General features: G+C 47.5%; 3 protein-coding genes across 3 annotated transcripts; 2 read left to right on the top strand and 1 right to left on the bottom strand.

Moving 5' to 3' along the window:
• The first annotated feature begins 2,529 nt into the window (after window positions 1-2,529).
• Window positions 2,530-11,953, top strand: LOC115324772. Its single transcript, XM_040212473.3, has 11 exons — window positions 2,530-3,156; window positions 5,020-5,191; window positions 5,335-5,418; window positions 5,493-5,838; window positions 5,930-6,341; window positions 8,023-8,187; window positions 8,381-8,567; window positions 9,734-9,976; window positions 11,313-11,484; window positions 11,539-11,684; window positions 11,741-11,953. Exons 1-11 carry the CDS (start codon window positions 2,824-2,826, stop codon window positions 11,911-11,913), a joined length of 2,433 nt encoding a protein of 810 aa, XP_040068407.1. The 5' UTR covers window positions 2,530-2,823; the 3' UTR covers window positions 11,914-11,953.
• On the bottom strand, window positions 9,838-18,995 carry LOC115324773 (P2X purinoceptor 7). The gene is made up of 4 exons (XM_040212474.2): window positions 18,477-18,995; window positions 17,461-17,682; window positions 16,937-17,102; window positions 9,838-9,948 (listed from the first exon to the last, which is right to left on the bottom strand). The coding sequence occupies exons 1-3, from the start codon at window positions 18,716-18,718 to the stop codon at window positions 16,937-16,939; spliced, it is 630 nt and encodes a 209-aa protein (XP_040068408.1). The 5' UTR covers window positions 18,719-18,995; the 3' UTR covers window positions 9,838-9,948.
• Window positions 18,996-33,593: 14,598 nt separating this feature from the next.
• On the top strand, window positions 33,594-34,049 carry LOC120841569 (uncharacterized protein K02A2.6-like). The gene has a single exon (XM_040212482.1). It carries the CDS (start codon window positions 33,594-33,596, stop codon window positions 34,047-34,049), a length of 456 nt encoding a protein of 151 aa, XP_040068416.1.
• The last annotated feature ends 18,734 nt before the right edge of the window (window positions 34,050-52,783 follow it).

The following is a 52,783-nucleotide window of genomic DNA, read 5'->3' as shown; positions in this document are numbered from 1 at the left end:
TAATCTAATCCCAAATGACTGCATTTGCCTGAATATTATAGGACGTACATCAGTTACAATTTTGACTATTTCCTTGAAAACTATTTCAAAGAATGTCCCAGAAATTTGGCCACGTACGGACTGTAAGCCGTGCACTTGACTCCATCACACCATGATGGTAGTCGTTTCTACTTCTTGACGAGAAAAAGAAAAGCAAGTGCATACCGAATTTCGGTTTTCAACTAACCATTGTTTGTGGTATGACGACACCGAGACCACAAGGCTCCCTTGAACTCAACTGGCAGATTTATTTCAGAGTTAAAGCGTGGCCTCATTATCCTTGCTTGAAAAGCACGAGTCTGCTTAAAGCAAAGTAAAACAACTCCAGAATTTGAAAAAAAAAACAAAAACACCTGGACATGCAAGTGGAATCAGTAAACAGGAGTCCCAATCGTGCAGCGATAAGAGCATCTAATTTGCTCGTATCTAAAATACTAACAAACGTGCAACTACCCTCATTGCTTTTCCTAACACCCACTAAACTCTCTAAATGACAAAATACAAAGTAGTGAAGTTGCTTCTGGGTAATAACATAAGATTTAATAACGACGTCCGGAGCCCTAACGTCAACATGGTCAATGCATGAGACTACTGGCCGGCCGTTTAAACGCTCCCCTCGAGTAGGCAAGTTGACAGTGCTTTAACCGCATATTCTGAAATAAGAGTTAAATGTTCAGGGGCTACAGATTTGTCAAGTTTACTTGTACCAAGGTATAGGTCACCTATCAGGAAAAAATGCCTTTCACAACTTACTTCTTCCAAAACTGATTTCAGTTCTGCCAGAAATTCTTGATATTGCAAAATTTCTGCAGAGGTCTCTTACACGAATACAGTCAATGGACATGGGGCGCTTTGAAATTATCCCACCAGAAGTGTTCGAGTACAACGGTCTGAATGTATGGAGAATTTAACAATGGCAAACCCAAGGATCCTAACATATCTTCTTCAGCTTGCAACACCCTAAAATATATAGAGAAAACTTCAAATCACATATAATGGTGTTTGGAAGGTGTTTCATAATGAGGACACCTTTTCGAAGCACTTATATATATATATATATATATATATATATATATATATAGTCTCACAAACAAAAATTTACATTTTTTTTTTATTTTTTTGCCAGAAATAAACTACGCCTCGCCGAGCGCTCATTCTCCGCCCAAAGGTAGCGCTAGAGGTCACAACCAGATGGTTGCAGCCTGGTCGATAACTTAATCAAAAGTTATAACTGATTTTCTGAAAAGTTCAATGGGATATATGTATGTATATATATATATACATATATATATATAGAGAGAGAGAGAGAGTGAGAGAGATTTGTATTAGGTGCAATGTTTTTCATAGACTTACAGAGCGTGTAAGAGAGGTGTTGTTGCTATTTTTGGCGGCTTTGGAATTGTGTTCAAGAAATATTACAGCTTAGAGGAAAAGGAGAAGTGGCTATATAATTTTTCATAGTTCCGGTTTGGAGCTCTAAACCGAGGCGACAGAGAGACCTCATTACTATCCCGGTCACCAAAAAGACATGGCGACGTTAGAACGGGCCGATAGAAATAAAGAAGTGAGTTGTTTGTCAGTCAAGATGAGTTGTTGATTGTTTTTTCTTGTTTTTTCAGGCCTTGGGGAAAAGTATGCGACTTGAAAATGTTAATAGGTGCAATATCGGAAGTTCGGTTCTATGTGTGTCAGTTTTGTAATCGGAGCCGTACGTACTGCAGTGTTGGCTACAAATATATATATATATATATATATTTTTTTTAGGTGGGTGAAAATTGGAACTAGGAATTAAAAATAATTATTGACTTTATGAAGTTATGGAAACTTTTTCGTTTAGGAAATGCTGACATGCCATGTCTTATATATGTTTTATCGTTTGATAACATTCTTCACTGATTGATCGAATATGCCTTTAATTCTTGAATAGTTAAAACGATAGCTACTGGCTCGCAAACTCTAACAAAATGGCTTTGCCAACCTTGCAGCGCGGAACAAAGCTAGTATCAAAGAACAAAAATTTTCCAACTTGGCACTCTCGCTCTTGTAGATGGGCGAGCTAGCCTCCGCTTCTGGCCAAACTGCGTACTGCTAGATTGCGTTTGCTAGCAAATCGGTCAGCGAGAGCACGCGCTGACTGCTGAACGTGGACGGGCGAGCAGCAAAAAGGAGGAAATTAAGATCAGAGGAGGAACATCAGTGCCACGAGCCTGTTTCCTGGCCACACGGATGAGTGTCGCCATCTAGTGGTTGAACTAATGGCTTGTTCAAGATGGCCGTCGTGGGACCGCCGCCTAAAGAAATCAAAACGAAAGCTGATTAGGACTGCCCAGTTCCTACGATTCATATGTGGAACTACGTGCGGTGCACCGTGGCTCCACTTATCCAACTATATAACGCCCTTTTCTCCGGCTTTATTCGATACAGTCCGCCTATATCTCATGTGTTGTTTTGTAAAAATATAAGGGTGCTTAAAGGGATACTGAACCGATATCTGAACTTTTCAAAATAAGCCCCGGACGAGCTGCCCGGGACGTTACTATACCTAAAAATCAAGACCATACCAAGGGATGGTGATCGGATTATTATATTTCTTTGATTGAAGAGCCGCGTTCGAGCAATCCGTCGGCCGGAAGCCGCCGGTGCGATTGACGCCACCGCGGAGGAGCCCTAGCGGAACTGACGTCACAGACCTCTCGCTCCTTGGCAGACTCGGTTGTCCCGCTGCAGTCCTAATGGAGAACCGCGCCGAGTGTTCCTCATTCTGATCCAGTTTCTTCAATAATTATGCCGCGGTACTGCGCTGCACAAGACTGCTCGAACAGCGTATGTTACAGCGGCAGGCCTGCGCACAAGTTTCCGAGTGAGCCCACGTTGCGGAAGCTGTGGATTCGCGCGGCCCGTCCTTCCCAGCCAACATGGAAGCCCGCCAAAGGCGATTGTCTTTGCACGGAGCACTTCGAAGACGAGGACTACAAGACGAGCCCGAAGTTACTGCAAAGTCTGGGCTTGCCTGTAAAACAGGCCTATTTGAAGCCTGACGTGGTGCCATCGCTCTTCACGCGAAAACGCAAGCGAGAGCGGCACAGCGGCGCCGTGGAAAAACGGCGACGGAAAGAGGTGAGCGCAGTTACTAAAATATTTTTCTGCTTGTTTCTGAGAGGAAAGCACGAATGCGAGTGGTCGTGAGATTAGCGTAGTACATTGCGCGACGCTGTTAGCGCAAGCCTGCTAACTCGCCTTTGAGGACGAGCGCGGAGAAACGCCGAGATCGCGTTTTCGCTAGCAGCGTCGCGCAGGGTAAGTGTGTACTATATCCGTGTTCGCTATCGTGCCCTTAGCCGGACGAAAGGTTGCCGCCAATCGCAGGTGCTCCACTGTCGGTATCGTGTACATGGCGAGACTGCAGCTATACTCTGTTTCACCTTATGATGTACCGCAGGAAAGGCTACAAGCTCGAGCTTGTAGCCTTTCCTGCGAGCTCACAGCGTAGGCAGCTGCCTACGCTGTGAGCTCGCGATTCTTGCCTTCGTTGCGGTACAACATAAGGTGAAACGGAGTATAGTAGCTGCGGCGATGGCACTCGGTTTTCGGGCTCATTTGCTAGAAACTTGCTTTGAAGCTACGAGCTTGCGCCGGCACCTTTGGCTCAGTTGTGAAGGCTGGTATTTATCTTTATTACTACTGATAAATGCCAGCTAATTTTAATTTGAGAAATTTGGCATAAACCAATAAATATCGAATTTTGATTTGGGCTACTTGAAAATGGCACATAGGACCGAGCTGAACCATTCCTGGGACAATGTGGTTAATTGATGATCTACGTACTTCCTTTTGGTTTGCAGCGGGTATATTCCGAGCTTGAGCAGGATGTGCAAACTCCGTGGCATCTTGAGCATGTGCTATTCTTCATTGTGGCGCATAAGGAAATGCTGTTGAATTTCGGAATAGGGTACTCACAGTATGAGTGCCACGCCATTTAGAAAAGTGTGCTTGTATACATCATTCTGTTTTGGAAAACTCATTTTCCTCTCTGGTCTGCTCTCCCTGATGAGGTGGTCAAGCTGCTGTCGCTTCATCTGTTCAGTGTTAACCTGGAAGGCAGTTTCTCTCAACTGCGGAAAATAAATGAAAAAGAGCGCTGCAGTTTTTTTTAATGAGAACCTTGTTATGGTACATATTTCCACCCCTTGTTTATATTTCTGATTACTATGACGATATCTTAGTTATAGACCAACACGCGGCCCTGACGTCACGCAGCTGCGGTGGCACTCTTGACGGCACTGCGCAGGCGCAGAGGCTTCACTTCACGTGAATTCGGTTTCTGCGTTCGCACAGTCCCCACACCTGGTGTGGGCAAATGCAGGCTTTTTTGTAAACAGTGTGCCGGTTTATAAGATCTTGTTTCGTCTATGTTCTTCCCATACATTGAATACATGCTCGCAGTAATGCTTCACGTCGACAAGTGCCGAGAATGCCTAAAAACCTGGTGGTGTATGGAATTAAATTGCAGCAAAAATCAATTCTAGTGCCAAAAATAGATGCTGCTAAACGCGTGCCAATTTAGAACAAAAATAAACACTGCGAAATCTTTTGCTGAGTTACTCTGTCTTAATCTTGCGGAATGTGGTGTTTATTTATAAAGTTCACTAAGAACACCAGCTGGCCATTTATGACAATTGCACCCCAATCAAGAGGTTATTACAAGTGTTGTTCAATTTCTCGACTCGAGGCAAGGCCACTAATTAACCTCGGTCGTCATTCGACCATTTCATCTTAGTGTTCATGACTGTGCACTTGACGGTGTGATTTGCTTACCAGTTCAAGCAAAGTCAAGATGAGGAGGGTACACAGAGTGACATGAGCCTAACGAAGATAAGGGCTTGGGCCAGTCACCCTCATTTGAGCAGAACCTGGGTGTTAGCAGCATATTGACAGTGTGTTTGTTTGCATGTTGTAAGTTTTTATGCCTATCATTTATAGATAATTGCTGAATTGCTGGGGGCACCGGCACAAGCAAAGGCCACACTCATCGCTGAAGAAGTCAGCACATCGTCAACCCCTTCTGGTGACGACACTGAGCAAGGTCCTGACTCTGGACATGAACCAATGCATGATGCAAATGCTGGCATCGAAGAACCTTGTTCGAGCTCAGGTATGTGCGCCAATTGAAACTACTCGGCTGACATATTTTAGTACTGAATTCTGCCAAATTAGGGTAATCTAGCCTATTGCTGATTACATGAGCCAAGGATGATTTTGTTTTGAAAGACACTTTATTTCCTCTGCTGTGAACAGCCCCCTCCATCAGTAATGCCAAACAGGCTCAACCTGACCTTCGGAACGCTGCTACGCAGACCTCGGGCATCTACAGAAATCGAGGTATGTATCTGCAAGAAGAAATTTCACAGAAGGCAGCATTGTTCAGATCGTTGTAACACGTTATGATGGCACAGGCATACAAGTCACCTTGAAGACTTCATCACGAAAGTCCCAAACGAATCCTGTCCTCGTGACACCACGATGCTCCTCACCAAATCATGTCCCCCAGGCTCCATTGGATTGGATGTTGCCTGAAGGGCTGACTCTGTCGCCGCAGCCGCCAGTGCGCAGACAACCAGCTCCACCACCGGACCCACCACAGCTGCCAACAATAAACAATGAGCTGCCCAGTGCAGGCCAGGAAGAGTCTGTTGAAGAGTGTCCCACGGAGCTGCCAGAGCCACACGTGGAAGCAGACAGCCTATACCTCCCCTCTGACGCTAGCTTCCTCATGATGATGTCCGACACCGGCTTTCTGAGGTTGGTATCAGTCGGATATATGTCATCTTTAGTGACGAGTATGAGAGGGTGTGTAAGAGGTTGCTTTTTTCTTTTCTTTTTTTTATTCCAGGGATGCACAGCAGAACACTGCATCTGACAGCGCACTCAGTCAGCATGAGAGCAGCAAAAGCATCGACTACGTCTCGGAACGAAAGTTTATTGTTTTCGAGTCTTGTTTGGACGAGCTACTAGGTAATTGTCCCGAGTGCACTGCACTGTGCCGCATCACAGAGAAGAAGATCAGAGGGACATGTCTCCGGGTGCACAGAATGTGCAACAATGGCCACCAACACACCTGGACCAGCCAACCATCAGTGAATAGGAGGGCCCTGGGCGATGTGCTCCTAGCTGCAGCAACGCTCTTCTCTGGGAGCATCGTCAAAAAAGTGCTAAGGCTCCTCCACCAGATGGGCGTGCCCTGTTTATCGTACGAGACATACTTTAAGATTCAGGGTGCCTTCCTTCTACCAGCGATCAGACAGGTATGGCACGTTTTCAAGCTTTTCCTTTCCTGTGAGAGGTTTATTTTAGGTGCCAATATTTCAGGCTCAGCACTCCTATGGGATCCTGAATGGTGTAGTACATGCGTAGGAAGCACCATATGTTTCTGTCTACAAGTCACACACTCCTATAAACGGCCGTTTTTACAAAAAGCTTGATATATACATGTTTGCAAGTGCGTCTTCAGGGTGCCTCCATCTTGCCGAGTTGGGTTGTGCTTGGGCGCGGCCATAGTCTGATTACGACACCTTAGTGAGGCATCGTAATCGAATTTAATGCGCCCAAGTGCACTCCAACTGGGCAAGGTGGCGGCGCCCCGAGGCCGTACTTGCAAACGTCTATAGGTGGCACATCTTTATACGGGCCGCAAGGCAAAACTGCATTGATAAGCTGTCATATGTATATTGTAATATAAGCACAAGTAAGAGCCAGCTTCAATGTTCTTGCGAACTACCGTGGGAAATTTGTTCTGATATGGCCGGCTGTAAGCTCTGCTGGAAGCCGGCATATTGCCAAGGTTCCAATTGTAAGGAAAAGCTGATCCGCCGACCCGAAGGCCACATCTAATGGATCTAGGTCTGTACGATTCAATACACTGCAGCACCCGAGGCTACATCTAATGGATCTAGGTCTGTGCGATGCCATACAAACTACAGGTTCTGCCGATTCTCCTTTGTTGTAACTTTGATACGGCCTTGCACAGCTATGGCTTATACTTGCAAAAAAAGCGGTGCAAGTCGCACCTCTGTGTAAGATGCAGTGACAGGAATTTGAGGAAAGAAACAACTTATGTGCTGGAAAATATTGTAAATAGGGAGAGCTGAGATGTCCTCTGTTCCTCTGCACCTATGTTTACCACACTCCTGGGGTGGAAAGGTACCAACTGTGTGGGCAAAGCAAGTATATACAGGGTTCATGGCACATACTTCAAGCTCGAAGACTCGCCGCATTCCATGTGGGTGAATTGTCGCCCTATGTGTTTCTAAACGTGGAGGCAACGTTTTTAATTAGTTCTTATTCTCCTGCTTCGTGACTGATTGCACCTACTGGATAAGTGTACAGTGTAAAGGGCAGATTTTGATTTGGGGAATAAGTAAAAGAATCAAAAATAAATGTTTCCCAGGCCGATCGTAAAGATTAATCGGCGAGTACTCTATTTTTTGTACGGGGTGGCATTTCTTCAAGGTTAAAAAAACGAGCCCGCTCTTGGGAAGGCGGCTCCTCGGCAGCCAAACTGTCCTTGTTGATTGCTACGAGGGGAACAAGACCTGAACAGGCAGGGGTGTATGCAAACTAAATAAGTGCAAAACTATGCTTCTTGAGTTTCAATACGGAAAATGTCAAAAGCTATTCATCAACTAGCCCTTGCATAGATAATAGAAAGTAAAAAAGTGTTTTGCCAATCTACCTAGTAGTGCATATGTGCCTTCAATATTTATACTCACGACTCGGAGCATTTCATCCCCTCATTTTGAAAAGAAAGAAAGACGAATTACAATTTGTCAATGCTTTGATCGCATTTACTGGGATTCAAACTTAAATGCTGAACTTCCATGGACGTTCACATAAAGAAAAGAAGCTTGCAGTATACTTATAGGTGAAATGAAAAGCATGTTCAGGATTTATGTTTGTTTACAAAAGTCTTTGCAAATAAACTTCCAGGTGTGGAACAGGAAACAAAACGAGCTCTTCGAGCAAGCAAGTGGACGAGAACTGGTCCTCGCTGGTGATGGGCGGTCAGACTCCCCCGGGCACTCAGCAAAATATGGAACGTACACCGTCGTCGACGTGTCAACGAAGAAGGTTCTCCATGTGGAAACAGTGCAGGTAAATTTCCCCTGCTATAAATGTTCTGATGCTTCTGTTCTTCTGGAATGAAACCTTTCTGTAATTAATTGAAAATGAATGGCGAAAACAACTTGTTTCAGACATGGGTTGTCTCATTCAACAGCTATAGTTGACTTCATTCTGGATACTTCATGTTCGGTGTGATAATGCAATGTTTTATTTGTCACTTCAGTCCAACGAAACAAAGGGCAGCTGGGCAATGGAGCTCGAGGGCCTGAAAAGGACTCTACTGATTTGTGAAGCCAATGGATTGACTGTGGGAGGAATCATCACTGATCGCCACTCCATGATCAAGTCATTCCTTGCCAAGTGGTACCCCCAGATTCGGCACATGTTCGACTGCTGGCACGTTGCAAAAGGTGCGCCATAAGTAATCGGGGTTCCAGGTTATGCAAAAACAAAAAAAACATTAAATTGCAGTACACTCCTACCCTTGCCTGTCACTATACTTTGTTTCTGCGTATGTTGTACTGCAGGAAAGGCTACAAGCGGGAGCTCCTTGCTGTATGGCAACTGCTCGGCGGCACAAGCTCTCGTGCAGCAGGAGCAGCTGCCAAGGCCATGAGCTTGCGCTTCTAGTTTTCGCTGCAATACAATAAAAGCTGAAACATAAGCCGTGTTTACATGAATGCGGCTTAGTCGCATCGAATCCAGTTGTCGCATTCAATGCGGTGATGTAAACAAACAATACAGTAGGAGAGCGCATCGCATTCAAGTCGCTAGACAGAGGTGGATTGAGATGGCGAATGCACATTTATTCAAAACATGTAAATGGAGGTTGCATCGCAATTTGGATCGGGGAGGATCATGGGAAGGCACCCGCTCTGGGAGCAAGCGAACAGCTGAGAACATGGCGGCAGCCACCCTCGGCGGCGGCGGAGAGCAGTCCTTGTGGTCGCCCGCAATATTTTCTCCAGAGAAGAACCGCAAGCTTTTATTGTCAAACTATGTGAGCGACATATAGCAAATCTGCTCGGTAAAGCGGCCCTTGTCCAGGCCTCGCGAAATAGGACCTTCGTGTCCGAAGGAGTCCCTAGAGCCTTCAGTGCAAGGACAGACGCCGATAACTCTGAGCACTGCATGCTAGGCAGAAAGAGGAGCTCCAACCTCGGTGCCGTTCCTGGCTGTGCCAGAGCCTTTCGGCCTCAGGGTCCGGTCGCGGTTGGCAAGGTTGGGCGAGGTGGCGTCCCCAGAGCGGTTGGGAACGATCTCGCTCACCAGGCCATGCGCATGCCGACTTGGAGCCCAAACTGCTTGGGTTTTGATGTTTCTTCCGTCCCGTAACTATTTGCGCAGCATCGAAGACAGCAGGCACAAACTTTACACTCGACGAAAGCGTCTAAAAAGTAAAGTGTCCTAGAGTGAGGTATCGCCATGTTTTTTTTATACTTGAGAAAATGGGGCAGGATTGGGTTTTTCTTGTTTTTGGTGTTCATAATTATGAACTCTTTATTTTGTCAAGCTGTTGTTTCTGGCAATGTAAGCTTGGTGCTTAGCAGAATGAATACAATGCTTCATTTTTCAGGCATCAAGAAACGCATGGTCTCAGCTGGGAAACTCAAATCCCTTGTGGGACTCCAAGACTGGGTGCAGGCAACTGTCAAGCACCTCTATTGGTGTGCGGAATCCAGCGATGGAGCACCAGAGGAGATCCTTCCTAAGTGGACTTCCCTGGTGGGACACGTGGCTGACTTGCACGAACATGCCGACCCCCTGTATCCAAGGTGCCAGCACGGAGACCTGGGGAAGAAAAAGTGGCTTCCTGAGGGCAAGTAGACCACAGCATATTAACAGTGTTGACATGTTAGTGTTTCATACCAAGTGATGCTGTGAAGTATATACCAACTCATGTTTGCAAACAAACAGGTCCGGCCGATAGCAGTGCCACACATTGCGCAATGAGATGTGGGCAGACATGCTGGTCTGCCCACAAAACAAATTTTGCCTTGCACGCATGCCTGTCAAAGCCTTATGATTATTTACTTTGAATCGTTTATAAGAGGAAGACCAGCGCTCGTGGACCATAGAATTACACTTTCAGCGTTCTCCTCAATGCTTGGGTATTTAGAAAAAGGTCTGCTGCGACGCTGTCTGCTTTTGTGTGGTATGAATACCCGGCCGATTCAGTCAAGGCAATCCGTTTTCCAAAGACGTTGCCATGCTGACAATTATCGCAGTCATTTAGGCTTAGAAATGGCCAAAATGGAAAGACTAAAAAATGTGGCAAGGTCATTGCTCATGCTTTGCGATTTAAGTGAGGTAAGGCAAAGTGAAGGCTCCTGCACCATTCGTTGCTGATTAACGCACCCGATACTGCAGCTACAACGACATATTAGTTCCAAAGCGAGCAGCGCTAACTCACCGGGGCACTGCCATGTTTCCCCGCATCTCTACCGAGCCAGTCGCGTGATTTCAAAATCCCTCGCCTAGGTACTGCAGTCAACTTGTAGCCATAGTTAGCGCTTCAAGCAAACGGGCCCTGGTGTGCCTTTTCTAGTGGAACCGCAATTTGCTCACACATAAAACTTTTGAATTGGCCTCAGGTTGAATTCTTTAACAATTTCAACCAAGTTGTTGTACTGGTTCTTAGTTTCAAGGTGTCTGATTATGAATGTGGCAAGTTTACTGGCTCTCTATACTGGTTAGTCCGTGTGGCAGCCAGGGAAGAACCTATGACTGCTGGTAGAGGGGAGTGAGCCGATAGGTGGTAGCTTCAGCTTTCTTCCGCGTGCATCGTTACCGCGCGGTGTTTATACGGACCGCTGGGACCTGTACTTACATGTTCGGGCACACGAGTCAACCAAGCATGACGATTTGGTGCATCATGCCTTTGCAAAATTAAAATCGGCATCGCTTGGTCTATTCGATAAAAAAATCTAGGCATCATAAACACGGGCAGTAAGCAGGACTGGTAGCAGCCTATTAAACTTACCCAATTTAATCTGTTCTCATCAGCTCTAACCCTTTTATTAACCTCTGGATATCATATATTTTTAATTTAATCACACAAAACTACTACTTTTTCTTATAAGCCTTAGTGTTATTGTTGTAATAGCAGATTTGAAACCACACAGTCTGTAATACAAGTGTCCTACTTTATCCAGGACTTCAGGCACACGACAAGCTAAAGAGCATCGTGCTGTCAAAGCCACTGCTGAAGGACATCCCGCAGCTCTCAACCTCAGCGCAAACCTACGCAACTGAGTGCTTTCACAGCACTGTGAACCAGTTCGCACCGAAGTCGACACACTTCGGTTACGAGAGCATGCAGGCAAGGTATGCAAGCTAACCAATTGTTTGCATGTGCCCGCTAAAGTCTTAACTTTTCAGAGTCTTTGTGGCAGCGCTGCATTTCAACGAAAACAGCGACAGGCCACAGGCGACTACTAAGGAAGGCAAAAAAAGGTTCCTGGTCAAGCGGCCTAAACAAACAAAGAGGCCAATTGCATCTCCCATGAAAGGGCCCTGCACATACGGTAAGATGTCAAAACGAGTACAACTACCAGCTTCTAACATCTAGTCTTAATTTCAGCCTATGTACAAGAGCTCATGAAGGAAACCCTCGCCCTCAATTGCCACTACCCGTCGTACCGAGCTGCACGAAAGGCCAACTGTGTCGAGGCTCCCCCAACTCTGTCCAGTGGATATGAACGCCCCAACAAGGACCTGCTCATCTCTAACCACCGTTCCCGGTTCAACTGCTAAGCTGAAGCTGAAGGAACATGTACTGTCGGGGAAAAATCAAATGCGAACAGAAGAACGCGTGGCTTGCGGTACAAGCTGCGCCGCCTGGAAGCGAGCCTAGGGGCGAGGGTGCATGGCCTACCCGATGAGTTTACGCCCTTCGCTCGGCACTCCCCAAGCTTCAGCAGTGCGCCTCTTAGTGCACTGAAAGCTATCACCACTATCTTTGCTCACTCGGCGCATGCGGCACAAGGAAGCTTGCTGCTTGTAGCAGCTAAAGCGCGCACTCTCTCGGAGCGAGCAAAGATAGAGGTGGTAGCTTTCAGTGCACTAAGAGACGCACTGATGAAGCTTAGGGAGTGCCAAGCGGAGAGCATAAACATATCGGAGTAGGCCACGCACCTTCGCCCCTAGGCTCACTTCCAGGCAGCGCAACCTGTACCGCAAGCCACGCGCTCCTCTGTTTGCATATCATTTTTCCCTGACAGTACATTGTGCAGGAACTTGAAACATTTATTTACACTATGCACAAGCAGCAAAGCAGTTCGATCTGACGTGTCAATCGCATCTGTTCCGAGCACGAGCCCCCGGCCGCCAGCCCCTTGCCACGAGCTCCTTTTCAAAACGTCTGTGGCCCATTTTCTCGTCTTAGGTCTCCGATTGTTGGTACAGACTCCCCACCGAATGGGTGTTACCCCATTTTAAATTTGTTATCTCTAGCGGATAGAGAAGTTGGTCTTTTCAGAAGACTGCCCCTGTCCGGGCGCACTATACATGCACAAATCCTGCCGTCTCGCCCACAGAAAACCTTTTCAACTCTTCCTATCTTCCGGAGTAAACGTGGGAGCTGTTCCTTCAGAAGGACGAGCCCGCCCACCTCCAGACGTGGCGATTGCTGGCCTTTTGTTTCAAGGGCAGATCGAAGTTCTCTCGGGTAGTCTGACCTCCCGTTACCCAGAGTCTGTTAAAGAATGCTTTCCTTTGTTTCCATATTTCTCGGAGCATCTCTGGAGACGACGCAAAGTCTTCTCTTTCAGCCACTGGAAGTGCTGTCAGTCGTCCTCCCCTGAAAAAGCTAGTCGGTGTGAGCGGCTGGCCTTCGTCAAGCTCATTGTAAACGAATGTTGGGGGACAAGAATTTAGCATCGCCTCAATTTCGCATAGGACTGTGGACAACTCTTCTGCTGCGTTCATAGTTTTTCTCCCGATCACTTTTCTTAGTCCCACCTTCACGTATCAAACCAGTCGCTCGTAGAATCCTCCCCACCAAGGAGCACGCTCAACAATAAAACTCCCCTCGATGGTTGCATTGGCGAAGTGATTCACCACTTCTGAGTGTCGTAGGATCTTCCGAAGTTCTGCCAGGTCTTTGGAGGCTCGCTTGAAGGTTAGCGCATTGTTTGAGTAGATGATGCGGCAAAGTCTCCTCCATGACACAAACTTACGGGCAGCTACAAGAAAACTTCTCGTTGAAACGTCTGGTACGAGCTCCAAGTGGACCACCCGCGCCACTGGACAAGTGAACAGCGTGATGTACGACGTCCTTTGCCTGTATGTACAGCAGTCCTGCAAAATCTACACCAACTACCTCGAAAGGTTCAGCCTGCGTCGTTCTCGTACGCAGCAGAGGTCCCGCTGGAGCACTGGAGCACTCGCCGGAATAGCACTAAATCGCTGGCACGTTGCACACAGCGCAGCATCTTCTTCACCAGCTCTCGTACCCCGAAGGATCCAATACCTCTCGCGGAGCTGGACTGGAGTGTGTCTTACTCCTGCGTGTAACACCATCCTGTGAGCGTCGATCACAAGTACCGTGGAATATCGATGCTCTTTCAGTAGTACGATAGGGTTTCGTTCATCGTATGTCATGTTGTTCGATCGGAGTCGCCCTCTTATGCGAAGCACTACCTCTTGGTTGATGAAACTACTGAAGTCTCGAAGAGAAGTGGATGGGGTCTCGGTTCTGCTGGTCGCACGTCGAAGCTTGGCGGCAAACGCCGATATTAGCTTTTAGCCAATATGTCCGCGCTCCTTGGATTTCCTCTGCAGTCAGAGGCCCCGATTGTTTTCCCGTTGACCTAACGTTGTGAAGGAATCGAAACATCCACACTCTTGTTCTGTTGAGTTTTGAAGCTGAGCTGAATGCGGTGACATCAAGCAACGTTGCAGATGGTGTTGAAATGTCCAATATGTCAGCTCTCGGTCCCCTCTCCTCGAGCTTATATCGAGGTGGCTCCTCGCGCTTCTCCTTGGGCCATTCTTTAGCTGGCAGCGGCAACCAACTGGTCCCCGAACAACAGAGTGGAGTGGAGACCAATCCAAGGTGGTCAGACCTCGTGACATGAGGTCGGCGGGGTTCTCCTTTCCCGGCAGGTGGTGCCAGGTCACACATTGCAGTTCTTCTGTGGCATTCCAGCAACCTTGTCATTTGCCAACCTGATGTCTGCCCTCTATGGAAGGCCGACTTCGCACCTCCCATTGGTCTTGGCGATCATAGTTTCGGAGTCTCGCATGACATCGTTGTCCGAAGGATCGTCCACCGATGCGTCGATGACACCCATCCTCTGAAGTTCCCAGAATTGCTTGAGGCTTGGCATGGGTTCGGGCTCTTGGACCGCCGTTCTCCGCATGACCACCCTGGAGCAACTAATAACCGGGGAGCTTGACCCTTTTCGTCCCTGAACCGCCCATCCGAATACGGGCTGCACTGCAGTCAAGCTTCCTCTGTCGGTGAATCTTTCCAATGATGTACTCCCAGTAGTGATCCGGGCCAAGCAGGATATCGATGCCCCGATGTTCCAGTCCGGTCATGGCATCTCCTACTAAGCAACCGAGCTCCTTTAATGTCGCGACGATGGATTAATCTGGGCTCGGGAGATTTTGTTCGCAGATGGTAGGTGTTTCTAGCATGTCGATTTCATATTTTTTGTAGTACCGTTGGTCCCGCAAAGTAAGCTGCACCCTGCGAAACATGCGTTCGGTGCTTTCGCCTCTGAACTCGCCGAACGTGAGGATCTCCATCCCGAGTTGTTTGCAACCGAGTCTCTGGGACAGCTCCTCCGTAATGAAGGAACGTTGACTGCTGCTGTCAAAAAGAATTCGGGATAGTCTTCTTTTGTTTTTGTTCTCGGCCCATGCGGTCACCGTCTGCAAGAACACTGCTGGCTTGCAGTTCTTTCCATTGATCTGAAGACTGACCGGTGTTTTATCTTCGCTTTTTGTTTTATTCACCGCGAAAAGTCGTTCCAGTACGTAATCCGGGTCACACATAGTAGGCGCATGCCATCCTTGACACCTGGTGCAACACGGCGTGCTTCGGCACATTCTCGCCGTGTGGTTTGCTTTTGTGCAACGAAAGCATCTGTTGCCAGCCTGTAATCTTTGTTTTTTTTTCTCAGTGAGCTCAATATTGGCGTTGCAGTCAGGTGTGGCGTGTTCTTCGGATTTGCAGAACTAACACTCTAAGCCTTCAGTCTTGCCATACAAGGCCGCTGCGGTAGAGTTTCGAAGGTTTGTGTAGTTTGAAAGTTTCTTCGGCAGTTCTTGTTTAGGGAAACGAATTGCAGGCTTACCGCCAAAGTCGTCCTCTTGTTCCTCTGACGTCCTTTCCCAGCTCTCGACTTCAACTCGAATAAATTTGAGTAGAGTCTGTAGAGCTCTTAGATGAACATTCTCTGTTGGAGACTCGGGACTGGTGCCCGTCACTGCGGTGGCGTTCTTGGTGTCCTCCAACGACATCTTCCGGTTGTAATCCAGGGACATGTCCTTCGGTAGTGCTCGCAGTAGGAGCGAGTAGAGCATGGCGCAGTAGGATTCCTCGCCCACACCCAGTGCTCCAAGTCCCCAGATGTGCGCCTGAAGACTGTCGTACAAACGACGCAGGGTTCGGGCATTGCCCTGTAGTTGTACCTTCTGGATGTCCATCAGACTTTCCATGTGGTTGTGTACCAGAGTCTCTTGCTTGCCGAACCGCTGCTGTTGAAGGTCGATCGTGTCCGCATAGCATTGAGCGGTTGGCTGTAGTTTCGGATGGCAGCTGATCCATATCCGGTAAGCGCTGATCTCAGGTAATTGAACTTTTTCGATGGAGTCAGTTCCGGATCCTCGTGGATTGTGGTTTCACTCCCGGAATGCTTGCCAATTCTTCCGGTTGCCGTTGAACTTGATAAATTCTAATTTTGGAAGCTTGACTTTCTACGGCTGTTGCTCTCCAATCGTTCGAGGGACCACTTGCTCGTTGGCTGTTCTCCACGCCCTTCGCCTTCTTTCTGAGCTTCGTGAGGCATGTGACAATCTTGTCAGTATAATCTATGATTTGCGTGAACTCCATTTTCACGTCTCTTTCGGTAATCAAAGGCTCGATCGCGGCATCTACGTGGCCGAGTTGATCCCGAGAGAGGCTTATGCACTCAATCAAAATCTCTAGGTCATCGATGACTGCTGGAGTCAGCTGAAATAATTCTTTTGCCTCACTGAGGAGTTTAGTTACTTGTGTTTGCAGAGTCTTCCGTTTCTTCTTGAGGATGTCCATGATCTTTCAGTCATGTCTCGATGGAACGTTGCTTCTGTCGTTCGATAGGTATTGATTCGGTCTACCAGATTCCCTTCGTCGAATCGTTACGTAGCGGGTTTCCGCACAAAATGCATGAACTTCTGGTGGTCATTGTTGGTTACGTTGATGCAAACATTTATTTACACTATGCACAAGCAACAAAGCAGTTCGATCTGACGTGTCAATCTCATGTGTTCCGAGCACAAGCCCTGGGCCATGCGCTCCCAGGCCACTAGCTCCTTGCCATGAGCTCCTTTTCAAAACGTCTCTGGCCCATTTCCTCGTCTCCAGTCTGTGATCGTTGTTACACATTGTTTGTAAAGTAAAAAATTGGTTAGTTTGCAATAAACAGTGAGTTTCTTACATGTCAAATATTGATCTCTTCATTCTAACATTAATTATGTACTGCTCGTGCAAGCTGTTGCTCCCAAGTGCTTGGTAGGAAAAGATACATATTTAGGAGGTTTGAAGGTAGATAGCATGCAAACTTACTCAGCACTTTGACTGCTTGAAGCCCGTGTAGTCTGCAGGGTTCGGGGCGGGGAACTCTTTGCGGACCCTGGTCACCACGCAGCTGGGCAAGGTGACCCGGTTCTCCTTTCCGAGCCTTCCGTGTATCCACCAAACAAATTGGCAGTATGCCGTGTACCTGTACTTACTGCAATGATAACATAATAAAGTTATTTAGTTACACTGCCAGGTATCCACTTGGAACTAGAAGGCATTCATTGTTTTTAGTTCGATGGCCAGCAGCAAGACGCCACAAGCTGTAGTTTCATTAAAACATGCATATTCGAGCGAGCAAGCATGTAATGAATGGTTTGCTTCTAAATTTTGGGTATGTTTTTCAGGCCACCAATAAAAACCTGCCTGTGTCGGAAACTTCAATTGCCAACATTGAGGCACTGCCTTTTCTGGTTCATCTAATGCAAATCTCGCTTTGCATCCTCCCTTTATTTACAAAGCGGTGCACATGATAGTAAAAAAGTATAGTAATTTAGTTTCACTGTACGTACGCATTTATCTCCTTTATGTTTCTTGTGCTGAGAGGCCGGCAGACTCTCAGCTTCTTGTACTCTAGGTCCAGGATATCCCTGTCCAGGCAGTACAGCTCGAAGAGCCTGTGTGCCGTGATGCAGGGAAGGCTCCCAGCCTTCTCTTTGACCTTGCACTGCTCCTTGCAGCACACACTTTCCACTGGTGTGGACATGGTGCCACACCGGGATTCGCAGCAGCACCTGTTTCCCAAAGGTAGAAACATGAATTAGTGCATATGTCAACATTTCTGTAATGCTGTGTGGGCACTGGTGTGGCTACACACTTTGCCTCTTTCTTTTCTCAATCCAATTGTGTCACCCAAACACTGCTCAAGCCTCAGATGCCTTTTGGGAGTATCCACAACCACGATGCAGTCACTATACAGCAGCTACATTTTTGCGTATAATAATATAGTAATACTTTATTCATATTCCGGAATCTTTGACCCAGGCATAGAGGGCCGCAAAAAAGCAGTGCTGCCCATGCCACAAAGGCCTGAGTGCCCAACCTGGGGCCCAGCATTGCGCAAACACGTGCATAATAAAAAAAAAAACAAAAAAAAAACGTACAGCGCGCACGTGAGTACTTCGACGGTGTATCGGCACTACGTGCAGGTTCAAGCCCGCACGCAGCTGATGCATCTTCAATTTCTAACGCGCCTTCGCGGGACAGGTGCACGGGTAGCCCCTGCCTTAGCACTGACAGTTTCTAGCAAAAGGAGGCGCATCTTTCTGTAGCCCAAACGATGGAGCCGATAAGTTCAGGTTGGAGCTTACTCGCCGCCGCTCGGCGATACCAAGAGCATGTCGTACACCTGATAACATAATATATAAAACCCCATTTATCATCGGTTCTTCGAGGCTACAAGTCAACTTCGCGCAACCCCAAAACAATCGGTTCTTCGAGGCTGCAAGTCAACTTCGCGCAACCCCAAAACAATCGCTCTCCCGGGCCTATGCAAGACATACGCTGCGCCATGTGCGCGTGTTCTTACCAGCGTGTGTTGAGTAGCCGCCGCCTGTCACTTCGCGGCAGAGCGTCTGGCGAGGACTCCGCTGCTGGCTCCGTTGGAGTTTCATTACTGTCCGACGTCGCGGACGGGTCGCAGGCGTAAGGCAGCACCTTACGCCTCTTCGCTGGCAGGTGCTCCCGCTCCTCATCCGACGGTACTGCGTCGCTCCCGCTGCAGCTACTGCTGCTGCTGCTGCCGCTCTTGGCGCACGCACGTGTCGCCATAACCACGCCACCGAGCTCGAGGTAAACGCGGCAGGTCACAGGTGACAGCAAACCAACAAAGTTGTGATTTTTCGCGTCTCCTGAGGCAGCTGCGCGAGGTCTCTGAGGTCTTTGACGTCACGAAGCGAGGTTCCGGAGACGCTCACCAGGGGCACCTTAAAATGCTTATTTTCCGGTTTATTAAAATTTACGTGGTATTTTCGCTTTACCAGCGCCAGTAAAAATTAAATGACGTGCCATTCTTGCGATTAAGACCAAAAACGTCGACCCGATTTCACAGTTCAGTATCCCTTTAAGAATATGCAGGTCCAATTCCTACGTTGTCTTTCTAGGGCTCCCAAAATGCACTTTCCATTTTCGAATTATAGCTGAAGCGGACGCTATTCCCATCGGTGTCCTTAGACTACAAGAAACCCTTCGAACATAGACCTTCATCATCTTACCGGGCATAAACAAGAATATATCTTGCGGATATATCAGAAAGCAGAAGTGTGTCTGGATTTGCTCAAATAATTAATTCTGGCAGCTTAGACACTGCGCAAAGTTTCGAACCCGCAGAGTTCTGTTCCTCACCCGCCATGGAACTATCCAATAATTAAAATAAGAACAAATATTCCAGGGCTACATTAGAAAAGACACATTCCGTTGACCGTATTGATTCAAACTTCTTTGAAAATAATTAGTGTTCATCACCTTTCGAGAATCTAAAAGTACCGATAATATCTCCACTTAAAGTTTCGTAATGCCAGGAATCAATGAAAAACTTCATGGAAAACTAGGTCACACGGCATCATCACCGGCAGAAGAATTTGTAGCGATTCGGTAACCACTTCGCTTTATTTCTGCAGGTGATCCATATAATTGGTCAATTTTTCCCAATTTAGACAAAATATCATTCTGAATAAACCTACCCAGAACAATCAAAGCCTGCGCATTTCAATTGTGTTGTCATCATAATTAGATCGAGCGCGGACACAATTTGGACACGAGCGCAGCGACAACGTTTGGCTGGACGTCGTGTCCAGCCTACGCGTCGAAAGACGCTCCCGTGTCGGGCTCGGACAAAGTTCATGAGTTGGCGACTTTTGAGTTTGATGACGTACCTTTGAAGATGTACAGTAGAAGGCTTTGATTATTTTAGGTGCTTATATAAGAATTTTTAGTACAGTTGTCTCTCAAACCGTGAATACATAAACTTCATCCATGCCCCAAGTGAAATCTTAGTTTCCGTGGCGGGCAAGTTGGCTGACCAGCTAGGCTTCGAAAACTTTTAGCCAAGGTACATGGGGGCGGTGCATCGACTCCCATCTCGGAGCGACGGCCCTTCAGTTGTCCTGGTTTCATTGTCATCAGTGTCACTAAGAGAGCAGTGGCTCGCCACACGAGGTAAGCCGAGGACTCTAGGACCAAAGGATTCGTTGCCCAAATTTTCCTAAATGAAAAGCTAAAAAAAAAACAAAAAACAGAGAAGTTTTGGATCGTACATGAGAGAGCAGGACGCAAGCAGTATACATTTCCTTGGATCAAAAATGGGAAGCTGTTTGCAAAAAAGGCAGGAACCTCGTCTGTGGTACGGATCCATTGGTTGGCGGAGCTGGAATTAATTGCCGAACTCTTTTCGTTGTTAAACGCCTTAAGCATAAAAGCTGACAACAAGCGTGTCGAATACTAAAAGTAGTTTCCCCGTCGACGTTCAGATTTTTGTTCATTTCAGCGTTTCTCAGAAGCAGTCACTGATAGTACTCTTGACTTTTTACATGCAATTATTAGGAGTATCCATAAATAGGGGCACCACTTTGGTATTACTGTAAAGAATATGTGATCACTATTTCACGTTTTTGTGCTGACGGAGTTGAATGTTAAAAACGATCCTTCGGTGATTTCCAGATACCGTCATAAAATTATTTTCTGACACAGCCGATCGGTCGACGAGGAGGAATTACGATATTTGTTAAACACTGGTGGCGCGCAGAAAACTTGATGTAGTGTTTTTCTATTACGACTCTTTTCCTATGATGCTATGCGATTCAAACTGGTCCTTGACTTAAACAGCTTTTTACAGGCCTCCTTCAGTTATTCTTTTAAAGATGATAAAACTCAAGGAAGCACAGAACTTTTCAGTCTGTCCACTATTGTTCAGTAGGTGATTTCAACATTGGTACACTTCAGACTGCCGGCTATTGTTTATGAGTATCTCAACCTTTTAGCGGGCAGTTCTGTCTGGAACAACTGATTTTAGCCCCAACTTAAGAAGAACGTTTCGGTGATCATCTTGTGACTTCATGTCTTAATCATATAAGCATACGCGCCCCGAATGTTCTTGCGAAATTGGCCGTTATATTGCAAAAATTAGCCGACCATTATTTCGCGGCGTGTCAACTTGCATTCCGACTTACGATGTAATTAACAAAGCGATAACAAAGACAGTAGGAATAACTGATTGAATAATGCTTTCATAAGTTGGTTACAGAAACAATGATTGGAATAATTTACTCTCAACTCAAGACTTTGATGAGCACTACTTTAGGATTTGATATCAATGTGGCTACTTCAAGGGCAACCTATAAATATGATCACACTGAGGCGGCGTCAGAAAAAAGAGTAATGGTTGTGGGTGATATTTTGTTAGCTATCCGGTATAAACATATTCTTTGGGTAAAGTGCCGGCGTGCTCTAACCAATACCAACTTTTAAAAATAATTCTGTTTTTTTTTTTAATTCTTCATTTATTCGATCAACAAGAAGAAAATACATTTGAGGTACACTTTTGAAATCAAGATAAAATATTTCAGTGTCTTGGAGTTTTATTTTATTACTTTTTTTTAGAACATACCGCAGGCCAAAGACTGGCCCAAGCAGGAGTGGAAAGAAGAATAAGTAAAATACAAATAAGCACGTTGGAAACCAAAAATAAAACACATCGATATACATATTCGAGGCATATATCAATAAATACAATGCAGGAGAGTGACGTGCAAAATAATAACATGCAAGGTTTTTATACAGAAAAAGTAATCACATCTAAGAAAAATAACTATCAATGGCGACACAAAATGAATCAATCGCTTGATGCCTTTTTTTTTTTAAAGTACACGTCCTTCGCTTTTCGATTTGCTCTTGGATTTACTTGGCTGCGGAGTTGAACGACGCACGCAGTGTCGTTCAAGCTATAGAAGGCTGCGTACCACAGCCTTTTGTATCTTGTGTGTTTTGTGCGAACTGCTCGCGAAACGGAACCTGAATTGAAGCGTCAGCCTCTTAGCCGCTGCGAGCAACTTAGCCTTCGGCCATACGAAGATACGTCGTGGAGGACGGCTGCCAGTACAAAAACGGCGCACCGCCTGAGCCTCCAACGCCGTCGGCGCGCTCGGTGCGGAAACCGTCGGGATTGCCCCGTGTCTCAGTCGCGGACGTTGAATGCGCCTGCTGCGAAACTCGGAGATCTCCGGAGAGAAATTACGAGAACCTGGACATGTTTGTCGCCTCAGGGCACGTTTGTGGCAGAAAATTCTACATCAAAGCCACAAAAAAAAATTAAAAGTGAAGTTTAGCGTTTTCCGCGCTCGGTGAACTGCTTCGGTAAGCACTTATCACACCAGACGGAGGCCTTGCGCAGTCTAGTTCGAAACGACACTATTTTCGATTGAAACAGTGCGCATGATCGTGAGTGGCAGCAAAAAATGAAAGATGTTTGCAATCCCCTGTAACGCCGAATTATAGCGCAGCTCTTGACGGGGAGGAGCAGAAGGGTACGAAGAGGAGGGTATGCCCCTCCTCCTCATTGATACCCACCCCTCCTCCTCTCCTGCTGGCCTCCGATTTAGGGGAAAATTTCTCGCTAAATTTAGAAGGGGATATTTTACGCTAAATTCAGTGGGGAAAGTTTTCCGCTAAATTTAGCGGGCCACTTTTTTAGCTAAATTTAACAGGGAAATTTTACCCGTAATGCAACGTGCGGTGACGTCACGATTGACGTCACTGGTAACCTTTGTGACGTCACACGTGACGTTACTCGTGACGTCATCTATGATCACTATTGACCCTCGTGACGTCACGTGTGATGTCACTGGTGGCCCTCGTGACGTCACACGTGACGTCACTGGTGACTCTCGTGACGTCACACGTGACGTCATGTGTGATGTCATCATGGGAAACGTCCCATGATGCACCGCGTGGTTACGCCGACGCCGCTCCAGCCGGAAACGGGCGCCGAAGAGCTGCGCTCTCAAACAAAGGCTAACTCAAACCCCAGTACAAGCAATTTATGACCCCGATTTACCAATAAAATTGTCAACGGATACGTGTGCATTCGCTCTTGGGCTTGAATAGTACGCAAAAGACTGGCGCGCGGTAGGCTACGCGACTCGAGTACTCACTGAAGACGAACGTCGCTATGCCCAGATTGAAAAAGAAGCGTTGGGCCTAGCTTAGGGTTGCAAAAAGTTTAATGATCATGTTTTAGCAAAACATGTCATAATTGAAACAAACTACATATCAATATTGATCCAAAAAATATTAAAAAATTGAGAAATTTTTTTCCGCCTGCAGTGCTTATTTCCACAACTACTCAAATACGATTTTGTATTCCAACCTGTTTCCGATACGAAGTTAATGGTAGTCAACACCTTATCGATGATCTAATCACAGGCAGCATCGCAGAAAAGTACGACAGATGTAGAAGTGCATGAGATGGGCGTCCTGTCGACAGTCGTTGGCCCGAGCACTCTAGTTCGCCTCCAGTCGGCGACCCTATACGATTCCGCTAACCAGCAAGACATCTCAAGAGGCAACCATCACCACCTGTGGAATATGAGCTCAAGTCTTTTACACCAGAACTTTCAATAGTAAAGGCAAACAAAGTAGTTATTCCAAAAGCTGTGCGAAATGACCTGCTGATACCACACCAAGGCCATCTGGGGCTCTATAGATGCATGTCCAAAGCCCGAACATTTATGTATTGGCCGAGAAGGACCCCCTATATTACCAATATTATTGACAGATGTGGATCCTGCAAGAAATTTGTCTACCAACAGTCTGACGAGCCACTGTCTCTTTAAGCCGTTCCGGAACACTTGGTCCTGAGTAGGTGCAGATGTTTTTCAACACTTCGAAAAATATTTCTATGTAGTTTACGATACGTTTTTAAATTTCCTGGAGTAAAGCGCATTAGAAAAGTCACAGCGAAGGTGATCATCGAAAAGGTATCTTGATCCCTTTCCCGCTATGAGATACCCCAAGAGGTAATTTGCACTGATAAGGGCCCTCAAGTTTCTTCGAGAGAATTCAAGGAATTTGCTGGGCGTTATGAATTTCGGCGTACTGTGTCAAGTACAAGGTTTTCCAGAGCGAATGGGCCGGCGAAAAAGGGAGTACAAGTAACATAGTGACTCCTGCGCAGGACGGAGTTGCCAAAGAATACCTTTTGATGGGGCTCCTTCACTAGCGAGCAGATCCGCTTGAAGATGGACGATCACCAGCGGAGTTGCTTATGCCGCGGGAACTCAGGACCTTGCTTGTTAACTTCAAGGTGTCTTCCACGTCTTTGGTGCGAACGCACAGGCAGAGTGAGACCAAAGGAAGACATCTAGCTTCAGTTTAGTAGGGAGGAATTGTACAGATCCTTACCAATAGAAGATGGGAAAGGAAATCACAAGTCCAAGATTTTGTAGCCCCAAGGTGATCTACGGTACTGACGGAGGACGGCCGCGTGCTATGCCGTAACCGACAGCATCTCCAAAAGACACCGGAAGGGTTCCTATCCATCAACGAGAGCGACTTGTAGAGCGGCGGCAAGGATTCCTCGCCATCGTCAAGAGACGCATCACAACCCCACGCAGCGTAAGAGTGCTCCCAAACCCAGGCGTTACAGGGCTCCCCAGTCTTACCAGACCTTGAACAATTGTCGACAATGCGTCAGTCCAGTAGAAGAAGAAATTTACCGCAATATCTCACCTATCTGCTGAGCTTCCAGTAGAACTTTAAATAACCTGAAACATGTTTTTCACGAAAATAATCCCTGCAGAAGGGGAATTTAATTGCATTATAATAAGTTCTTCACGTTCCACGTGTAATTACAGCGTACTGTATATTGTCTTGAAGAACATCTCCGCAGTAATTTGATGGTTACCGATTTGTATAAAATTTTCGCCATGTATTTTGCCATTCGCGAGCATGTCTACAAAATATCTCAGCAAGCTATTAATTTTCTTAGACGAAAGTTAATTTTGAGATTTACGCGTACACGCTCAAATCACTTGCTGCTGCTCTGCTTGCAATACTGAGCAAGAGCGGCGCATGGGGGCTGCCATGATGGCGCTGACGTTGCTGTGACGTCACATGCGACCTGTGGAAGCAGTGGCACACCCACGGGGAGGGGGAGGAGGGGAGGGGGGTTCGGAGGGTCATAACCCCCCCCCCCCCCCCCCCACCCCCACCCCAAGCTCCGGGAGAATTTTTTTTTGTGCGTATTTTGACGACTTTTTTTAATGTAATGTCCGCAACAAGGACAGAGGAAAAACAGACACCCCAAAGCGCTAACTTTTAACTGATTTAATCGAAGAACCTCAGCACAATGGCGCACACACGGGGTGTGTGTGTGTGTGGGGGGGGGGGGGGTTGAGGGGTCATAATCCATTCCCCCCTAGAGCTCAACAAGAATATGTTTTTGTGCATAATTTGACGATTTTTTTTAAATGTAATGTCCGCAACGAGTACCTCTAAGGGAAAATAAATTTATCGCCCCCTCCCCTCCTCCTTTCCCCTTTCCCCCCCCCCCCCTCACCACTGCACTGGTAATGTGCAGAGCACGAGCGAGTCATGTTCGTAATACACACTCTTACATTCACAGATAACACACTATTATCAAAATTATCTACGTGGTGGAAAGTGCCCATCTGATGCACCAGCCCAGGTGTCACAACCTTGCGCCCCTCGATACACTGTCCGAGCAAGATGCGAAAACCGCCGATGATCTTATTCAAGCTAACAGTGTCGCGGTGTGTACAGTTTCCCGCAGTGGCGCACCCACAAGGGGGGGGGGGGGGGGGGTGGAGCATCCTAACGGTCAGGACACTCCCCCCTCCCCCTTGTGGGTGCGCCCCCCCCCCCCCCCCCCCCCCTTGTTGCATTCACGATGGTGCACACGGCGTGACAGAGCTAGTACAAAAGTTACGAATTTTCTTATAAGTACACTGACAAATTACACCGTTTTCGCAATTACATATGTGGTAACACGGGCTCATCTCAGGCTCAAACCTGGGTGTTAAATTTTTCGTCCCTCGACACGCTATTTGAGCAAAATGGAAAAGAAAAAGAAACCGCCGGTGTCGCGGAGTGTGCATTAGTATATTTTATGTTCTTTGAATTTCTCTATTTACTGTAGGAGATATAAGATCATTATTAATCCTATGTTCAAACATGTTTCTTATTTGAAGCAATAAACTCCCCCAAAAGACAAACCGGGACGTTTGGCTCCAGCAGTTAACCGCTGCGTCGTTTTTGAATCGCGTTCTGTCCCCAACTGTTAGAGAAAAAGCCTCAACACTTTAGGTTAGAAATTACAAAGAAGATGCAAGCGAGCTGGTGAACTTTCAACCCATGTGATGTGTCGGTGTCTCGACGGTCTGAGAAACTGCTTGATCTTGGACCAAAAGTGTGCCTGAATGTGAAACCATCGAGGTTGGACATTGTCGCCACTATTGAGAGCACTGAAAGGAGGATCGGAGAACCAGCTGAGAGTTTAAGTTTTCAAGACCAGGCGCTGAAAATAGTCTCGCGTTTTGTTGATGACTCGTACAGGTTTGATAGGAGAGACTTCCGTGGCGGAGTTGCGCTGAAAAAAGAAATAAGAGACAATGATCTGCCCTTGTTGCAAACAGATAAGTCGGCGAAGTTTGGGGTATTGCCGAGAGCAGGTGTTTCAATCAAAGGTGCAAGACGCGTTCGATGGTTTATTCAAAATCAATCCACTCAACGTGAAGAACTTGAAAAAAAAAAAAGCAATGAATATACTGAAAGACTGCGAATTTTTTTACATATTGAAGTCTCTAGGAGAGAAGGTCCAGAGTTCGCTTTCAGTGAAGTTCTTCCTAAAGAATCGCAAGGTAGGATTTCCGCTAAGTATCGCCGTGAATGAGTTGGGAACTTGGCAAGGTGTATTGTCTAAGGTTTTGCAAAAATGTTTGACAGCCATGGAATTAGTGAAACCATTGGTACTGAAGAATTCAAATGAGTTGGTAGAGGTGTTGAATGGCTTTCATGGCAGGCCGTGTAAAATGTGTTTGTTACACATAAAGGACCTGTACTACTCATTAAACCAGTCAAGACAACTTCTTAGCGTAAGGAAATGTTTGGAGGAGAACTTAGATTTCAGTCAGCGAAAGGCATTGATGTAGTAATTAAAAGAAAATCCTCGTCGAAAAAAAATTTAGTAATTAAAAGAAAATGCGGACACCCGAGAAAATAAAGAAGAGCAGTGCCTGCGTGCGCCTGCGGAAAAACGAGGAGTCTCACATGCCGAAAAGGTGACCTGCGGGCCGCGCGCGGGAGCCCCGGACGGAGGGAAAGAGACGTCCGACGCGGTCGGTGGTTGATGCGTAACTCTTTATTTAACGGTCAACAACGTGGGGGTTAGCGCCACGGGGACGCAACCCTGATAGCACGGGCGCAATGGTGGAACAGTGGCGCCATCTAGGTAGTGTGGCGAGTGACTTAAATAAAAAAAATTAAAATATTACAATTGACGTAGGAAGTTTCTTTGAATCGTTGAAAAGGTACTTGAGTTCGACCACGGTAGGGTATGAGGGATGTGAGTACGTGCAAAAAGAGGGTGTGTGCATCGGCTTGGCGATTGCTCCGGTTTTGTCCGAAATTTATTTGAGGACTCTTGATCGAGAGGTTGAGAAGTTTTTAAGTGGGGTGCAGAGAGGAACCGCGATTGTTAAAAAGGTTTGTTGGTGATATTTTGATTTGCACTCTTGAGGGCTTTTCGGAAGTAAACGTTGTGGAGTGTATAAGAGACTCAATGCCTGAGTTAAAGTTTTCAGTGGAAGGGCCAAGCAATGGATGCTTACAGTTTCTGGATCTTAGATTATATCAAGAGGGTGGCCTCTGCTGGGATTACGGGAAGGCCCAAGCGAAACCGCTGTTGCCTTTTGCAAGCTGCCACGCAAAAACAGTAAAAAGAGGTGTCGTAATATTGGTGTTGCACAACGCCTTGAGAAAGTCTTGTGCACATCGTTTACAATCAGCGCTGATGAGCCACCAGTTAAGATTTAAGTTGGCAGGGTACCCATCAGAACTGGTTGCAAAAGTTTCTTTAGGCTTACAGATCGGGTCAGTGGTAAGGAACTAAAGAAAAACAGCCGGAAAATTTTGTAGTTGTACATTTTTGCCATGCGGTTTCTCATAATTTGAAGGCCGTGGCATATCGTTCCGGTGTTTCGGTAGTATTTAAATCTGATTTTAAGCTAAGTAAGTTGAAGCCTTCTACAAGGATTTATGTGGGATGTGTAAAAAGCACAAGGCAGGAGGGGTGGTGTGGGAGGGAGAAGCCGTTTAGAGTATTCCGCTCGAGTGCAGAGGGGCGTATGTGGGCCAAACAAAGCGGTGTATTAATGATAGTATTGCTGAGCACAAGAGAGCAGTCGTATCTAGCTCACAAAATTCGGAGATTGCGAAACACGTAGATGAATGCGACGATTGCAAGCCGCTGTGGAATAAGACAACGATGTTGGAGAGGGAGAGAGATGCAACTAAAAGAATCCTTTTCGAAACAAATTGAAATAAATAGCACAGCCAACTGTATTAGTGACCCGTCAACATTTATAAATGAGGCAACGAAGAGATTTCTAAGCCTTTGAATGTGTTTTGTTTGTGTGAGCCAGGGTTTCCTGGTTTTGTTTTGTTTTTGGAAGTATGTGTTTGTACGTATAGCTTTTAAGGTTTCTCAAAAATGTTTTTGTTGTAAATTTCTTTTATTTTTTTTTAGGAAGAGATAGGGGGTTAGGAGGGGGGGGAGTTAGAAAGTACCGCCACTGGAGGTCACACGCGTTGTCGCGTTTCACCGACGTCCACAAAGTTAAAATTATAGGCTTATGGTTAATTCCGCTCGCAGATCTCGAGTGCTCCCAAGCGCTCCATTTGGAGTGCGCACATTCCGCTCGCAGATCTGGCTCGAGCTGGTCATCTTCCGCTCGTAGATCTCTGGCAGCGCCTGCTCCATGGAGCGCATCAAACCCCGCCGAACTTGCTCTGCGGGATTTACAGGTCGCTCCGGAGGTTTACACAGCGGCCCACGTGATTTCCGCCTAAATCGGCAGTGCGCATGCGCGGCGAGGTTGGAGAGGTCGGCGGGCCGTTGAGTTGGATTTGTGCGGGTGCGTCGGTTGTTTACGCGGTATTGTGACGGCTCGAACGCTTCTAGCTCGCGTAGATCAGGGATACAAAGCCGGGACTGTGGAACGTGGTAAATCGCAAGTGCCGACATTTGTGATCGTGAGAGGAAGAACGACAGAAAAGCCGGAGGCAGACGCAGGGTTAGGCCTGTTCATTCTGCAGCAAATGATTGTTTACCTTGGTTAACTCCACCGCGGGCAATCGCTGTCCGTGCCCCGAGGCTTCGAGGCGGCCGAAAAGTATGTGACGGTGCCATATGCGGACGTATAATTTCGCCCGGCCTGTGTGGGGTGTTATTTCTGCAGCTAAGCATTGACAGTCGTCACTGGTCGTCGGAAAGATCAGTCGGCTGAGGCGTTGGTGGACTTGTCAAGTTAGAGCAGCGGCCATTTGGAACGGCGGTGGGGAGGGGTGTGGGGGAGGTCGCTTCAAAAATGCAATGTTATCTTCCCCTCGTCGATACGGAGCGAGTCCCACGGAGCGGAATTTCGCCTCCATCGCGGATTTCGGAAAGCGCTCCGGATCTACGAGTGGAATTCACCATTAGTCTGGTCCAGAGATCTGTGGAGCGGTTGCTGCTTTCCGCCTGGTGTCGGCGTCAAGTTTGAAGTTTGGGGGAAGTGATTCAGTCTGGGTCTTGTTGTGTATGTATAAAGCAATGTCACAGGTTCCTATTCTCACCACCAGGGTGCACTGGTTTTTGCCCTGTAAAATGTGTCTTCGCCATATTAATTTTTTCTTTGTGTGCTGTTGCTCTGCGTGGGAGCATCTGTTCTTTGGCGCTTCGGCGTTTGGGAGAGGTTACGCAAACCCCGCTAAGCCTAGCTGGGAACACTTAACCACAACCGGTCTGGTTGCGGCGGTATGCCGCCTTCGGGGCGGCATACCGCCCCGAAGGCGGTACACTCGCCTTCGGTACACTCGCCGAGGTTGCACTCGTGCGGACTCTCGTCCTTGGGAAACCAGGTGAAAAGTTGAACGCAAAGGCCCTCAGAAGCCAGAGCAAAACACGTGACAAGCTGTTACACAACAATGGCGACGAGGCTCGGATGGAAGATCGAAAGAACCGAGTAACAACGTGGCAAACAGCACAATACCGAAGTTCACGGAGTTCAAGCCGGAGGAGGACGACGTCGACGAATATCTCGAACGCTTCGAGATTTTCCTTCGAGTGAACACTGTCCAGACGGATGACAAGGCCGTGACGCTGCTTAACTACATCGGGAAGGCGTCGTACAAGGTTCTGAAAACCTTACTCGTCCAAGACTCGCCGGTATCGAAATCGTACGACGTACTTACCGAGGTGCTGAAACGCCACTACGCGCCCAAGCGCTTAGTGATTGCAGAGCGCACGAAGTTCCATTGGAGAAATCAAAAGGTCGGCGAGAGCCTAGCGGACTTCTCCTTGGCTATCAAGAAGCTCGCCCAGACATGCGCGTTCAAGGACTACCTCGACCAGGCTCCTCGGGACCGGCCCGTGGCGGGGTGTCGCGACCCTGAGGTACAGCGGACACTCATCCAGCTCGACGACGATTACTTCGACGAAGTTCTAAAGGCGGGCCTGGCCAAAGAACTTTCTCTGCGCAAAACGGACGAGATACGACAGCCCCGCGTTCCGGACTAAATGGACATGCACCGCATTCAAGGTGATGGTGAAGGACACTCCGGGTGTCCACCTTCCGCCTGTGCATCGCCACAGGTCCAGTATCAGCGTACGGTAGGTCCTTGTTTTAGATGCGCTAGTACCGTGCATGCTTCCGAGATGTGTCCGTTTTCGAACGCAAAGTGTTTCAAATGCGGAAAGCAGGGGCACACTAAGGCGGTGTGTAGGGCCAGGCCTAAGCCTACTTCGAACACCAAGCGCGGACCTTGGAGCGTAACCTGTATGCGGAAGAATGACGCGTCTGCGCCATTCCAGAAGGTTTTGGGAAATCGAAGGAAAACCGGTGACGATGGAAATCGACACTGGTTCAGCAGTTACTTTGATGCCAGAAAGAATGTATGTGATTTTTTTTTCTCACGTGCCTCTTGAGGCGAGTGACATGCGTCTCCGAACGTACACCGAGGCTCTAGTACCAATCAAGGGTGTAGCGAGCGTTAATGTAAAAAACGGGGAGCTACCAAGCGAAAGGTTACCTTTGATTGTGGTAAAGCCCGCGAATGCCCAGCTGCCAGATCTTCTAGGCAGAGACTGGATCGAGCAGTTAGAAATTAACTGGTCGGGCGTAGGTCGTATTGAGAACGAGACGATGACAGACTCATTGAAAAGGTCGTTCCCTAGCGTCTTTGAAGGTCCAGTGGGGCCGATAAAGGGTTTTCAGGCAAGGATTGTACTGAAAACAAAAAAACTCTCAACCTGTGTTTTGTAAGCACAGAGTGGTGCCATACGCATTCAGAGAGCAAGTAGAGAGTGAGCTTGAGAAAATGGTGGCGCAGGGCATTCTGAGGCCTGTAAAAAGTAGTGAATGGGCAACACCCTTGTTGTGGTTCCCCAGCCAGGGGGTAAAGTTCGCATCTGTGGTGACTACAGTGTACCCGTAAACCCACAGGTGACGGTGGATCACTACCCATCACCGAGGGTAGATGAGGTATTCAACAACTTTCGGGGGTGTGGCATCTTTGCTATTTTGGATCTAAAGACTGCATACTTGCAGTTAGCCCTTGACGAAGCGTCGAGGAAACTGCTCACAGTGACCACTCACCTAGGATTGTTTGAGTTTTTACGTATCCCTTACGGAGTCTCGAGCGCACCAGCAATTTTCCAAAGTGTAATGGATAAGATTTTGTTGGGCCTAACCAAGGTAGCGTGCTATCTTGATGGTGTACTGGTGGGTGGCGTAGACCAAAATGACTGCAACCAGAGAGTCTTGGAAGTGTTGAAACGCTTTCAGGAACATGGCCTTTGTGTGAATCAGGACAAGTGTCAATTTTTTGTACGCGAAGTGCTTTACTTGGGATACTTGTTGAGTGACCAGGGTTTAAAGCCATGCCCTGAGAAGGTAGAGGCTATCAAAAAGGCACCCGCACCGAGGAACGTGACGGAGGTTAAGGCATTTGTGGGGCTGCTAGCTTTTTATGCTCGTTTCCTCCCAGACTTAGCTGCCACACTGGGACCTTTGTATGAACTCTTAAAGAAAGACAAGTGGCATTGGTCGGAAGAATGCCAACAGGCTGTAGACAGAAGCAAAGATCAGTTGGGGGGATCGGTGGCCGAGTGGTCTAGCGCACACCAGCTCGGAGCACGTGGAGCGAAAGCTCGCGCTGCAGAACCCAGGGATCCTGGGTTCGAGCCACACCCCTGCCCGTTTCGATCTGGATGAGCATCGTACCGGCGTGCGGTCGTGTATCACTACTGCGTGGTGCACGTTAAAGACCCCAGGCTAGCGGCTGTACCGCACTGGCTAAATTGCTCATCTACAGCTGGGAGACTCGTCGCCCCTGTGAGGCAGACCAAGTTCTAGGCTGTATAAACACACACACAACCCAATTTTTTTTTAAAGATCAGTTGTGCAGTGCTGGGGTAATTGTCCTCTACGACCCTAGTCTACCACTTCGAGTGACGGCCGACGCATCCAGCTACGGCCTCGGAGCAGTCTTAACACAAGGCATGGGAAACGAGGACTACAGACCTGTGGAGTTTGCGTCTAGGACGCTTACTGTGGCTGAAAAGAGCTAAGCAGCAGTGGAAAGAGAGGCCTTGGCACTCATATTTGCGGTCAAGAAATTCCACCGCTATCTCTTTGGGCGTTCGTCCACCCTCGTAACTGACCACTACCCGCTAACGTCGATCCTGGGACCTAAGTATTCTACCACAGCCATAGCTGCTGCGAGGATCCAGAGGTGGCGCTTGTTACTTGCAGAGTACAAGTTCAAGATCCTGCACCGCAAGGGCAGGGAGCTTGGGGATGCTGATGGCCTATCGAGACTTCCTCTGAAGACAACTGTAGAAGAGGAAAGTATGTTTAAATATCTTTCACCCACAGAGCAACCGCTTCTGGCAAGTTCTGATGTGGGGAAAGAGACCCTCAGTGACCCCTTGCTGCAACGTGTCCTTGAACACACCAAGGGAGGTCGGCCAACATCCGTGCAAGATCCAGGGTTGCAACCCTTCTGGCACAGGCGGGAGACGCTGTCAACGGACCAAGATTGCCTACTGTGGGGGATTAGAGTCGTGATTCCACAGGCACTACAGGCTGCGGTCCTCAAGAGCCTGCATGAAGAACGTCCAGGAATGGTGCGTATGAAACAACTTTCGAGAGGGCATCTGTGGTGGCCCGGAATCGATGCCATGATCGAGAACAAGGTGCAGTCATGCAAGATCTGCCAAGCGGTCCAGAACGACGTTCTTCCAGTACCACTCCAGCCATGGAAGATGATCTCGCAGGTCTTTGAAAGTGTTCATTTGGACTTTGCAACCAAGTCGGGAAACAAACTGTTTGTTTTGGTTGACAGTTTTTCTAAATTGGTTGAGGTTCTGCCCATGTCTTCCACAACCGCACCCCAGACAGTCGAGAAACTTATGGCTGTCTTCGCACAGTTTGGACTACCCGAAGAAGTGGTGACTGATGGAGGCCCCCAGTTTCGAAGTGAGGAGTTCGAGAACTTCTTGAAGGATCAAGGAGTGGTGCACACCATGACGCCACCCTACCACCCGGCTTCGAATGGCGCCGTGGAGAGGGCTGTGGAAACAGTCAAGCGAGTGCTGCTCAAGCAAGTACTTGAAGACGACCTCCAAGGGAAGAGAAGGAATATCCAGGAGGAGTTGTCGTGTTTCCTACTTGCCTACCGGACGACACCGCACACAAGTACTGGAAAGGCACCTGCAGAGCTCTTCCTGGGACGGCTTCCGCGGACCCGACTGTCGCAGCTCAAGCCAAGTGCAACGTCCCTTCCACGACGAGAGAAGCAAAACAAGAAAAAGGAGCTGGCTGACTAGCGCAGAGGTCCAACGAAACTCTTTCAAGTGGGTGAAAGAGTTTGGGTCAGAAATGTAAGGGGGGAGAGAGTAAACTGGACTAAAGGAATTTTTAAAAAAGTAATCAGTCCGGTTACAAACCTGGTGCGGGTGGCTAACCAGATTCATTATGTGCATGCTGATCACTTGCGCTTTCGAAGAGAGGGCTCTTCCCGATCAGCCTCTTCGGAGAGTGGATCGAGTGACAGTGAGAGTGTTGATGAACCGGGCGATTGTGAGGTGCCTATGCCACTGAATGCTGACAGTGGCCTAGCTGCTCAGGAAGTTCGACGGTCGAGCAGAGATCGACGCCCTCCAAATAGACTGGTGTACTAGTGTTCCTTTATCTAAGTGTGGAGGATTTGTTTTGTATGTATAAAGCAATGTCACAGGTTCCTATTCTCACCACCAGGGTGCACTGGTATTTGCCCTGTAAAATGTGTCTTCGCCATATTAAGTTTGTTCTTTGTGTGCTGTTGCTCTGCGTGGGAGCTTCTGTTCTTTGGCGCTTCGGCGCGACACAACAGGTCTGAGTTCGCTTGTTGATCATGTTTACGAACTGCAGAGGGGGGAGTGGAAAGGGTGGGTGGTCTGGAATGCTGTATAAAAAAAGCTCAGATATGCGTTACGCACAAACTTTCAAATTTTTTTCCAAAACGGTTTTTCAAAAGAATTCCACATTGATCGCATGGACTGCATGCGCCATCACATTTCGAACTATCTAGGATCGAAATCTGCATTTTGCTGAGTATTGTTCAAGAAATGTTCTCTAGGGTGATAAGTTTCGTTGAGCACGCTTCGCGCGTATGGCTTTCTCCGACTTACGCGCGTCTCGTGGGGGTGATGTCCTTTCTAAGGTGCTTTGTGAGGGGTTTGAAGTAAAGCCCCTGTATACGAAAAAGTAGCGACATCCTTTAAAGAATGCCACCCGCTATCTTGGAGCGATCCAGGCGGTGCTAACATCGACGCGCGGGCGTGAAAGAGCAAAATATAACAGTAAGAGTGTGCATAAGGGAGGAGGAGGGAGAAGGAATGCCTATTCTGTTGGAGCGCAGTGCTAGCCTGCACTGCGCTCATGTTGCTCACGTTGCCAATCAAATAACGCCGACTGTGCAACGTCACGCCTTTCATCGTCTTTCCTTGAGCACATCATCCGCGGCTAGTAGACCGTGACAGTGCGCTTTTATACTATGTGTATGCCTTTTCCTGTCTTTCAGCCTTTTCCTGCCGCTCTGAATCAAGTATAAACCAGAAATAGGAAGGCCGTTTGCTATCTTGGAGCGATCTAGGCGGCGCCACATGTCGACGCGAAGCTGTAAAAGAGCAAAACATAAAGATAAAAGGTGTGGGCGTCAAAGGGGAAGGGAGACGATGTCGCTACCTTTCTTATTCAGGGGCATTCGTTTGAAGGATTTGGATTTCGGAGTCCAGCTGGTCCCCGGCGCCTCCTCTCCCAACCTATTGTGACTTTGCCGACGGGCCTCGGCTGGGCGCCCTCGAAATGGCAGACTGGAGCACTAGCGAAAATCTGTCTCCGGTTGAAGTCGTCGAGTAGCCCGTCGAAGAACGAGTGCTCCGACATAAGAGTTTCTCATCTTTCTAAGCAGCCGACAACCGCGCGATTCTTGCTTGCTACTATACACCAACTCAACTCTGTTACGTCACGGCACGGTGGTGGCGCTTCAATCGCACTTCCGGTACTTCCGTTTTTTTTTTTTTTTATGGTGGGCAAAACAAACCAGGCGAGGCAGGCATTGCTATGGAATTCTCTTAAGAAAACGTCAAAACCTTGCTGTTTGTTGCAATGCCTCAGAGTTGCCTGGGGCTGCACCGAAAGAGCCAGGAAAGATTTGGCGTTTGGATTTTATCGTTTTCCTGACTGCCCAAACCGTCGGAGTGCGTGGACAGACGCTGTGAAAAGAAAGAACTGGACGCTGTGCGGAAACACTTTCCGAGGGGTAAGTTTACGGATACTTTTGTCGCAAGAGTATTGTTTTGATGTTCCTTCATGAACGCAGGAGCACCGACGAGCGATCCGGACCACCCGGACTACGTTCCGAGCATTTTCGCGTTCAAACGGCCTGAGCGTGTAGACCGCGTTGGGAAATGCGAGCGAGCAAAGCGACGCCGAAACGACCGAGCTCTTGTTCCCGCGGTTCCTGCCTTGCCAGGAGTACCTGCAGGGACTCTGAGCAGTAAGTAGAACCCGTATCGTCTGAGCGGCGGTGGTGTTACGGTTCATGGCGGTCGTCACGCGGTTTAGGCTGGTCGTATGATCTGTTGTACGCATTCTGGCGATCATGCTCCGTTTTACACTTCAATTTTTTCCGTGTTTTAGGCGTCAAGCCATGTTCTTCTTTGCGTTTTTTGTCGTAAGTATTTGGGTGAAACAGTAAAAAGAGATAAAGTAATTATGTTCAGTTTCTGCATGAACATATTATTTCTTGATATATGTCCTGTATCGTCAAAACCGTAAAATGTGTTAAATTATAATTTGAAAAAGTAACGCAGAAGTAACCTGCGTTACTTTTTATCGGTAACGGTAACGCGTTCCTTTTATTTTGAGGTAACGTAGGTCGCTAACGCGTACATTTTATTTGCAAGTAACGAGTAGCGTATTTCGTTACTTTTTTTTCGGTAACGCCTACAACACTGCCGTTCTGTCGCCGATCTCCTCCGACGAGCGCTTGGCCGGTGCTTTGTGCGCGAACACCATGGGAACAAAATCCGGGTGGTCTCGATCAGACAACAGTTTCCCTGCATATAAGCAAGCCTCGGGACGGAGGTTGAAATGGAAGCCGCATTCACCTTCAAGAAAGTGTTTGCCGCACAAACGGTCGTTCGCGCGAGGCGGCCATTCTTTTCGATCCGCGGATATTATCCAGCTTCTCTGCCTTTCAGAGTCTGCCGGGAACTTGTGGAAACTCACTCCGCTGCTTTTCTTGTACATTTCGGTGCAATTAACGGCAGCACAGCTTCGCGGCACGCTGAAATGCTGTGACCTCCATGCGAAACGGGCGCGCTTTTGCCCACACCCCCCGGCTCCGGCGCGATCGCAACGCCGCCGCAGCTCCGTGACGTCAAGCCCGCGTGTCGGTCTATAGTCCTAAATTTGAAGTTAATCTTTTTACAGGTGTGTACCACCCAGCTCAACTCTTTACTCTTGTACTTAAACATTTTGATTCAGGTAAAATATATGTTACTGGTAAACAAAGGGATGTGGAGTCGTATGAACACGACGTTATGTATGTTAATGTAGATTTTTTTTTCCACTCTTGCGTCGAAATTAAATAACTGAATTTAATATTTTTGGTACCTAAAAACAAAAGTAAATTGCACGGATGATCGAAGAAACTATATAGTTAATCGTTTCACGGCGTAAATAGTGTATATTGCCAGAACAACGCGAAAAATATATTCTCATTTTAGCGGTTCAAACCGGTTCGAACCGTTATTTTTTGCACCCCGGACCTGAACCGGAACCGAAGAGAAAGCCGTGAACCCGAACTGGAACCGAACCGATAAAAATTTCGGTTCGACACTCTGGGCGAGACTGACTCCGGATCGGCACGCCGAGTTCCTTTTGCACACTCGTATGCTTCTGGAACAATCGGCGTAATGGTGTCGGCGCGTTAATCATTCTAATCTCGAATAAGGTACAGGGTTCTCGAACTTACATTTACAGAAACAAGAAGGGCTATCCACAGCCAGGTATCGAACCTTGGCGCTTGGCGTGGGAGCCAAGCACGATAGCCGCTCGGCCACGGGAGCTCTGCCCACCTGGCTAGCTGCGTCCCGGCGTTACCCCCCCCCCCCCCCCCCCCTCCCTTTAAAAAGTGAATTGCCCAGTGAAACACAAAACAAAGCAGATAAAAGAACGGTAAAGTAAAGGGTCATTTGGAACACATAAAGTTCACAGTCCTATCGAGGGTAAAATCGCTTGAGTCGAACGATGTAAACCCCCTCGGATCGCGGTCCGCGTCGTGATGGTGTGTGCGTTCCATCGGGCACCACATCATGGTTGATATCTCCCAGGCGTCTAACGAATTCTTATGGTCCAAATTAGCGCTTTAAAAGCTTCTCGCTGAGGCCACGACGTCGTATCGGTGCCCACACCTACATCCGGTCTTGGGGCTGGAAGTGAACGTCCAGACGACGAAGGTTGTAGCGGGCAGCGTCGACACGTTGCTGGTTTTGGATTCGGACTCAGTCGAGCGGTCAGATTTCTTTTTGGTCGTTGCGCGAACACCTGGGCGTCGTCACTTCCGTCGCCAGCTGGCTCGTCATGTAGCATGGCGTGAAGCATCCTGGTCACCTTGCGACCATGCACCAGCTGGAATGCAGAAACACCAGTGGTCTCTTGAACCGCTGAGTTGTAAGCGAGCGTGACATACGGCTGGACCTCGTGCCAAGTCTTGTGTTCCATGTTGACGTAGATTGACATTATGTCAGCGATGATTTTGTTTAGGCTTTCCGTGAGCCCATTAGTCTGAGGATGGTACGCTGTGGTTGGCCGGTGGTTGGTGTGGCTTAGACGGAGCATCTCCTTCATCAGCTGTGCCATAAACGATGACCCGCGACCTGTAATCAGAACTTCTGGAGCGCTGTGCCGGAGGACGATGGACTTGACGAAAAGCTTGGCAACTTGTACAGCAGGTCCCGAAGGAAGGGCTTTTGTTTAGATGTATCGCGTGGCACAATCTGTGGCGACGATTATCCAGCGGTTTCCCGGCGTTGACAACGGAAAAGGGCCAAGTCGATCCGTTTCGATATGCTGGAGCGGTGCAGTTGGCAGAGGGATTGGCTGCAGCAGACCTGCCGGCTTAGTCGGTGGTTTCTCGCGTCGCTCGCACTCGTGGCATGACCATGTGTGTAGGTGGACTGTTTAGGGTGCTTGGGCCGGTAACAAGTTTCACGAACACGGGCCAGTGTCCGGCCGTAACCAAGGTGTCCGGACGTCGCGTCCTCGTGGCCCGCTTGAAAGACCTCTTCTCGAAGGTCGGTCAGGATTACCAGCAGCCACGTCTAGTTGTTGTCCCCGAAGTTCTCATTGTAGGGTACAACTTTTCGAATGGACAACACTCCAAAAAAAGGGTATCACCTTATACCCTTTTGCTCCATATAATGCATCCCAAAAGTTTAGTTCGACGTACAGCCCACAATAGTCGAACAGACGGCCCCGAATTTTAACAGGGGCTTAATAACGGTGCGATATAACTCATTATATAGCTACACTACGTATCAAAGACCACAGAAAGAAAACACTGAGGTTTTCAGTGGGGCGGAGAAAACCACGCCATCATTTTTTTGTAGTCAGTAACACGTACACTAATTTAATATGTTGTATCACACCGCTATCAAGCCTCTCGTGAAAGCTAGTACCGTCAGATCGACGTCAGTGCACTGCACGTCGAACTGAAGTTTTGGGGTGTATTATATAGGACAAAGGGTGTAGGAATATACCTTTTTTTTAGAGTGAAGGTTGGCAGGACTTATAAGAAAACACGTGGCATGGTACTCTCGCTCCTTTCCAGGTGCTCTATTAGTGCGCGCAGCTCAGGATCGTCCCATTGACGTCTTGCCATGTTGTCGGTGTTCACTGCGCCTAGGAAGCACCTGTCGTCGTCGTCGTCACTGCTACCGGAAGGTGTTTCGACAGAGGCTCTAGACAGGCAGTCGGTGTCGCTGTGCTTGCGTCGTGACTTGTAGACCACAGTCATGTTAAACCCTTGTCGACGGAGACTCGAGCGATTGAGGCGTCCTGACGGGTCATTGAGGTTCGGAAGCCAGCAGAGCAAATGTTGGTTTCTGACTATACGCGAAAGTACAAGTAGAGACGAAACTTCGCGATTGCCCAGAAGAACGCAAGGCATTCTTTCTCGGTCGTGAAGTAATTTCTTTCCGCCTTGGACAGTTTCGACTTGCGCAGGCGATGACTCGCTCGATGCTTTCTTGTACTTGAACCCTTATCATTCCACGTCATCCGTTACTAGCGTCCGTCTGAATCTCGGTTTCCGCATGCTGATCAAAATGTCTAACAACAGGGGGAGTCTGGAGTCTTCGCTTGAGCTCGGCCAATACCTGCCGCCGCGCCTCAGCTCATCTGAGCTTCTCGGCGTCCTTCGTGAGGTTTGTGAGTGGTTCGGAAATCCTTGCGAAATCCCGAACGGAGCGCCGAGAGTAGTTACATAGTCCGAGGAATCCTTACATGGCCACCTTGTCTGTCGGCGCTGAAAATTCCGCGACGGCCCGAGTCTTTTCTGGGTTTGTGTCAATGCCTTAGTTACTAACTACGTGACCTACGAAGTTCAGTCCGTAAAAGGCAAACCAACACTTTGACGGCTGGACGGTGAGTCCGGCGGTCCGTATGGCTTGGAGAAGAGCTCGGAGTCGTCGCAAGGGCTCGTCAAAGTCGCCCGAAAACACTACGACGTTGTCATGGCAGACGAGGCCGCTGTACCACTTCAGTCCTGCCAGTACGGTGCACGTGACCCGCTGGAAAGTTGCTGGCGCCGGGCATATGCAAAGTCCGAAGGGCATTACTTTGAACTCGTACAGACCAGCCGGCTTCACGAAAGCTCTCTTCTCTCGGTCCGTTCGTCGACTTCGATCTGCCAGTATCAGATCTTCAGGTTCATCGTTGAAAAGTGTCGAAAGTGGCGCAGCCGGTCTAGCTTGTCGCCGATGCGGGGGAGTGGATATACCTCTTTCTTCGTCACCGTGTTCAGCTGCCGGTAGTCCACGCAGAACGCAAGTGTTCCGTCCATCTTTTTAACCAGTACGACTAGAGAGGCCCATGGACTGCTTGAAGGTTTGAATATGTCGTCGTTCAGCACGTCTTGAAAACGCTCCAGGATTATCTCCCTTTCTATTCCGGAGACTCCGTACGGCGATCGGTGCACAGGGAGCGCATCATCATCAATAACGATTCGGTGCTTTGCATGGGCGGTTTTGCGCTCCTTCAATGACGTCGCAAGGCAGTCACGGTATTGGGAGAGGAGGGTTATCGACTGCCTTTGGTTTTGGCCCGGAAGCTTAGGGTCAATGTCCAGCTGCGCTGGCGACGTACTGCCTTGTTGAGGTGGCGATAGTTCTTCAGTAATCGCGGCTATTCGGCGGAGTTAAAAAGTTCCTCGACGTGGCGGACAGCTGCATCTTTGGTGAGGTGCTGCGTTTCTTGTCTGACGTTCGTCATGAACTCCACAGTGCGTCCATCCTGAAGTTCAGCTACTCCTCTTGCAGTGCCTATTCCTCTTCCCAGGAGCAATGCATCCATCCCGACGGGTACAAAAACGCTTTACCGCGGCGGTACGTCCACGTGGTTTGCGAGGACTCAGACCACGGATGACGTCGCTTTGGATTCCTCCGCTGGTGGAACAGGTTTTGGTTGCGTCAGTCGGTTTTTTACCAGGTTGATGACGGTGCCATACTCGCAGAGGGGTCCTTTCCGAAGATAAAGTCCCACACACAGTCTTGCAGAATGACGAACTTCACGGGGCACATTTCACCGTGAATCTCACTTGTAGAAGTGCATCTCCCGACTGGTGTGATAAGGTGCCCACTGGCATACCATATTTCAGGGCCTTCCCACGGCGTTGTCATTTTCCGAAGGCAGCTTGAAAGCTTCCCACTCAAGACGGAGTAGTCTGGTCCGGTGTCCAGGAGTGCCGACGCATTGCGGCCGTCGATGGTCATGTTGAGGCTGCTGGGCACCGTTGCAGAAGCGTCGCGCCGATGCACGTCGTCGGTCGAGTGGGAGGCTTCCGGTGCTTTCGGAGGATCTTTACGTCGGCGGTCTACGGCAACTCCCCCTCCAAGGGTGTCGCGGGGCTGGTTGAGTTCTTCCGACCATTGTAGGGTAAATCAACGTCGGGTCCTCAGGTATCGCCGTGTTGACAGGAGCTTCAGGGTTGACCACCCGTCGTACTTCCTCGCGCGCAGTTTCGGAGACGGAGAGTGTTGCTGGACGACTTGCGGTTCGCAGGAACCTGCGGAGTTCCTCCCGGACGACCTCCCGGATAATTTCGTGGATGACTGTACCGTTAGCGTTTTCGCCGCTAAGCAGTGTGGTTACAGCGACACTTAGATGTCGCTGGTATTGGCAAGCGCGCGCATGGAGGGCTCGCTCGATGTTTGTTGCCTCGGTGACGAAGGCTTTGATGGGGACCGGCAGGTTACAGACGAGGCCTTCAAAGGCCTTCTGTCACCCCGCGCATGAGGACTCGCAGCGTCTTATCGTATGTGGCTCGTGGGTCGGCCCGGGCGCTCAGGCGCAGGACATCTTCCATGAAGCTTGTGACGCTTTCGTTGGGGCCTTGGGTTCATATCCGAAAAAGATTCTCTGCCGTTAGCCCTCCGCGTAGGGTGGCGAACATCCGCTGCAACTCGGCCACATAGATGTCTCACAACGTAAATGAAGGCTCGTGGTTCTCGAAACAATGCCTTGCAATACCCTCCACCGAAAAGTTGAGGTTGTGGAGTCACTGACCCTCCATCCCGCTAAGCTTAGCTGCGAACACCCCATACCCAAACGACATCAGTGTCTCTTGCCGGGGATTGCTAGGGAAGTTTGCAGCTTAACAAGCTGAAGGTCGCTAATCCTGGAGTACGTTCTTGAAATACCAGGACGACTCCATGCAAAAATGCCTAAAGCGCGATCCAAACCAACGTGTTTTTCATCCCCAGAAATCTGTGCCATCGCATGCTAGCGCCATCTCTTGGCGGATTATGGCAACGCTCCCATAGAAGCAATGTATTAAATATAGAAATACGGCAATATTTCCTCAACATCACATTTTTTCAGATTTGCCATGCTACCCGTCCAATCTCTGACACAATCCAATCCTTCCGCAAAAAACTCAAGATTACAGCGCATAAACTGCAGGTTCCTCATTCGAGTAAATTATTTGATGCATAGCCACTATGGGTGCAATCAGGTTTGATCGGTTTTTAAAATATATTATTAGGTGAGTGAAATAAATTTTATTTTTATATTATAAATACAACCCTCCCCCAATCATATGACAAAGTTTCGTGATTTGTATGATATTTTGTAATGCGTAGAAAAAACATCCTTCTGGGGCACCTCTCCCAAACGTGCCACACAAAGTGATTTTCAAACCTCCCTAATTTAAAAATACAGAAAGATACGAGATTTGCCATATAACTGCGACAAGGCAAAAACATCCAGGAAGCGTAGTGTACGCTCTGTCTTCTCTCAAACTTATTCGCTCGGGTTCCTGAGACCAGTTTGTCGAACCAGGCGCATAATCGATCAGCCAGCTGTTCAGAATCGTTTCCTGCATTCTGCTGCTGGGATCACTAAACTACCAAACAAAGAAAGCAACTATTTGTTTTTTCAATTAGAAATTTTATCATGGCTAAGAAAAGGTATAGAAATATTGTTATTAATCATTAAGAAAAATTGACCTTGGCGAAGCTACATTTAAGGCGAATAAAGTGGGAATATTAAGTGATTATTTGGCAAGGAAGCTGACTGTACTTGATGGTCTCTTCATGACACGTCAAGCACATAAATTCAAAATATCAAGTAAAAAACATGTCGGTCGATCCGGCGAGGAGAACATTGGAAAATGAGAACTACGTAACGTCCTCGCTCGAACGCCATTCCCATCGAGGAGGCTTATTTTCAAGGATATACAGTAGTACCATGATTGATTTGATGGACTTAAATTTTATCATTTTTCCCAGTTAAAGACCCGAATGTTCTAAACAAGTTCCTTGTAGATGAGCGGAGGCCCAAATTTGAAAAGTTGGATGAAGCCGACAAAACGGAAAAACCAGGTCTAGTTTGAAGCGGTTTTTCTCAAGACAGATTTATTTCCAAGTATTTGCCATGGCACCAGCATGTAGTAGAGGGATGAAAATGATATATTTCGCCCAAAATGGGTGCATGAGCCGTGCTCCAAAAGTTCCCTGTGAAGGCGCGGGTGCTCAAACTTTAAAAATGGGACGAAACCGTCGAAACGGAAAAACCAGGTCCACTTCGGAGCGGTTTTTTTCAAGACAGATTTATTTCCAAGTATTTGCCATGGCACTAGCATGTAGTAGAGGGATGAAAATTATACATTTCGCCCAGAATGGGTGCATGAGCCGTGCTCCAAAAGTTCCCTGTGAAGGCGCGGGTGCTCAAACTTTAAAAATGGGACGAAACCGTCGAAACGGAAAAACCAGGTCCACTTCGGAGCGGTTTTCCTCAAGACAGATTTATTTCCAAGTATATGCCATGGCACTAGCATGTAGTAGAGGGATGGAAGTTATATATTTCGCCCAGAATGGGTGCATAAGCCGTGCTCCAAAAGTTCCCTGTGAAGGCGCGGGTGCTCAAACTTTAAAAATGGGACGAAACCGTCGAAACGGAAAAACCAGGTCCACTTCGGAGCGGTTTTTCTCAAGACAGATTTATTTCCAAGTATTTGCCATGGCACTAGCATGTAATATTTCGCCCAAAATGGGTGCATGAGCCGTGCTCCAAAAGTTCCCTGTGAAGGCGCGGGTGCTCAAACTTTAAAAATGGGACGAAACCGTCGAAACGGAAAAACCAGGTCCACTTCGGAGCGGTTTTCCTCAAGACAGATTTATTTCCAAGTATATGCCATGGCACTAGCATGTAGTAGAGGGATGAAAGTTATATATTTCGCCCAGAATGCGTGCATGAGCCGTGCTCCAAAAGTTCCCTGTGAAGGCGCGGGTGCTCAAACTTTAAAAATGGGACGAAACCGTCGAAACGGAAAAACCAGGTCCACTTCGGAGCGGTTTTCCTCAAGACAGATTTATTTCCAAGTATATGCCATGGCACTAGCATGTAGTAGAGGGATGAAAGTTATATATTTCGCCCAGAATGGGTGCATAAGCCGTGCTCCAAAAGTTTCCTGTGAAGGCGCGGGTGCTCAAACTTTAAAAATGGGACGAAACCGTCGAAACGGAAAAACCAGGTCCACTTCGGAGCGGTTTTTCTCAAGACAGATTTATTTCCAAGTATTTGCCATGGCACTAGCATGTAGTAGAGGGATGAAAGTTATATATTTCGCCCAGAATGCGTGCATGAGCCGTGCTCCAAAAGTTCCCTGTGAAGGCGCGGGTGCTCAAACTTTAAAAATGGGACGAAACCGTCGAAACGGAAAAACCAGGTCCACTTCGGAGCGGTTTTTCTCAAGACAGATTTATTTCCAAGTATTTGCCATGGCACTAGCATGTAGTAGAGGGATGAAAGTTATATATTTCGCCCAGAATGGGTGCATAAGCCGTGCTCCAAAAGTTCCCTGTGAAGGCGCGGGTGCTCAAACTTTAAAAATGGGACGAAACCGTCGAAACGGAAAAACCAGGTCCACTTCGGAGCGGTTTTTCTCAAGACAGAATTATTTCCAAGTATTTGCCATGGCACTAGCATGTAGTAGAGGGATGAAAGTTATATATTTCGCCCAGAATGGGTGCATGAGCCGTGCTCCAAAAGTTCCCTGTGAAGGCGCGGGTGCTCAAACTTTAAAAATGGGACGAAACCGTCGAAACGGAAAAACCAGGTCCACTTCGGAGCGGTTTTTCTCAAGACAGATTTATTTCCAAGTATTTGCCATGGCACTAGCATGTAGTAGAGGGATGAAAGTTATATATTTCGCCCAGAATGGGTGCATAAGCCGTGCTCCAAAAGTTCCCTGTGAAGGCGCGGGTGCTCAAACTTTAAAAATGGGACGAAACCGTCGAAACGGAAAAACCAGGTCCACTTCGGAGCGGTTTTCCTCAAGACAGATTTATTTCCAAGTATATGCCATGGCACTAGCATGTAGTAGAGGGATGAAAGTTTTATATTTCGCCCAGAATGCGTGCATGAGCCGTGCTCCAAAAGTTCCCTGTGAAGGCGCGGGTGCTCAAACTTTAAAAATGGGACGAAACCGTCGAAACGGAAAAACCAGGTCCACTTCGGAGCGGTTTTCCTCAAGACAGATTTATTTCCAAGTATATGCCATGGCACTAGCATGTAGTAGAGGGATGAAAGTTATATATTTCGCCCAGAATGGGTGCATAAGCCGTGCTCCAAAAGTTTCCTGTGAAGGCGCGTGTGCTCAAACTTTAAAAATGGGACGAAACCGTCGAAACGGAAAAACCAGGTCCACTTCGGAGCGGTTTTTCTCAAGACAGATTTATTTCCAAGTATTTGCCATGGCACTAGCATGTAGTAGAGGGATGAAAGTTATATATTTCGCCCAGAATGCGTGCATGAGCCGTGCTCCAAAAGTTCCCTGTGAAGGCGCGGGTGCTCAAACTTTAAAAATGGGACGAAACCGTCGAAACGGAAAAACCAGGTCCACTTCGGAGCGGTTTTTCTCAAGACAGATTTATTTCCAAGTATTTGCCATGGCACTAGCATGTAGTAGAGGGATGAAAGTTATATATTTCGCCCAGAATGGGTGCATAAGCCGTGCTCCAAAAGTTCCCTGTGAAGGCGCGGGTGCTCAAACTTTAAAAATGGGACGAAACCGTCGAAACGGAAAAACCAGGTCCACTTCGGAGCGGTTTTTCTCAAGACAGATTTATTTCCAAGTATTTGCCATGGCACTAGCATGTAGTAGAGGGATGAAAGTTATATATTTCGCCCAGAATGGGTGCATGAGCCGTGCTCCAAAAGTTTCCTGTGAAGGCGCGGGTGCTCAAACTTTAAAAATGGGACGAAACCGTCGAAACGGAAAAACCAGGTCCACTTCGGAGCGGTTTTTCTCAAGACAGATTTATTTCCAAGTATTTGCCATGGCACTAGCATGTAGTAGAGGGATGAAAATTATATATTTCGCCCAGAATGGGTGCATGAGCCGTGCTCCAAAAGTTCCCTGTGAAGGCGCGGGTGCTCAAACTTTAAAAATGGGACGAAACCGTCGAAACGGAAAAACCAGGTCCACTTCGGAGCGGTTTTTCTCAAGACAGATTTATTTCCAAGTATTTGCCATGGCACTAGCATGTAGTAGAGGGATGAAAATTATATATTTCGCCCAGAATGGGTGCATGAGCCGTGCTCCAAAAGTTCCCTGTGAAGGCGCGGGTGCTTAAACTTTAAAAATGGGACGAAACCGTCGAAACGGAAAAACCAGGTCCACTTCGGAGCGGTTTTTCTCAAGACAGATTTATTTCCAAGTATTTGCCATGGCACTAGCATGTAGTAGAGGGATGGAAATTATATATTTCGCCCAGAATGGGTGCATGAGCCGTGCTCCAAAAGTTCCCTGTGAAGGCGCGGGTGCTCAAACTTTAAAAATGGGACGAAACCATCGAGACGGAAAAACCAGGTCCACTTCGGAGCGGTTTTTCTCAAGACAGATTTATTTCCAAGTATTTGCCATGGCACTAACATGTAGTAGAGGGATGAAAGTTATATATTTCGCCCAGAATGGGTGCATGAGCCGTGCTCCAAAAGTTCCCTGTGAACGCGCGGGTGCTCAAACTTTAAAAATGGGACGAAACCGTCGAAACGGAAAAACCAGGTCCACTTCGGAGCGGTTTTTCTCAAGACAGATTTATTTCCAAGTATTTGCCATGGCACTAGCATGTAGTAGAGGGATGAAAATTATATATTTCGCCCAGAATGGGTGCATGAGCCATGCTCCAAAAGTTCCCTTTGAAGGCGCGTGTGCTCAAATTTGAAAAGTAGGGCGAAACCGTCAGTACTGAAAAACCAGGTCCACTTTGAAGCGGTTTTTTTTTTTTTCAAAATAAAGTTATTTTCAAGTATTTTCCATGATACCAGCATGTAGTAGAGGGATGAAAATTATATATTTAGCGTCGTCTACCACTTGAGTATAGAGAGACCAAGGTTCGAGGAGATATCATAGAAACAACATCTGAGCGGATGAACACTGAAACCTTTCAGACTCGCCAAACTGCTTGGCCCATGGACAACACGACAACGCCCAACGAGCCTTCAAAGCAATTCTAAAAGCGCAACGTGCGCGCGTGCGTGCATCGTGTATGCGGACGCGAAGCGATAAGCTAAGCTATGTTTTTTCTTTAACACTAACTTTGATCTCCCCTTTCCTAACAAAGTAGCCAGACCCTCAGTCTTTGTTCAATAAAACGGTGGCCGGAAGCGTACTGCTGTACAAAATTATGCTAGCCCTGGAATAAAGAGCATTGAGAAAGAAACGGGTATTACTCTGTCTCAGTCACAAATGAACAGAAAGGTACTTCACGAACCTCGGAACCAAACCAACACAGAGAGTGCGCCACGTGATCAGACGGTATTGCGCAGCGGTGCGAAAAATGTAAAGTCATGTGGCACGCTCACCGGGCTGGGTTGGCTGGGATGAATCGTAACGTTTGCTGCGGTTCATTGAAGAGAAAAATTAGATATAGCTATAAATAAGAAATTATAAACCAAATCGTGTAGGAGATTCTCATGGATTTCGCAGCATTTTGCACCGTCTTTTATGGCGTAAACGCTTCTTCGTTAAAGGGGTCTGGAACTGTTATGGAACCTCTATGAATCTTTGTCGACTTCCGTGAGGTCCTTTATATGGCTTCTTCCGTGAGTGCTTTTTTGGAATTCTGAAGATGCTCCGGAAGGGTACTGCGGGGGGATCACGTAGTGGTCGACGGTCACGCGTGACCCCACGGATCATGGGCACTTGACCGTGCGACCAGCAGGTTCGTTATTTCTAGTGTGGCTATGTGGTGGACGAAAACCGATGGGCCATGGTCACCTGACCCCCACCCACAAACAAACGACGCTTACGCATGAACATGTGGCCAGCAAAAGTGCGCTATTATCAGTATTGTCAGGTTGCTTCCGACTCAGTCACGCGACCATGTGTGGCCATCAAAGGTGCGCTATTTCTTATGTGGTCACGTGGTGGACGGGACCCCACGGACTATGGTCACGTGACCTCAGTGACGATGGACAGGTGATCCCTTATGATCATGATCACGTGTCCGTGCGACCACCGAAGGTGCGATATCTTATGTGGTTGCAACCACCACCCCCTCGACAGACCGACCGACGTGAAAACTGAGAAAGGTTTTTTAACTTTATGATGTGTGAGGGCAGACATTAACATAAGCTCACGACGTTTTTGTTAGAGTATTTGAAGGCCTTGAGGAACACAGGCTCTAATCATTGTAGTGAGGTCATGCTATATGATCAAATTTTAACGACTGTGTCTGTTTAAAGCAATTAACGGAATAGGACCGAAGAATTGCATACTTAAGGAATATATCGCATATTTACTCGAATTAGTTTTTATACTAGACCTCGGCGTTGATAAAATCAAAGATTCGGGAGTTCCGCTCGTTTCAGCTGAATTTACTGTGGAGTTATAAAGTCGTTCCTAAATCCTCCGATTTCCTCTTCTTACTAGCAGGAACCAATCTCGCTCGGTGGCCGCTGTGTCAGCGGAGTCGCACTCACACATTAGAATAAGAACGGCGTTGCATTGCACTTTTGGAACTACCTTTCTGATAGGAGTATCATAAAGTTACGCTGGAATTATGCGGAAGTGAAAAAGGCAATATCATTCATGTTGTTGACAGAACAACATTTGTATTTTTCCACACGTACATGTTTTTGATTATATACAACGCACATGCGCAGCAGCCTGTTTCTTGAAATGTGAATAATCTTCAAAATCTCGGTGCAGCAGTCCTCACTACTGCTCTTATGTCATGCTCCAAAAACGTGGTGGCGTGTGCAAATTTCTGATAAGTACTAAGAACTCCTGATATGGTCATAACGCCGTACTGAGCTGAATTGTGGGAGCTTGTCACGTGGGCCTGAAAGCTCCTATATAAACGCATGCACCCCGAGATGGTTCCTTTGTTGAACTTGCACGTTGCCTGTTCGTCGATCACTACTCGCAACAGCCATCCACCTCTTCATGTCCTACTTCGCGGTGGAGAGAGTTATCGCCAAAACGGTGAGTAAGGTTTCATGTTATTTTATACTAGTGTATAATAGGACAGGACAAATTCTAATTTCTTTTTATATGCTATATTATAATGTACCGCAGCTGTTGGTTTTAGCTTTTAATGCCAGCTTTCGATTAATGCTCATATCCACCTATTTCCAGCTAGTAATTTCAACGTCTTTGAAATTTTAGTTTCATCGCATAGCCATGCTTTGTCTTTTGTGTTCGTAAAAACTTGGATGACGCTTAAGCTTCGCCTTTAAGAGTGGAACGCGATAGCGTTATCGGGCCCCGTTCGCATCGCCTTCTCATTCGCTTCTCATGCTCTTGAGTCACGCAACAACATAGTGCTCATGACACAACAGTCCTCGTTCTCAAGCCGTGCAAGCGTGCGTTGCGTGGCCTAGTCAGTACCCTGCCTGGCTCGTCACCGGAACGGTCGTAGGTTTGAATCCCGCCCGGAATTCTTCAATTTTTTTCTTTAAGGCGAATGAAGGACTTTATAAAATGAAATTATTTGAGACACGCGGCGACCTTTAATTCGCATTGCATTTCGTGTTTTAATCACTTTCATTCCGCGCGTGACGTCACTTTTCACGTGAGCTTTGTGGGTTGTTTGAAATTCCCGCGCGAGGTCATGTGCTGTGACGTCATACCCTATCGAACAATCCTGGATTTTCCCGTCACGCCACCGACGCCGGCTTTTCTGCGACACGAGCTCGTTAACACTCTCGCATTAAAAGCCCGTATTTCGCGTGCGTGTTCACCGTGGTTCGGCTCTTTGTAACAGTGAAGAGGGTAACACAAACAAATGGAGCACAAATAAAACGACCTTGTGCCTCGCCGGAAATCAAACACGGAACCGGCATTCAAGGGCAGCCCAACTTTAATGGTACCACGTTCACTGGAAGATGAAGTGAAAAATATGTCAGAAGTCTTAGAAGCATATCAGATAAAAAAAAAGATGTTCCTGATAGTTTTGTTAGCCAGCTCCTGCGCTCTATCTCCGCAAGAAAAGATTGATTTTATCGACACGTGACGTGACCAACAATGACGCTTGCGTCGTTGTTGGTCACATTGCGAATATTTGTGGCATTTGCTGTCTCTGTCTTTCTTCAGTCAAGTTCCGTTATTTGTTCAGCGCTTGCCCTATTTGCCTCTCTTCAGCTTTATTTATTTTATGCGATGTTGTAATTTTTACAAATATGCACAACGAACTCGCCTGCATCGCTTCTTTAATTCTAGGGCAGTTTCAATGCCGCTCGCACAACCACTTTGTAATTGTCACTCTTAGTTACGTCATCGCGTGATCTGGTTACATGATCACATGACCTACAGAAAATAATTGCCATAAACACCTAGGCAGAAGTGCAGAGGTCTCAGGCGGCACCAGAAGACCAGGAAACCAAGCAATAGGCTCTCTACGACAAACAAATAGTTAAATTGAGTCAATTGCGATTTCATGGGGAAAGAGTAAATATACCGTTGTACTGTTCTAAAGTCAGTAAACGCAGAATGCGTTGAGTGTCTTAGCCTTTCATGGAAATTCCAGAAAAACAAAAGCCAAGCAAGTATCAAATCCCCAAAAGTAAAACAACTCAGAAAGCCACAGAAATCCGACGGGAGAAACAGGCTGACAAACACAAAGCGTTCTGCATCCATCGACTGTATACGTAGTATTAAGGACCATATAAATTTCAATCTTCTCCACGAGTGCACAAGGAAAACACCAAACATCTGGCTTTATTCAGTGTTTGGATAAAGCCAAATGTAGGAACAGAGTGACAATGAAATATCACGAAAAGCCAACGTTTATTATACAATGCAATTCTGCATTGAACAGTTCGATCGACAGAATAAATTGGAGCCTCAGGATTTTATTCAAGGTCACTTTTTGTTACATTATGTGCTGTGATTATAACGAACTTTCCACTGACCTGCCCACATGAATCCAGTTTTATATATTATCTCATTAGACTGCAGAGAGTGTTAACGTTTGGCGTCCGGGAGATTGTACACTTTTATAATCAAGGTTGCACTTTATTTTGCAGAGAAAGGGGTACCTCCTCAAGTGGACAGGATAATCCAAGTGGAACTGCACCTTTGAACCACGTCGAAACCTGACTGCTCGCTGCTTGGCAAGCTTCGAGACGCCGTCGAGACCCACAGATGCTCGCCTCGAAGCAGCGCGGGACAGTTTCGTCCTCGCCATTCGCCAGAAACTGAGCAACACGAAGACATCCAGTGGTCTGGTTAAGGTTCCTTTTGAACTCGACGTATTTCGCTGGGTGTTTGCTAGCAAGGGTGAAAGCCTTGGGAAGGGCTGGTCTCTTTATAGTCACGAGTCTGACTTTGAACGGCTTAATTTGCCGGATGGATGGAGGGAAGTGTTCCGTAAGTCGGGTGAAGGTGCTCAGATTGCTTTACCTATAAGGATGAAGCCAGTATTGCGTTTTTCACGTAAACTTCAAGGAAGTGACGGCGAGGTTCTCTCGTATCCCCATGAAAAAGTGCATATTTACATTTCCACGCAGGCGCGAACTCGAAAGAGTCTTGATGTATGAACGGCTTAACATATTTCCTCGTGAAGAGAGCCAGTTATGGACCAGTGTTGCGGAATGGGCACCCCCATTCCATTCCAATTCCATTCCGGGGAATTAGAGTTTTCGATAATTCCATTCCTTTCAACTCCTAGGAATGGGTACACTGGGCCCATTCCAACTCGTGGAATGGCTGAATCGTTCCATTCCATTCCTCTAATTCCTAAACGTTAAAAGTGTCACTTGACAGCTGCATTACGTTGCAGGTTTG

This window comes from Ixodes scapularis, unplaced genomic scaffold (assembly GCF_016920785.2).
Source record: "Ixodes scapularis isolate PalLabHiFi unplaced genomic scaffold, ASM1692078v2 ptg000972l_1__unscaffolded, whole genome shotgun sequence".
Taxonomy (NCBI): Eukaryota; Metazoa; Arthropoda; class Arachnida; order Ixodida; family Ixodidae; genus Ixodes; species Ixodes scapularis.
This window is presented reverse-complemented; position numbering and strand designations above follow the sequence as displayed.

Excerpts from the sequence above, each read along its gene's own strand:
- LOC115324773 (XM_040212474.2), bottom strand. The coding sequence starts at position 18,718 with ATGGCGACACGTGCGTGCGCCAAGAGCGGCAGCAGCAGCAGCAGTAGC. Across the intron at positions 17,683-18,476 it reads CGGCTACTCAACACACGCTG|GTGCTGCTGCGAATCCCGGT; the intron begins GTAAGAACACGC and ends TTTGGGAAACAG. Across the intron at positions 17,103-17,460 it reads AACATAAAGGAGATAAATGC|TAAGTACAGGTACACGGCAT; the intron begins GTACGTACAGTG and ends TTATCATTGCAG.
- LOC120841569 (XM_040212482.1), top strand. The coding sequence starts at position 33,594 with ATGTCTTCCACAACCGCACCCCAGACAGTCGAGAAACTTATGGCTGTC.
- LOC115324772 (XM_040212473.3), top strand. The coding sequence starts at position 2,824 with ATGCCGCGGTACTGCGCTGCACAAGACTGCTCGAACAGCGTATGTTAC. Across the intron at positions 5,839-5,929 it reads TCCGACACCGGCTTTCTGAG|GGATGCACAGCAGAACACTG; the intron begins GTTGGTATCAGT and ends TTTTTATTCCAG. Across the intron at positions 11,485-11,538 it reads TACGAGAGCATGCAGGCAAG|AGTCTTTGTGGCAGCGCTGC; the intron begins GTATGCAAGCTA and ends TTAACTTTTCAG.